Here is a 68,803-nt window from a genome sequence, read left to right on the forward strand (position 1 = left end):
AGAGCAGTCAGTGCTCTTAACTGCTGAGCCATCCCTCCAGCCCCCTCAAGACAGAATTTGATTCAGACTTTAGACTAGATTCTATCAGCAGCAACTGACCAGTTGGAAAGCCCCAATCCAATAGGATACTCCTTAGAGAGGTTCCTTTTTGGGAGATCAAGGGTGGTCCCTGTAGCAGCCAGGCTAGGCCTCAGGTCTGACTCTATCTTATTCCTGTGGCATTGTGTTGACATACTCACTCCTCAAAACAATTGTGATTTAAACATATGATTGACAGCTGGTGTCAGTCTGGAGTTGTATCCAATATAAGCATTCCCTTACAGTGACCTCACAGGGTTCCTTTGCTCAACAAATGGCAGACATCATACGGGGTAACATGGCTATTTCTAAACACACAGGATATCTTTTTTTTTAATCTATTTATTTATTTATTTATTTATTTATTTATTTATTTATTTATTTAGTGTATGTATTGTGAGTGTGCATGCCACAGCATGCTTATAGAGGTCAAAGGAAAAGGACAAGGTGTATGAATTGGTTCTCTTCTACAATGTGAGTCCTGAAGATTGGACTCAGGTCATAAGTTTGGAAGCAAGTGCCTTTACTTGCTGAACCAGCTTGTTGGTTCAAGGTCTCTTTCTTTGTTTCTTTGTTTCTTCCTTCCTTCCTTCCTTCCTTCCTTCCTTCCTTCCTTTCTTTTTAATTTTTATTTTATGTATGAGTGCTCTGCATATATACCTGCACACCAGAAGAGGGCATCAGATCCTATTATAGATGGTCATGAGCCACCATGTGGTTGCTGGGAATTGAACTCAGGACCTCCGGAAGAGCACAGCCAGTGCTCTTAACCCCTGAGCCATCTCTCCAGCCCCTTCTTGTTTTTTCAAGACAGGATTTTTCTGTGTAGCCCTGGCTGTCCTGGAACTCTCTCTGTAGACCAGGCAGCCCTCAAACTCACAAAGATCCGCCTGCCTCTGCCTCCTGAGTGCTGGGACTAAAGGCGTGCGCCACCACCACCCAGCTCAGGATCTCTTTCTTATTAATTTAATTTGTAAGTTCACTATGTGGATGGGATGGGTACATGTTACAATGGGCTTTGGCTACTTAAGAGCTGCCATTGGAAGAAATCTAGTCTCAGTTCCTTTCCCTCTTCCCCTTCTGAGTCCCACAAAAGCCACTTGTGGGCACTGTGGAGTTCAGGTTCTGACTGTTGCTTCCTCTTGTGATTATCCTACTTCCCCTGAGCCACTGAAATGTTCAGTGTCCATAGACTTTGGAAGACCATTCCCAGTTCCTCTGCCTGATGGAAGGTGAGGGTACTCATGGCCACAGCCACCTGGTTTCTGGAGCCTTGATTTTGGGTTGTTAAAGAACATGTCATGCGCTGGGCGGTGGTGGCACACACCTTTAATCCGCAGAGCCAGGCGGATCTCTGTGAGTTCGAGTTCGAGGCCAGCCTGGGCTACCAAGTGAGTTCCAGGAAAGGCGCAAAGCTACACAGAGAAACCCTGTCTCAAAAAACAAAACAAAACAAAACAAAAAAACAAACAAACAAAAAAGAACATGTCATGCATCTTTCTTACACGTCATACCAGGCAGGTCAGAAGGTACCCCGCTTCTGGAACTCAGTGGTGGAGTGGGGCTTCATAGAGAAGAGAGAAGATGCCACAGTGTCACAAAAGCATGGGATCCCCAGTATGTCCAAGCAGGTAACCATCTTCAAAGGCCACCATTGGGACATTTGGAGCCCCTGGGCTGAGAGAGAAAAAAGGACCCTGCTTAGATGCTAAGCAGGAGAGGCCTGGAGCCAGGCTTTCTGCCTTTGGTAAGGAATTCCAGGATGGATATGGAAAGGGTGACTTGGGAATTCTGACCCTTCCAGCATCTGAATCTGCAGGCAGCTGGTCCTAAGGAACCTCCCACCCCCAAGAACTCCCTGAGAATTCATGGCTGCTGCTTTCTCACACCTGGCCATGACTGCCAGCAAGTGAGGTAAAATTCCACTGTCCAGGAGCATTCTTAGATCAGAACACAGGACAGGAGGAAGGAGGCAGGATTCCAAGGGGCTATAAAACCCCTGAGGGGGCAAGGGCATTGAGACTGGCTCCACAGAATACCTCAGCTAAGGTGTTGCAAAGAGCATGCACTTTGAGATAGTAGGAACATTAGGAGGTGTCCATGCTGCCCATAACTCTCCTAACCACAGAAACTCATGGGCTCTTGGTGGAGAATACCTACTCCAAACCAACTCAGGTGAGATAATACTCCACCATAGTCCTTGTGCAGTGAGTATAGGCTCTAAGGTTGGCCTAAGGTGCCACTGGACTAGGTGACCTCAGGACTCCTGTGGAACCGTTACATTAGAATGTTGTAACTCTCACTCTCCTGCTCTAGGATGCTCTGCAGCTCACAGGCTCAAGGACTGGCCATAATGACAGAGCAGGCCCAACCTACTCTGGGGTCCTCAGTTTTTCTCTGCCCTCTATAGAGTCTGTCCACAAAGTTTCCCATAAAATTATGGGCAGATCCTGCTGTCTGGCCTTGCAGAAGTTGGGAGTCTGAGAACCTGAATGAGAATCCACACGTTTGTGCCACTGCCACTAGATTTATTAAGGTTGCCAACACATCCACTAAGAGGGCCATCAAGAAAGCCCCAGCCGCACCTGGCCTGGTGTCTGAACAGGGGACCATACCTCCTGCCTAGGGAGCTCCGTTAGGGAGAGCCCAAAGTCAGACACGTTTTAAGGACTAGACAGTTCAGTGTGGGAAGAGAAGCAGGAAGCTGGGGGTACAGGGAAGCGGGTAGGAGCAGGAACAAAATTTGCATCTAGACAGAATTGAACAAAACAAAAAACCCAAAAATGTTCTCATCGCTGCTGGGTCCAATGCTCCTTAGCCAGACATCTCCTCCCGCTGCTCCTTGTTCCTGCGCACCTCAGCGGCATGCAGCTCCTGTGAAGAGAGGTGAAGACCTGAGGAGCAGCCAAGGGTAAGGGTGTCCCTAGGAACTTCCAGATAAATATACATATATAGTCGGCAGGCATCACCGCACTCCAGGAGCGCTGGAGCCACAGTGTTTAGGGATCAGACCAAGGGACTGGGCATCTGACCTCCAGCGTAAACAAGTTCCATTCCCTCTTGGAGCTGAGCCCCGTGGGGATACAAATTCCTTCAGAGCACTTCATAATTAATTTAACTACATATTACTGTGATTGCTAAATATGTCTCACTAGGACCAGATTCTGGGCCCTATTCCAACGCTGAGGGAAGTGCTCAACTAAAAAAAAAAAAAAAAAAAAAAGCTGTAAAGACATTATTAGGACCCCCTTCTTCACGCCTGGAGCCTGCCCAGCAGTGATCATGCCCCCAGCCCTGCGCCCACCTTCTCACGCAGCCGCTCGCGCAGGGCTGCAAGGTGAGCCTCGCGTATCTCCTTGCTCAGCTCCATCTTGTAGTTGAGCTTCTCCTCCGCCAGGCGGCTAAAGTTATTATTTTCTTCCAGCGCCTTGTGCAGCACCTCACGCTCATGCTCACGCCGCTCTGCCAGCTGCTTCAGCACCTGAGCCTCCTGCGTCTGCGCAGAGCCAGGAGTTAGTAAGCAGCGACTGAGACCCCTTCCTGAGCCAGGCCTTCATTCTCTGGTGCCCAACCGCTAGACAAACCCTGCGTGCTTCACCTGCCAGGACATGGACCTAGCTCCATCTAATACCCATCAATCACTCTTCCCTCCGTCCCTGGGACTAGTTTCTGTGAGCTTAGGGACTTTACACTATCCTGCATCCAATCCGCCTGGGACTTCTGGGGCCTTTGCACTGAAAATTCTGCTTGCCAGGAGGCCCCTCCAGAGCCAGGTGAACCGCAGTGGCTTGCTTTGTGCTACCCTTAGCCACAGTCTCCTTGTTGGACTAAGAACTCCTGAGCCCACAAATGTTGAAGAAGCAGGGTAAATTCTGAACCTTGAGCTGTGGTGGCTTCTCCAGACCTCTCCAGACAACTCCCTGTTGAGCACTGAGCAGGTATAGATGCAGCTAGGGCAGCTAAGTTCCCAGCTCCCCACTATTGCTCAGCAAAGAAATGTGTGCACAGGGATCTGGGAAGGGACATTGTGGTGCTACACTGCCCTACCCTGCTGGGGAAAGGAATGTCTGATGACTGCTGGGAAAATGGATAATGAAGAGAGCAGGGATCCTTAGGGTGATTAGCTCCTGGCCTAGGCTGCCTCCTGAATGATGCTGGGGACCCATGGGTACATCAGTTTTCAAGATAAACTTGTTGATCCTGGGCCCTTCTGTGCATGGATTAAGTAATTTCTCCGGTTCAGTGGTCCACTTTGCCTCTGGGATCTCAATCCTAGAACAAATCTTGTTCTCTGTGTTTCAGTTATAAAGGGGCTAGTGTGAGGAGGGGCTGGGAGCCCCATTCATACCTCCCAGGGCCCGCTGAACTACCTAACCAACCCAACTAAGGATCTTCGAATGTGAGACCTTTTCTTCTCACTCCTCTGCCTTGAAAGTGTGCTAGCCTCCGCTTTATATCCCCAAGGCTCCTCCTGGGGGAACACAACCTGACCTCCCTCTGCCATGATCAAAGTTGAGGTCCCCCTCAAGAATGTGGTTCCTGATGTCCTATGTATGTCACCATCTCAGCACCATCCTTCTCTCTCTCATCCCAATTGCTCAGCAGCAAGTCCTGCACTCCCCAACCCAATGTCCTGGTCAAGCAAAGGGCCTGGTCATCAGTGCCACGTGTATGTGGAGAGTCCTTGCCTTCCTCCGCTCCTCAGCTGCCTCCAGCCGCTTCTGCAGCTCCTCCAAGGAAGCATCCTTCCTCTTGGGGGGAGAGGAGAGCACAGGGCTCTCTGGAGATAGGTCAGAAGGAGACTTGAGGATGACCTCGAAGCTCTGGCCAGAGGCTCGCTTGTCCAGCTGTTTCACTTCCATATCTGCAGGGAAGACCAGATGGGGACTTAATGAGGCCTAGCCAGAGGATATAGGCAGTATGAGAGGCCTTCTCCCAGCACACATCTTAGCAAGGATTGAGAAAGGGGTGCAGTTGCTCAGGTAGTACTCTTGGGCATGGGTCCCTCCTCCCAGAACGACTCTCTGCAGCAGCCAGACAGGCCACAGTATTACCAGGGGTCAGAAGAAACAAGAGAAGTAAGGTGGTCATGCCCTAGCTGAGCAGGGCTAGCAGCTGTGTGGATACACTCACCCCCATACTGGTAGATGGTGTTGGGGTGGGGCTGTGAGTAGAAGCAGGAGCAGATGAGAGACAGCACAGACAACTCCTTCATCTTCTCCTTGTAGGCTGTGGATATGAAGTCAAGATGAGCAGATACTATGACCATCCTGACATTTCTGTGTCTTCCTTTTCTACATTGCTCTTTATCTATGTGCATATTTGTTTTTTGTTTTGTTTTGTTTTGAGACAGGATCTCATGGAGTCCAGACTGGCCTTAAACTCACTATGTAGCCAAGAATGACCTTGAACTCTTTATCCTTTTTCTTCCACCTCCCAAAAGCTGGATGTATAGTTGTGCACCACCATGCCTCTGTTTTGAGACAGTCTTGTTATATAGCCCACGCTGGTCTGGAACTCATTACGTATACCAAGCTGGTTTTTTAACTCATGTTCCTTGCCTGGCCTGTCTCTGTCTCTTATATTTTTTGTATGTTTCTCTCTTCCTTCTGTGGTCTGAATGTTCTCTTCCATGTCAGGAGGTGAGCAGGTCATAAAGGTGTAAATTGGAGTAAAGCCTTGCCTGAAATAAGAAAATCAAAACAGTTTTGGGTTTTGTTTTGTGCAGACTCTTGAATGAGATTAATGACCTTACTGCACAGTATCCTTAGTAATTCTTCAGCTCTTCTAACGTGTGAGGTCACAAGGACACACCTTCACTAGACAAGCAAACCTAGTGATGCCTTGACCTGGAGCTTTTAGTCTATAGAGAGATAAATTTCTACTTCTTAGAAGAAACATCCAGTCTAAAGTTATTTTTTTCTGATTAGTCTGAACAAACTATAACACTTCTGTCAGGGTCTCTGTCCTTCTGTCTTTTTTACTTAATCACTATTCTTGTGTCTTTTTCCTTTTGGAACTTTGCTTGCTTGTTTTGTTTTTCTTTTTTTAAACAGGGTTTTGCTCCAGTCCAGGCTGGCATTCAGCTCCCAATAATCTTCCTGCCTCAGCTTCCTGTGTTAAGATTACAAATGTGCCAGGCAGTGGTGGCACACGTCTTTAATCCCAGCACTTGAGAGACAGAGGCAGGCAGATCTCTGTGAGTTCAAGGCCAGCCTGGTGTACAGAGCGAGTTCCAGGATAGGCTCCAAAGCTACACAGAGAAACCCTCTTGAAAAAAAAAAAAAGACTACAAATGTAAGTCACTGCACCCAGCTTCTTTGGGTCTTTCTGTATCTCTGGTTACAGGTGTTCAAACTATTTATTTCTCTGAGCATCTATTTCTGTGATTACTTGTAACTTTGTATCTTTGGTTTACAGGGTCTCACTATGTAGTCTTGGCTTGCCTAGGACTCCCTATGTAGATCAGGTGAGCCTCAAATTCACAGAAGTCTGCCTATCTCTGCTACGAGATTCTCATGACCAGGAAAAGTACAAATGTAGGGAACCCTTCCTGTAGCCCTCCCTTTCATTCCTGCCTCCCTCTCTTCTTCCCTTTTTTCCTCCCCAAAGACTGGATCTTGTTATATTGCTCAAAATGGCCTTGAACGCTTTGGTTCAAGTGATCCTCCTGCCCGCAACTCCCAAATAGCTGAGACTTCCACCTGTAGGGCATTTGTCTCTGGCTTGTAAACTTAGCTGTAAACTTGTATCTCAGACACCACCTCCACATCATTTACCACTTTGAGGTGAATCTTTGGTCTCTCCAGACATCCACTCACTGCCCTTTCAGGTAGGCTTGGAGCCCACGTTCCACCAAGGAAAAAGACAAAGGAGATGTCCACTCAGCCCTTCAAACCCACTGCTTCCTTCCAGTTCAAGTGCCAACCATCCAGTGCCCCTGCTACCCAACCAGAAAGGGAGGCAAGCCTGATGCTATGACCCTGACCCCAGATGGAAAAAAAAAAAGACACTCACCTTTTTTGTTTGTTTTGTTTTGTTTGTTTGTGTGTGTTGTTGTTTGTTTGCTTGTTTTTGTTTGGTTTGGGTTTTGGGTTTTTGAGACATCGTTTTCCTGTGTAGCTTTAGGTGTCCTGGAACTCGATCTGTAGACCAGGCTGGCCTTGAACTCACAGAGATCTGCCTCCTGAGTGTTGGGAATAAAGGCATGCACCACCACCACTACCTGGAGAGACACTTACTTTTAAAATGTAAGTAATCTTACTGTTGTGAGACCATTCACTTGTGAACCAGCTCCTTGGAGACTACTGTCTTGGTAAAGTTCAACAGTCCTGCAAGCCCAGTATAGTTACTCCATTCCACAGGGCAATACTAGGTCTTAGTTTACTGGTATGACATTAGTAACATTCATTGAAATGCAATTCTAGATTATCACTGTTCTTCCCTCCATCCTAGCAATTCCCAAAGTCTGGTAGGCTATGAGACTCAGACCTAGGTCTCTAGATAGACACAGGAAAAAGAGGAGGAGGAGGAAGAGGAGGGGGAAAGAAGAAGGCTGCTTCCATGTCGATTATCTACTAGCACCCTTTGAGGGAACAGACAAGAGGAACCTGGACAAGCATTTAGATAGACCAGAAACATTCTGATCAAGTTTTACCCAATAATTTTTAAAAATTGAGTTGGGTCAGGCAGTGGCACATGCCTTTAATCCCAGTACTAGGGAGGGAGAGGCAGGTGGACCTATGAGTTCAAGGCTAGCCTGGTCTACAGGGTGAGTTCCAGGACAGCCAGGACTACACAGAAAAACCCTGTCTGGGGGGCGGGATGAGTTGGCATAGAATTAAATATATGGGGTAGAAGTGGTCAAAACTTTCATGGTAAGTTTTGTCCTCCCACAACAAGCACAGAGAATGCTGTTTTGATTTAAATTTTCTGATAACTCAGATTTATTTGGAAGCAGCATGGAGCCCAAAAGGCAGCAGAGAGGGCAGAAAGGAACTCGAGTGGGCAAGTCAAGGCTAGTCATTGTCTTAAGAAGAATTTGGGAAAGAAAGGAGATAGAGGCAAGAAGAGGCAGGCCTCAAAGGGGACTTCATGCTTTTTATTTTTATTTTATTTTATATGTATGGGTGCATTTTTTCCCTCCATGTACATCTGTACACCACATTTGTGCTTGGTGTCCATGGAGGTCAGAAGAGTGTGGTCAGACTGGAGTTACAGAGGTTTGTGAGCCACCACCATGTGTGTGCTGAGAATCAAACCTGGGTCCTCTGAAAGATCAGCCAGTGCTCTTAAGCTCTGAGTCATCTCTCCAGCCCCTTGCTTTGTTTTTTCTTCTCTTCTCCTTTCTACTCCCTCCCTCCTTTTTTCCTTTCCTACTTTCTTCCTTTCTCCTTTCTGTTTTTTTTTGTTTGTTTTTAAGACAAGGTGCCGGTGGTGGTGGCACACACCTTTAATCCCAGCACTCTAGAGGCAGAGCCAGGCGGATCTCTGTGAGTTTGAGGCCAGTCTGGTCTACTGAGCAAGTTCCAAGACAGGCACCAAAACTACACAGAGAAACCCTGTCTTGGAAAAGAAGCAGAAGAAGAAGAAGAAGAAGAAGAAGAAGAAGAAGAAGAAGAAGAAGGTATAATGTAGCCTAGGCTAACTTTGAACTCACTATGTATTGAAGCCTGGCGAACTCCTGATCATCTTGCCTCCACCTCCTGAGTGTGCTGTGCTTAGCCAAGTTTTGTTTTTTCATAAACAACATCTACTCATGGATTTGTGCTATGAAAAGGTTAATCCAGCAAAGGAGGTAGAGGGGCATGCTCCAGATCATGTGATAAGGAGCTAGAGAATTTGAGAGATTAACAGCAACAAGTTAGTAGATATCTTGTGCATCTAGAAGATGTCAGTCTTGTGCTAAGGAGACAGGAGGGCAGGAGTAAGAAGAGGGTCTTGGCTAGGGCAGGACAGACCTGGACCTGGGAGAGGCCAGAGAGGAGTTTTGTTCTTGTCAAGTCTGACGAGACTAGCACCCACCCCCCTGCCAGTCCTAGTGTTTCATATTATCACTTCTCATCTTGTATCCAAACCCCTGATAGGCTGTCCTCAAAGGTCAGGCCGGGAACTTGGGGCCTGACAGTTGTTCAAAGGCCATTTCTGCTTGAGCCTGAAACATTCACAGGGAAAGGACGGCAAGTTCATAGCAGATAGCATCAAGTTTAAGAACCAGTACTAGGAGGCTGTCTTCTAGATAACTATCACTTCATCATGGGGAAGGCTGGCAGGGATTCAGGGAGCAGTACCAGCCTGGGCAGGTGTGAGCATCTGGAGAGAAGGGTAGGGTGCTATCCACCTGAGTCAGAGATCCCTGAAGTCAAAGCTCGAAAAATAAGGGTTCAACTGGCAAGTGAGGTACCATATGTTGTAGCTGCAGTCAGGGGCACAGTGTCTGGTGGTCATGGACATTCCTTGGTATGGTTTCTCTCAGTCTGATAGACAATGAGGAACTTTCTTCCCATAAGACAGATCTTCAAGGAGCAAATAGAAAAGTGACCATAGGCAGGGCCTGCTCTATGATCTGGCTGCAGAAAAGTGAGCATGTTGGGGAGGACAGGACAACTGGTGAGGAACTGGTACTTAGAGACAATAAGCAAAAGGAAGACCTTACCTGTGGCTGATGGGCGAGGTCTGGCTATAGCACAAAGCTGAAGTTGTGTCCATGTTTTTGGAGCTTAAAGGGTCTTTTACACACCTGCCCCCCCCCCCCAGGATGATACTGAAATTCTCTGAGCGTGAAGGGTGGGATCAGGGCGGGACCGCATGATGGGTGGAGTTTGTACCAAGGGCCAAAGCCAAGGAGTGGGAGAACCACGCATTGACCTATTTGACCGACGAGATCAGCCTCCTGGGCTGAGGGAAGGAAAGACAGCAAGAGCTTGTGGTTCTTAGAGGAAACCAAGGTCAGGGGGTGGGAGGTCATGGGTCTTGCAGTCTCAAGCGCCCAGAAAAAAAGACGAAGCCTTGCTGGGGCTGGGGACTGGGCGGGGCATCCAGTGTGGGAGGGGCTGTCCAGCTTTAGGTTCTCAGGTCAGGAAAGGAGCCACAGCAACCACCCCGAGCCTAGTATCCTCTTGGTGTCCTCCCCTCCGCCTGCTTTCGACCCTCTATGCAGTCTGAGGTGTAGAAGACTCCCTACGAAAGCAGACCTCACCACACCCCAGAAAGGTTTGGAAATTCAACAGCCTCTCCTTCACTTACACCCAGTGGCGCAAAGGGCGGAGATTTTTCTGGCTGGAGCAGGTGGCCCTAACGTCGCAGAAGGTGGTCCCCAGTTGCAGCGGTCACAGAGGGAAATCGAGGTGGAGAAGCCTCCCTTGTTGCAGGCTCAAGCCTCCCTCTGAGAGCTGTTGAGAGGTCCTCTCCTGTGTTCCCGAGCCCCTCCCCCACTTCTCAGGGACCGAGGTCCAGGCTTCTGCGGAAGGTCCCACCTCCCCCTCAACTCCCCAAGAAGACTCAATGGCATTGAAATCCAAGGTTTCTGGAGCCTTAGAGGACCTCCTAGCTCCACTGCAGACACTTTTATGTGTCTGCAAGCAAGAATCCGCAGAGCCACTCTGCCGCAGTCACACCTTGGCCCCGCACCCCGGCGCCCGAAGGGGCAATGCGCCCGGGAGCCCGACTTCACGCAGTGATGCCTAGAGCGCGGCTGCTGCCCCGCGTCGACTGCGGCTCCTCCCGCACTTGAGTCCCCTCCCGCTCTTGAGGGCTCCGGACCCCACGTTCTTGCACAGCCCAGTCTCGCCATGCAAAGGTTCAACATAGGAAAACGGAGTCAGTAACTTGTTCCTGCATCAGGCAAGGCCTCTGCTTAGACAATGGCCTCTGCTCAGACCCACCGCGGTCCCACGATCCCACCCCCAAGCCCCCGAGCCCTACCGGATACGGTGCTGGCCATGGTGCTGGCGGTGGCTGGGGCTGCGGAGGCCGGAGGGATACGGGCGGCGTCTGGGAGCTGCAGTCGGCGAATGCTGCAATGCTGTGGAGGGGAGGGAGGAAGGGCGGGTGCGGCAGGAGGGGGAGGGAGAGAGGGATGGATGGAGGGAGAGGGGGTGGAAGGAAGGGGAGGGGAGAGGAAGAAAGAGAGGAAAGGGAGAGAGAGAGAGAGAGAGAGAGAGAGAGAGAGAGGGAGGGAGGGAGAAAGAGAACAACTGAGGGTAACAACTATCAAAGGAAAGACAGTGGGAGGGGATGGAGGGAGAGAAGAGCAAAGGATGTAGCAAGAGGCCTGTGTTTCATCTGCAGGCAACCGTGGATGACACTTCTGTAATATGGCTTTGTGTGTTTTGGAGGATATGGAGACAAGACTCATTCCCCAGAACAGGCAAGGAAGGAACAAGGCTAATGTGGACCTGTTCCATAGTCAGGGTAGGCGACAGAGGCTGCTGGAGGCTGGATGACCACTTAGCCCCTTGTCTGTGCCGAAAGGAAGGGATTCCCTGGTTTGCAAGGGGTGATACTGGCCTGCAAGAATGTCTGAGGTAACTCTGTGTCCAGGGAATGAGCAGGTTCTGGTTAAATAAAGAGAATGATGAGGCTTATGATTTGATGTGACTTCAAGTCAGGTTCTAGCACCAGCTTTGACATTCTCTATTTGATGGATAAACAATATCTAGCCTCTCTGGGCCTTTGCTTCTTTGGTGTAAGATGAAGCCAAAATGCCAGACCCCAGAAGATGGAAAAGAGAAGATGTGCCAGAGCTGAGTGTATACATGTAGTTTTGTTCTAGTTTCATTTCTGCGGTGATAAAATTCTCTGGTCAAGGGCTGGGTGTGGTTGTGCGTGCCCTTAGTTCCAGCACTTGAGAGGTAGGATCTCTGAGTTTCAGGCTAGCCAAGGCTGCATAGTGAGACCTGAGGGGGAAAAATAAGCTCTGGCAAAATGCAACATAGGAGGAGGATTTATTTCAGCTTGCAGGTTACAGTCTATCATTGAGGGTTTCGAGGCCAGAACTTGAAATCAGGTCTGCTTGCTATTCCATAAAGGATTACCTCTGACCAAGAAACCCAGTCACTTTTAAGGAAATGCAGCAGGGACAATGGAGAAATGCTGCTTTCTGGCCCACAAGCAGGCTTATATTTAGCTAGCTTTCTTTTTTTCTTTTTTTAACTTTCTTTTTATTTATTCTTAGTGTCTTTCACATCATGCCTTCCAATCCCACCCATCTCCCTCCCCTACCCAAATAAAACAAAATAAAATTTAAGAGAAAAAAAGGAAGGAAAAAATCTCGTCACGGAAGCTACAGTGCAGCACAGTGAGTCACACAGTAAACTCCTTTATCCAAACATTTTTACATGCAGGCGTTCATTGCAAAGAGTCACTGGTCTGGTTTGAGGCCCCTGGTCTCTGCTACACCATCAACACTGGGCCCTCACTGGGTCTCTTCCTGGGCATCCCTTTGCTGCCCTGTTTCGTGGAGATCCTGCAGCCCTGGGTCTGAAGGACCAACCTGACACCACCCCACCCATCTTCCCCCCACCCCGTCCTTCAGCAGATCACAGATGGGGTGGATGTTGGGGTGAGCCAGCACATAACCCTGGTTCTGGGCCTGGGTAGCCAGCTCTTCCTGTCCTCACCACCAGGGTGCGCTCTCCAGCATTTCCCTGGCTAGCTCACCCCTAGCAGCACTGAGCAAGGAGTGTGGTCAGTTCTCTGGCTTTCCCGTCCTCCCGTCTCCCACACCTACACCTTCAGGGCCAGCTCTATGGTGTTGCCCAGGCTTTCCCGAGTGCTGCAGCTGATGAGGGGCAGGGACAGCTCCCCCGCTCTTACAACCTCAGGGCCAGCTCTTCCACCTGTCTCGTGTTGAAGGAAGGGGGGCATCTCTCCCCCACCAATGCTACCACATGACAGATGAGTAATAGGGACAGCTCTCCCAAACTAACAACATCTGGGCTGGCTGATCCACACCTCTGCCAACAGGGTCAGCTCTACTGTGCTGCTCAGGTGAGGTGCAGGGTACACTCCCCTGAGTGTTGCAGCTGGTAAGGGGGAGGGTCAGCTCCTTCACCCACCACAGGTGGCAGGGTCAAGAGGGGAAGGGCATCTTCCCCTCATCCTCACTACCACCACCACATAGGGGGATGTGGCCAGCTATCCCATTCTCACACCCTCAGGGCTATCTCACCCATACCTCTGCCAACAGGGTCAGTTCTACTGTGCTGCCCAGGCAGGAAGCAGGGCCCAATTTCCTGAGTGCTGCAGCTGGTAAGGGAGAGGGTCAGCTCAATCATCTGTCACAGGTGCTAAGGGGTGAGGGGTAAGGGGGGCATCTCTCTCCTACCCACACCACCAGATGGGATGACAGACAGACGAGTATTAGGGGCAGCTCTCCTATGCTCACAACTTTCTGGCTGGCTAATCCACACCTCTGTCAACAGGTTGGCTCTATTGTTCTGGCTAGGTGAGGTGCAGGACCTGCTCTTCCTAGTGTTGCAGCTGGTTTGGGAGGGGCAGGGACAGCTCTCTCACTCTTATAACCTTAGGGTCATTAGCTAGCTTTTTTTTTTTTTTTTTTTTTTTTTTAGTCCTCAATGTCCTGGAACTCACTTTGCAGACCAGGCTGCCCCTGAACTCAGAGCTCTGCCTGCCTCTGTCTCCTGAGTGCTGGGATCAAAGGCATGCACCACCACCACCCAGCTAGTTTTCTTATATAGTTCAAGACAACCTACCTGGAGATGGTCTTGCCCACAGTCAGCAATTAACAATCAAGACAGTCCCCCAAAGAAATGCACACAGGCAAATCTTGACTCAGGCAATCCCAAATTGAAATTCCCTTCTCCTGTGACTCCAGGTTGCATCAAGTTGACAGTCAGGGCTGACTAGGACAAGTGAGGAACCTGGTTTGCCTTTCCTGAGGAGAAAGCCTGATATCCAAATGGAGTATCTCATCTACATTTGAGATGGAGCCATTGAAGCCAAGAGAAAAAAGATTGTTTCACAAGCATTTAACACATATGGCTAGGAATAAAACTCTGAGAATACTCCATGACTTGAAGGCAGATGAGACAGGTCAGAAAGGCAAAAGTCTGTGGTAAATCTGAGAACCAGGTACATATGGAGCCAGCCCAGTAGGGTTCCACACAATCTTGCACCTAGTATATATACCTGGGCCTGAGCCTATGGATCTGACAGTCATGATTAAATTGCATTGTATGGAACAGAATACCTTCAAAGGGAATATCCAGTGGATTTGTATAGCTTGGAGTTCCCCTCTTTTATCTAAAGACCTCCTCTCTCTCTCTCTCTCTCTCTCTCTCTCTCTCTCTCTCTCTCTCTGTCTCTCTCTCTCTCTCTGTCTCTATTTCTGTGTGTGTGTGTGTGTGTGTGCCTGTGTGCACTTGTGTACAGATACCCATAGAGGCCAGAGAAGGCATCAAATCATCTGAAGTTGTGGTTGTGATCTGTCCAGTGTGGATGCTTGGAACCAAACTCTGGTCTTCTTTAAGAGCAACAAGTGCTCTTGACTACTGAACCATCTCTCCAACCTTAACAGGAGTACTTTCAAATCAGGGAAGACAGTTCTCATTATGGAGTCAAGTAGCAAAGATATGAAAACTGTTTCCATCTTGTAGTAAGCAAGACCTTAGAACCAAAATCACCGGAAGCAAATGCTGCCAACATGAATAACCTGGATATAGGTTTGCCTTCAGACTCTCCAGACAGAAGTCTAGGCCTTACACATGAGGCCTAGAACAGGGCTTTGGTGTGAGTTAGAGTCAGGTCTCAGCACCAGCTCTGGCATTCTCTATTTAACATTCTCTATTGGAGGGAGAGTTTCTGACCTCTCTGAGCTTCTACATCTTCATGTAAGATGAAGCTATGATGCCAGACCCCAAAAGATGGAGGAGAGTGTACTAGAGATTGTCTTGAGCTGTTTACTTGTGGTACTTCGTTATGTAGAAACACCAAGCTCTCTAGGCGCTGGTGGCACACACCTTTAATCCCAGCACTTGGAATCTCTGTGAGTTCAAGGCCAACCTGGTCTACAAAGCAAGTTCCAAGACAACTAGGACTGTTACACAGAGAAACCATGTCTTGTAAAAAGAAAAGAAAGGAAAAGACAAGAAAAGAAATACCAAGCTCATTCACACACAGAAAGCACAGTTTTTCTGTGTGCACACTATCATTGGAATTCTGCTTTGGAAGGGACTTGGAAGAAGGGAGAAACTCACAGATTTATTCCCAACAGTGGCCTTGATCCTAATGGAAACTACCATGTCTTCTAGATTAGTTAATGCACCTACACCTGGGTATTGTAGTATCCTTTAGATGGACTCAGATACAGAAGCTGAAACTCAGTTGCTGAGATGAAGAGAAATAACCCTCTCGACCTTCCAGTCTTCTCTTGCAGATAGAAGAGCACACACCAAGGCAGGTTCACAGGACTGTATTGCCACAATCTCACCTTGGGCGTGCCTTCTCATGAACTTCTATCTTTGTCTGAACCCCACAGACCAGCTGTGTTGTTTGTTCCTGGCACAGTGTCAGGCACAAGTAAGGAAAATACTATGTACAGTCAGTCAGCATATTAATATATATATATATATATATATATATATATATATATATATATATATATCTCAGTATAGTGCCATGTTTGGGAGCAGACCTTGAGTGCTCACCAAGGTCAACTGAAGAAAGTTCATGAGCTGCTGCTTTTGGGATGTTACTTACGAACTAAGAGTTTACAGATCAGAACTCTTTACTGATCTGAATAACTGTGGACCTCTAGGAGGAGTTCTGCATCTCAGAGGATATTCAGTCATTCAACAGCACCTTTAAAACACCTGTTATGTGCCGAAGCTTAGAATACATCAGACAAAAGAGGACAGGAGAGGTGTACCAGAGTTCTGGTACTTGGCAGCTGCTGGGAATGAGGAGGCGCCTGGAGACAGATGCAGGTGGATCCACTCAGTTAGTTATTTCCAATCTCCTAGACCTCAAGGCAGGCATCAGTATACTCCTGAACAGAGTGAGAGTGTTTAGATTAACTTATCTTTACTCTGTTCTTATGAGTCTCTTTGAGCTTTTTACTCTCTGGAAGGTTTGTTATGTCCCAGTCACCTTTCAGAGTCCCAGAGCCAGCAACATGGCCTTTCTCATACTATCCCCAGAACAGTCTTTGTGGAAGCCTTTTCTGGCCTCTAGCCAAGGGAGCACCTTCACTATTATTTCCTTTCTTTATATTTATCACAATCTTATATGTGGTTGATTTACATCTACCCTGTGATTGAGAGTATTTTGTCCACAGAGAACCCCTTGGTGTCTGCCAAAGCAGACACTAAATCCAAGTTTATTGACTTGGTTGAGATTCCTTAGCATCCTGTGTGAGACTTGCTATATCCTGCTTCAGTTTACCCCCACATCTCTCAGGTTAGATTCAGGAGAATAGCTTTCACATGATTTGTTACTAGAGTTGTTAGAATCAGAGCATGGGCTCTGGCAGCCCTAACATTATGTGCTTAACAACTGGTTCTAAATACATCAATTAAGTAGACAATGCAATAGTAAAAGCAGAAAAAGATTTCTTCAATGTGGCAACATTAAGCAGAGGAACAATGATCTCTCAGGTGATCTTCAGGGTTCTGACATAAGGTTTAGGTTTATTTAGAGGACAAGAGGTATGATTAAAAAGCAGTCTTGGGCCGGGCAGTGGTGGCGCACGCCTTTAATCCCAGCACTCGGGAGGCAGAGCCAGGCGGATCTCTGTGAGTTCGAGGCCAGCCTGGGCTACCAAGTGAGTTCCAGGAAAAGGCGCAAAGCTACACAGAAAAACCCTGTCTCGAACCCCCCCCCCCAAAAAAAAAGCAGTCTTGGGTCCTAGCCATCATTGTCTCTGGCTTCAGTCTCTCAGGCAGAGTGGTCTGACAAGTTGGCATAACTGTGTAAAATCTCTTTCCCTAAGACAAGTCCCTTCTTCAGCTGATACCACTTCATTCTTTTCATTCCTTTCCTAGGAAATTCCAATTTCTTGGTGGTCCATTGTTTAAATAATCTGATAGTCAAAGGGAATATCAGAAGGATCTCTTTAGAATGTATTCATTCCTGCCAGAATGGTTTCATTGGAAGCTGTTCATGCTGCCTCAAAGTAACTATCTATATGCTGTGGAGCTAGACTTGCCTTGCTATGAACCCAGGCGGCACATGAATCAGTTCAGGCCTCAGCTCCACTAGTATCCCAGGAAGTTTTGTCTGTGCTTGGTGCCCATCCCAGTGTGTATGGCCTCCCTAATCAACAATTTCCCAGTGACAGCTGAGGGTCTGAAAGACTGAAACAAGTGTCTACTGGCAGTGTATAGATGTGTCATGGTGTTCTGTAAGTATGTTCTTACATGCATGAGTATGGGCATATCTGTGGGAAACTACCTGGGTATTAAAGAGAGCCAAAGAAAAGCCCTAAAACAAGTGTCTACTGGCAGTGGACAACCACTGAAACATCAATTTTTTTTTCTGGTGCCTTTTGGCACATATTAGGGTTGCCAGAAACAAACATCTCTGATGTCGGGACTGCCCTCAAGGACATGCTGCTATCTCTTCCCTGGAGCTCCTGGTTGACTGTCAACTAGTGCTAGGTGATGGAGTTTTAGAGTACTCCCTGACTGTTGGGAGTGGGGTGGAGGATGACTGGAAAATAAGCTAGACCCAGTGTGAGAGAGAAGGTAGTGAGGACTCACAAGATACAGCCACTTATGGATTTTATATAAAAGCGACAGACTTATACTCCAGCTGTGAAAAGATGCCTCTTGTGAGGCGAGGTCAGTAACCATGAGAAAGCTAGGATCTGTGCAGTTCTGTGGATAATGGTGGTGGCCTGGCCAAGTGAGCTAGTAGACGACAGAAGATCGAGCTCACGATGCAGAAGTGGGAGACGAGCGAGATTCTAGACAACTGCAAGTGCTCCGGCTAGAATACAGAGATGCGGCTAGGTCCACCGCGCGAAATTCGCGCGCGGGCGTCTAGAGGCGGGAGAAGCTGCGGGCCCAGAGGTTGGGGAACGGTTTCCGCCCGGATAGCAAAGCAGAGGACCGGAAGGGAGGAGGCGGAAGTGCAGTGATTAGCTGCAATCCTCGAATCAGCCCGCGAAGTTCTAATCAGCCGACTGCGGACGACACTGGATAGGCGTCCTCACGGTTGTTTGATCTCTCGAGACCCGGATTCTGAAAGGCACCCCCACCGAGACAAGTGAGCTGGGAGTCACTCAGGCCCTGCCACTGGCAGTTTTATCTGAGCAGTCTTTGGAAGGAGGTCTTAGACCACGCTAGCGCCGGTTCTGGAGCGGCCGCGGTGCATTCTGGGGCGGGGGGGGGGCTCTTCCTCCCGGTAGAGTCTAGCTAGAGGCGCCTACACTTGGCTATCTCTAAGGCGGAGGATATACACTCACTCGCCTGTCAGTCCCATCTTAGAGTGCACCCGGAGGTCTGGAGAACATGAATGACTTGCCAAGGGCTGCACGGCTTTACATACCATGATTCTGTTTTGTCACCCCCCCACCCCTCCCCCGGCCTTGAGACAGGGTGTCTACATAGCCCTGGCTATCCTGGCATTCTATGTAGACCAGGCTGGAAACCCTCCCGAGTGCTGGGATCAAAGGCATGTGCCACCACACCTGGCCTGTCTCGCTACTTCATCTGCACTTGGGTGTCCATCTGGACTGAATGGCGAACAGGCCCAACCTTAAGAGCTTCAGAGGCAGGAGGTATTCCATGCTTCAGTGTGCTGGCCCAGGCCACGAGGGATGTTGCCAGGATCTTAGTCGCAGACTTCTTGTGAAGAGTTTCGGGTAGAGTTGTAGACTGCTTGTTCTTATTCATGTGCCTGTTGTTTTGATAAATAGTTTGTTTTGATAAATAGATTTTTTTTTTCAGAGTAGGTTTGAATTGTGTGAGTCAGGAGATCATCCAGCTGTTATCTTTACTTCTCCAAGCGCCTTTGAATTTTTTTTTTTTTTTTTTTTTTTAATATACAGGATCTCTGCATAGCCCTGGTTTTCCTGGAACTCACTATGTAGACCAGGCTGGCTTGGAACTCACAGAGATGCCCCTGCCTCTGCCTTCCAAGTGCTGGGATTAAAGGCGTGTGACACCATGACCTTTTGATAAGAAATAACAGGCTTTCTGACCTTCACAGGAATAACTTCCTAAAATGATTGGTTGTAGCTTGTGGCTACAAAGGCTTGTCTTTTCCTTGTCTGTGTTGTAGGGAATTCCTGCAGAGAGAAAACTGGTGCCACATGTTGCCATCACTTACCTGGAGTGGCTGAAACCCTGAGATGTTCAGAGGGATTTGTCTGACAGACCCAAACAGCCTGCATCTTGGCCCAACACTGTGTCCTCTTGAATATAGGCTGATATGCCCAGGGTAGTCCTGAATGGTGTGACAGTGGATTTCCCTTTCCAGCCCTACCAATGTCAACAGGAGTACATGACCAAGGTGCTAGAATGTCTCCAGAAGGTAAAGCTACAGAGCCCAAGACATTTCTTGTAGGGAGGGGACAATGAGGGTGTACCTTCAGCAGACCCCTATTATACCTCTACCCTCATCCATTCCAGAAAGGCTCTGTCTGCATTTTTTGGTCACTAGAGCTTCTGGTTATGTTAAGGGAGATTATAATAAGTAAACAAAAGAGATAATTCCAGGTAGTGATAGCTTTGAGAATGTTTTGGTGCCCTTTCTGAGTAGATGGTGTTTGTGCTGAGTCCAGTGGATAGGAGTGACTATCATTTAGGGTCTGGAGGAGTGTTACTTAGAGGGTGGGAAAACCCAGCTCTCCCTGTGGGAAAAAAAAAAAGATTTTTCTTTTTTTCTTTTTTTTTTTTTGAGGCAGGGTCTAATGGTCCTGGATAAGCCAGGCTAGCCTCCAAGTCACAGAGATCTGTGTGTCTCTGCCTTTGGAGTGCTGGGATTAAAGGCATGTATCACTATGGTTGACTTTTTTTGTTTGAGACATAAAAAAAAAATCTTTCACTATTAGGAGTGTGTGGGGAAGATGACTTTCACTGAGTTTCTTGAGGTGCCATCTTGTATTCTAATCACTTTTTCCTCAAATGTCTTGCTCAGGTTCCCATCTGATATCTGGAATATAGGGCATCAAATTCTGTTTGGGTAGGGTGAATGGCTGGACCCAGAATTGCAGAACAGGTTCCTATTTTGAGACTTGACACCTAATTAGTCATCTAACTATTTATATTAGGCTGAAATATGCTGTCAGATTTTGAGTAATACTCTGAAATTATTTTGCTAATGAGGGCAGGTTTTTTTTTTTTTTTTTTTTTTTTTTGTATGCTTCTTGGTTTTCTGAGACAGGGTCTCTTTACATAGCCCTGGCTGTTCTACAGCTTACTATGTAAGCTGGTCTCAAACTTACAGAGATCCACTTGCCTCTGCCTCCCCTCTGCCTAGAAGGCAGAGGCAAGGAATTAAAGGTGTGTACCACCACACTTGGCTAATGAGGGCAGGCTTAACCTATGGCTTTTAGGTCGAAAGTGGGAAATGTCACAAACTAATTTATGTCCTCTGGGTGTGGGCTGGGCACCTAAGAGTCATCTTACTTTTCCCCATTTCTCCACATACCCTACTTTTCCTCTCCTTGTTGCTAACTCCATTTAGGGAGTGAATGGCATCCTAGAGAGCCCCACAGGCACTGGGAAGACGCTCTGCCTCCTCTGCACTACATTGGCCTGGCAGGAACATCTCCGTGATGCTGTTTCTTCCCTAAAGATTGCTGAGAGAGTTCAAGGTGAACTCTTTGCCAGTCGGTCTTTGTCATCCTGGAATACTGCTGCTACCAGTGGAGACCCGATAGGTGACTTTTTTTTTTTGTTTTTTTCGAGACAGGGTTTCTCTGTGTAGCTTTGCACCTTTCCTGGAACTCTGTAGCCCAGGCTGGCCTCGAACTCACAGAGATCCACCTGGCTCTGCCTCCCAAGTGCTGGGATTAAAGGTGTGTGCCACTCCCACCAGCTCTGATAGGTGACTCTTATCCCCCATCTCTCCTGGCCTCCTGTGTGGATGATAGGGAAGGGATAGAGCCTGGGATAGGGCCAGTTCACTTAGGCTTCCACGGCCTCTGAAACAGAATTTAAGAAAGGAGAATTTTGTATCATCCATACTCACCATTCTGAGTATATACCTGGGGCCAGAGCTTTTTTCCTGGAATTAGGGTACCACAGCAACCCACAATGTCTACTGTCAGATTTGTGGATGCCTGCAAGGCTGAGTTAACTCAGTGCTGCATATATAAACACACATGAAGATATTGCCTCACAGCTACCCCCTTTCGTTATGTTCGTGCAGCTTGCTACACAGACATCCCAAAGATCATCTATGCTTCTAGAACGCACTCACAGCTAACTCAGGTCATCAGTGAGCTTCGGAATACTTCCTACCGGTATGTCAGCATATTCACACCTCCAGAGATGATCTGCATAATGATCTTGGTTTGGAGCTGTTTCTATAGCCAACTGAGTGTATGTGTGTAGTATATTGGAGATGAAGACTGACTGGGTTTTGAAATACTTACTTGTGAGAAAGTATCTTTGAACATTGAACTTATGGCTGTCCTTGTTCTTGAACTCTGGGCTTCTTACAGGGCTGTCATGTTGCCTGTGGTTAGGGTCAGCTTTGGCTCCTCAAGGCAGCTTTGTTCATGATGGAAGAAGAATGTGCCTTTTGACAAAGTCCAACTGAGTCTTGATATCTTGCTATGGCTCCCGTGTGAAAGAATTTGTACAATAGGTTGCTCTGTCCAGTTTTTCTTGCCTTACCTACCACATTTTAACCTTTTTGTTTCCTTTGTTCCCTAAGTTTTCTGTGTGCTCCCATGTGTCTCAAGACAGCTCATGCTGCTGGGCCACATTGTAATCTGCATGTTCTGAGGCAGCTCCTTCTTGACTCTTCCATTCTTTCATTTGTCAGGCCCAAGGTGTGTGTGCTGGGCTCCCGGGAGCAGCTGTGTATTCACCCTGAAGTGAAGAAGCAGGAGAGTAACCACATGCAGGTGGGCTTTGGGGCACTCAGTCTCTCCATGATTCTACTAGTTGGGTGGTGTCTGGATCTTAGAATCCAGAATTGTGCTCCAACAGATACTAATCCTGACCACTGTGCTCCCTGCTGGGCTGGTTCAGGGCTTAGAGAACACAGGGAAGATAGACATAGGGAAGTTGCTGGTGAGGGCTGAGGGCCACACGTGGACCATTTCTTAGCCATTCCAGGTGAGCACTCTATCTTTCCTCTTACAGATCCATTTATGCCGCAAGAAGGTAGCAAGTCGCTCCTGCCATTTCTACAACAATGTAGAAGGTAAGACCAACTTCTTAAAGCTGTTCCTGCTGCCTGTTGTCAGAGTATGAGTGAGGCTTGTGCAGCCTTTTAGAGTTTAGTAGCACCACAACCTATCTAGTTTACCCTGTGGGACAGAGTATGGCTATGTACCTGGGTAATCCCTTTCGGACGTGAGGGGTTGCCTGCATTGGTATTATATGGAGAAGAGCTCATGTAGTCCAGGAACCCTCACTCAGGAATGGCTGTCATCATCAGGTGACCTGTTCAAACAAAATTGATATTGAGTACCTGCTTTCCCTCTGGGAGCCTAGTCTTTGCCTGACAGAGGTGGCCTTTGACCAGTCTCCCGAAGAACTAGGATACTGAGTCTTCTATAGGTTGTTCAGTTGACAATATGAGAGTTGAACTTACCTTTCTTCCCCTGGGTTTGTCCCTTCCCTCTTTTTCATTTTCTGGCTTGTGACAAGACAAGCTTCTTACGCTGTTTTCTGTAACCTGAGGGGTCATACATCTACATAACTGGCTGCATGGCCGAGGGCTTCAGCCTCTACAGGATTAGAGTTCCTTTTATTTCTTGCCAAAGTGTTGAGGCTGAGATTCCCACATTAAGTAGGAGGGCTCAGGTGATGTGGCTCTGGAGCACTTTTAAGGCTTTGATGATCTGAGGGCTACTGTCTTCTTTGATGCTTATTGAGTGCCCAGGGCACTAGAACTGAGGCCTTTGAATCTGTTGCTGGTCTAGCCAGAAGCCTGAGCTCAGGGGAGAGGGTCTCCCATCACTCAGCATCTTTGTTCTGAGCTTTTTGGAGAGATAAGATATGACATGATTCTGTGGTGAGCACCTCAGCTTTGGTCCTTCCTGCTTGCTTTGTTTTTTGGTTTGATGTCACCGAAGACTCTTAGTTGTCTCAATATGTGATTGTCTAGGCCTGAGATACGGATGTGTATCTGTGCCAGCCCTCAGGTTTCTGATCTGGATACTGTGAGTCTGGGCCTGGTGACCATTTTGGAAATTCTCCATGATCAGAGTTGTCATTACCTGTCCTTGTTAGCTTCCTAGAGGGAGGACCTCCTGGAAGTCCTCAAGCCTATATATCAGGGATCTGTGGGAAACAGGAAGATATGTACAGACAATACCAAGCATTTCTGCAGTGCCCTGCTTATGGATAGTCTCTGGCCACTGCTCCTGTATCCTGGTGGGAGACTACTGACTAACCTAAGTAAGTTCTTCCATGGGTGTTGAGTTTCCTGGGTGGTCTTCTTTTCTTCTTTTCTTCCTTTTCTTTTTCTTTCTTTCTTTCTTTCTTTCTTTCTTTCTTTCTTTCTTTCTTTCTTTCTTTCTTCTCCTCCTCCTCCTCCTCCTCTTCCTCCTTTTTTTAATGTGTATGATGTTTTGCTTTCATGTGTGTCTGTGTATCACTTGAGTGCCTGGTGTCTGCAAAGGTAAGAAGAGGGCATTGGATCCCCTGAATTGGAGTTACTGACAGTTGTGAGCCACCACGTAGGTACTGGAAATCAAACCTGGAACTGCTGGATAGCAGCCAGTTCTTTTAACTGCTGAGCCGTCTATCCAGCATGCACCCCCCCCCTTTTTTTTAAAGAGTATGTGTATGTCAGTGTACATATGCACACATGAGTGTGGGTATCTATCCAGATGTGGGCATTACATCCTCTGGAGCTGGAGTTAGAGGTGGTTGTGAACTGATTGATCTCAGTGGGTATTGGGATCCAAACTGATACTTATAGTAGCAGCAAATGCTCTTAACCTTCAAATCATCTTAACAGTTCCTCTCTTTTTCTATTTTGACAGCATCTCAAATAGCTAAGGCTGGCTTTGAACTTGCTTTGTAGCCAAGGATGAACTTGAACTTCTGGTCTTCCTGTTTCTACCTTCCAAGTACTGGGATTATAGGCATGTGCCAGCATCATTGGCTTATGCAATGCTGGGGATTAATCCACAGTTTTTTGTATACTAGAGAAGAGTTCTACCAGCTGAACCACATCTCCAGTCCTATAAGGTGTTCTGTCTTCTCACCTTGTCCATCTCTGTGCTTACAGCCCTCCCATCTGGTTCTGCCCTTACCTATTCCATAGCTTGTGTTTACTTGATTCACTCATTTTCTCTGCTTCATCCTGGCTACCTCCATTCATACTCCTAGTAAAGGAGGTAGATGTAAGTGTTCCTTTGCATTATGCCAGAGGGTTCTGGTATAGTTCCTGTGGGAACAGCCCTAGCCAGTTTTCTACACTGTGCAAGTCAGCACTTTGATCCTGTAAGCTTCATTTTCCTAGCCCTCATCTACATTGTCCTTCCCCTTCACAGGTCCTGAGGGATGAGGGAGTTTTGACCACAGCAGTGGCCCTGTGCTATCAACTCCTTCCTCAGGGACCTACGTTCCTATGACAGAAAGGAGCCATTCTTCTTGGCTTAACAGCTCTGACATCTGTTTATCTTCTTAGGCTTCTAGGCTTAGTTTTATGAGCTACAAACCAGCTCCTTCTACACTTAGCTTTGGTTGTCTCACTGCTTGGCCTTTTGGGTGATTGCTTATCTGCACACCTGCTTGTCTGTTCTAACTGGCCAGTGTTGCCTATCTTTGGAATAGAATGCAACTTCATGGGGGTTCAAGAGGAAAGTATCTTAGGGTTTATTTTATCTTACAGTTTGTAGTACATCATCCAGGGAAACAGGGTAGGAAACTCAAGACAGGGCCCTGGAGGCTGGAACTGAAGCAGAGGCTGTGGAGGGGTGCTGCTCACTGGCTTCCTTCCTGTGGCTTGCTTGTCTTGTTTTCTTATAATAACCAGGAACACCAGCCTAGGGGTGATACCACCCACAGTAAGTTGGGCTCTCCTCCACATCCATCTTTGTCCTCAGGCCAGTCTGGTGGAGCATTTTCTCAATTGAGGTTCTCTCTTCCAGATAACTCTAACTTGTATCAAGTTGACATAAAACTAGGGAGCAAAAAAGGCTTGTGTTGTTGGTGAGAAAGGAAGGTGGTAAAGAGCTGGAGTGCTGCCTGTGTGGCATCGCAAAAGGACCTGGGGAGGAAGATGGCAAGCCATCTCCACCTAGGAGTTACTCAGAAACAGTTCTGGAACAACTCTTGTCATCTTCTCCACCTCTGTCTTCTTGCCCTACTTCTCTTTGCTATCCCTTTACAGGTGTCCCTTTCTTATCTCTGCAGAAAATATGGCAGACTGGGTCTCTGTTACAGTATGAGCTGAATAGCTGATCTGTTACATGGTGCTGCTGAGGGATATGATCTTCTTTTCTTACTAGCCCTGCTATTCCTGGGGGCACAACTGGTTGTGGTTGTGTGTGTGTCTGTGTTTTAGCCTCTGCAGCTGAGAGATGGGCCTTAGTTCTACCTTCAGAGAGGGTTGTCTGATACCTGGTTTGGGCATGAAATGGACACAGTAGGAAGTAGAGCTGGGAGCTGTGGGGAGGTTTGCTGGGTTCCGTATATGGCTGCTCCATAGTTGGCAGTCACTTCCCAAGGCATTCCAGTAGTTTCTGGTTGGGGGATTGTGTTATGACAGTGTAGTCCTTAAGGGCCTTTCTGCCTTGTGCATTGTAGCCAGCACAAATGGTGCCTGTTCTTGAGCTGCTCTTGTAAGGAATGGAATGGACTACAAGTTGAACTGGGTAGGCTCTGCCTGTGTGCCCTGCTCTGGCATTTGAGGTGCCAGCTTTCCTTTTGGTGCCAATCTGGGTCCACTGATTGGTAGAAAGCTAGAGCGAGTGGTACTATTATTATTATTTTTATTATTGGTTTTTTCGAGACAGAGTTTCTTTGTGTAACAGCCCTAACTATCTTGGAACTTACTCTGTAAACCAGACTAGCCTCGAACTCACAGAGATCTGCCTGCCTCTGCCTCCTGAGTGCTGGGATTAAAGTCATGCATCACCATGCCCAGCTTATTTTGTATGCTCTGTGAACGATGATGAAAAACTGTGAGTCTGGGCTGCTCTGCCCCACTCTACCTCAGGGGGCCTTATAAAGCTTTTTCTGTCCTGTTTTGGGATGTCCAGGAGTAGACAGGCTGCTTGGAACCTTGGGAGGTATTGGTATCTTAGACTGGTACCTGATTCCCAAGTACAGAATAGGGCTCTCTTGAGATCACTTCAGGTTGTGGTCTCTCCTGGTAGGGACTTGGCCTACTTGGTAAGGATTCTTTCTGATAAGTCCAAAGGTAATAGAGTGCTGTGTTACCAGCTTTATAGGAGCTCTTTTTCTAGGGTGTCTCTCGGGGTCTTTGAGCATGTGTGCTTACTCTATATCTTACCTGCAGAGAAAAGCCTGGAGCAGGAGTTGGCTACCCCCATCCTGGACATTGAAGACCTTGTCAAGAATGGAAGCAAACACAAGTGAGACCTCTCCCCATGAGGCCATGGCTGTTTTATCCTTCCTTGATAGTCTCTCATATGGGAAGCACAAAACGTTTGCTTTTCTTTTTATGAAACTAATAATGTAAAATGAATTTAAGCAGTTCTGAGGAATATAAAGTGAAAAATAAGAAATCAGCTCCTGTTCCCTGTCTCTTAGCCCACTCCAGGATGACCATTGTGAACAGTGTCTGTGTGTACAAGCACAGTTTTGTTTGTGCTTATTCTCCAAATGCTCTCTGACTTAGTGCACCGTGGATGGCTCTCTTTGTGGGTATATGAAGCTTAAATCCCTTCCTTCTGAGGATAGCAAATCTATGGGTTGTAGCTTGAGTTTTCCTGCCTGGCCCACAGTCAGGGCAAATCTCTCACCTGCCAGCCCCACAGCCGCTCAAACCCGACCAAGTAAACACAGAGACTTATATTGGTTACAAACTGTATGGCCGTGGCAGGCTTCTTGCTATCTACTTCTTCTATCATGAATTAACCCATTTCTATTAATCTATACCTTGCCACATGGCTCGTGGCTTACCGGCATCTTTACATGCTGTTTCTCATCGTGGCGGCTGGCAGTGTCTCTCTGACTCAGCCTTCCACTTCCCAGCTTTATTCTCCTCCTCGTCCTGCCTACAATTCCTGCCTAGCCAATGGCCAATCAGTGTTTATTGACTAATTAGCAACACATTTGCCGTACAGAACATCCCACAGCAATGGGTTTTTTTTTTTTTTTTTTATTTGAGACAGAGTCTCATATAGTCCATGCTGACTTCCAAGATTTGCTACATAACTGAGAATGACCCTGAACTGGTCCTCTTGCCTCTACCTCTCATGTGTTGGGATCATAGGTGTGCACTGCCAAGCCTGCTTATACATCTATGACTTTTGTAGTTTTGTAGATTGAAGTGGTGATAATAAAAACTTCAACAGCCAAGGCTGTATGTAGTTCTTGCCTGATTTCTATGAGGCCCTGGGGTTCCCTTCCTATTACTGCAAAATAGAAAGACAGATTGAGACTTGAGACTTTGTTATACCAAGGAGAAACCAAACTAACTTACTTATATCCTTCCTTCCTTTCTTCCTCCCGCTCTCCCTCCCTCCCTCCCTCTCTTTCTTTCTTTATTCCTTTCTTTCTTGTATTTCTTATATTTCTGTTTTTTTGTTTTTGGTGACCTGTGCCCAGGAATGGGGCTAGATTTTGATTTTTTTGGAGACTTTTCTGGTTTTGTTCTTATTTTTTAGTTAGGCAGATAAATAAAAGGCTGGCTTTGAGCTCACTGTGTGACCAAGATGATCCCCCATTTTTTAATATTTGCATGTTTGTATGGTACGTGTAGGTGTACACCCTTGGGTGTTGGTTCTTGCTTTCTACCTTAAAATAGAATCTCTTGTTATCATTGAGTATGCCAGGCTAACTGGCTCGAGAACTTACAAGAATTATCCTGTCTGCCTCCTATCTCTCTGAGATTATAATTTCTGGCTTTATATGGATTTTGGGGATCTGGACTATGTTCTTCATGCTTATATGGCAAGTACTTACTCACTGAGCCAAATCCCTAGCCTGATGACCTTGAGCTGATCTTTTTGCTTTCAAGTTTTGAGTGTTCAGGTGATGCATGCACCACTAGGTCGGGCTTACATGGTACTGGGGATTGAACCCAGGGCTGTACACATCAGACAAACATTCTGCTAACTCAGTTACATTCTCAGCCCATTATTATTTGTGTGTGTATGTATATATGGTTGGTGTGAGTGTCAGAGGACAGTTTTGTGGAATCGGTTCTCTTTTTTGAACATATGGATTCTAAGAATCGAACTTAGGTTACCAGGTTTGTATGGCAAGTGATTTACTTGCTGAGACATTTCCATGATCCCATCAAGTTTTGGGGTTGTTTGCTTGTTTGTTTTTTGAAACATTCTCACTGTGTGGCCCAGAACTGTGTGATCCAGAACTCATTTTTAAGATCAGTCTGGCCTGATCAGAGATCTTACTTCTGCCTCATTAGTGCTAGGAATAAAGATGTTACCACCAAGCCCAACACCATCAAATTTTAAGACAGATGATACTTTCACATAGTGAAAAACTCACATGGGCTGCCCTTTTATCCAAGGTACCAATTTCTTTGATGCTCTGTGTATAGAAGGAGAGGTTCCTCCTTTATCAGAGGGCACAGTGGTTCATGTAATGGTTGCACCTTTTGCATATCCCTTGTGAAGGGACTTACGGGGTCTTCTGTCTCCTTTTACATCCAGAGTGTGCCCATACTACCTTTCTCGAAACATGAAGCAGCAAGCTGACATCATCTTTATGCCATACAATTACTTGTTGGATGCTAAGGTGAGGAGTTGGTGATTACTTATGTCCAGGGTTGTTCCTGGGCTTTGGAGTGGCTACCTGAGCTTTTGTTTGTTAGGTCTTCAGAGAGCAAATGTGGGGAGGAGGCCTCTTTTCCATCACTGATTGGGCGGAAGACCTGTACAGATGCAGCTATGAATAACCTAGAGAAATGGGTTCATCATTCTGAGCTACCTGGGCATAGGCAGGCTGACTAGAGTGAGAAGAGCCCAGTATTTGCTTACCCTTGGTCCTGATAGTTCAGCTCAGTCACTGATCAGATCACAAGAAGTGCAGATGACTCGGGAAACTTGAGCATTTTTGTCCTCCTGGATGTTTTGTATGTTTATCTGGCCATCTTTTTGTGTACTACTCGTTTCATTTAACATAGCTAGAATTTTTTCTCTTTCTTAAAAGTTTTAGATTATGGCTGAGCAGTGGCAGCACACACCTTTAATCCTTGAACTCAGGAGGCAGAGGCAAGTGGATCTCATGAGTTCAAGGCCAGCCTGGTCTACAAAGAGAGTTCCAGGACAGCCAAAGCTGTTTACAGAGAAACCCTGTCTTAAAAGAAAAAAAAAAAAAAAGGGCTGGAGAGATGGCTCAGCGGTTAAGAGCACTGGCTGCTCTTCCAGAGGTCCTGAGTTCAATTCCCAGCAACCACATGGTGGCTCACAACCATCTGTAATGAGATCTGGTGCCCTCTTCTGGCCTGCAGGGATACATGCAAGCAGAGCACTGTATACATAATAAATAAATAAATAAATCTTTTAAAAAAAAAAAAAGAAAAGAAAAAAAAGAAAGAAAGAAAAGAAAATTTAAATATTTTATATATTTATATATTTATGTTTGTATATATATATTTATATATAATATTTAGTTAGTTAGTTTATGTGTGTGCACGAATACATGTGTGTTGTGTATGTGGAAATCAGAACTTCTCCCTTCTACCATATGAATTCCAGAAAATTTTTTATTTTTTTTTAGTTTTTGTTTTGTTTTGTTTTGTTTCAAGACAGGGTTTCTCTGTGTAGCTTTGCGCCTTTTCTGGATCTCGCTCTGTAGCCCAGGCTGGCCTCGAACTCACAGAGATCCGCCTGGCTCTGCCTCTCAAGTGCTGGGATTAAAGGTGTGTGCCACCACCGCCCGGCAGAGTCCCAGAAATTGAACTGAGGTTGTCATACTTGACAGCAAGTGCCTCTACCCACTGAACCTTCTTGTTGGTCCTAAAGCTAGGACTTTTTTTTTTTTAACATGGGGTCAAATGTATCTCAGGTTGACTTCTAAGCTGTTATATAGCTGAGGAACTTTTTATTCTCCTACCTCTACCCTCCTGAGGGCTACAACTGTAGGCATGTACCACTAGATCTGTTTTATGTAATGTTGGGTATAAAACCCAAGGCTTCATGCATGTTAGGCAAGCACTCTGTTAACATTCTTGGCTCCCATAGCTTAGGATATACTCCATGTGTTCAGTAACTTGTAGTGTCAGAAATAACTTGGTGGGCATCTTGCTTCTAATCCTTGTGGTAAGTAATCATCAAGAACTTACAGTGCTGGGTACTAGCCTAGGCATCTCTTTTTGTGTGTGTGTGTTTTCCACATTGTTTTTTGTCTTTATTAATTTGCTCAACAGCTTTTGAGCTTTGTTGCCAAGCACTTCTCTGGATACCAGGAATTCAAAAATAATTCGTGCACCGGGCATGGTGGCACCCTTTGGGAATCCCCGGTATCTCTTATACAGCTTGGGTTTTTGTGTCTGGAGTGGGGGAGTAGATAGCAGAAGATACTATTGAAGGACACATGGAGATTGGTGATAACTGGAGTAGACAGACAGAAGGCTCCAGTGGATGGCACCTGCTGAGCTATCTTGCTGGCTTCAGCATGACAGTTTTAAAGAACTAGGTTAGAAATCATTGCAAAATCCAGAATGGCAAATTTGTGCTTATAGCTTAGTGGAGTAGTGGTTAGTGAGCTTAGTACTGCAGCGTAGGGTTTTGACATACACACCAAAGGAATTCAGTGGGGAATTGAAATTTGTGGTTTTTATCTTATCTTCAAAACATGGTCCTGGAATAAGTGGATATTCTTTTGGAAAAAAATGAGTCTTAGTCCTCACTATGCATGTCGAAATGCAAAGGCTAAAACTAAAAGTTCTTGAAGGAATAGGGGAGGTCTATGCAGCTTCAGAGTAAGTTGAGATTTTATTTATTTATTTGGTTTTGGTAATTTTTCTTTAAAATTTTTGGAACAGAGATCCACCTGCTTCTGCCTCCTGGGATTAAAGGCGTGCACCGCCATTGCCTGGCTAATAAAAATAAATCTTAAAAAAAAAAAAAAAAAAAAACCCAGCTGTGGTGCTGAGCATAGTAATGTACTCCTGTAATCTCAGCACTCTGGAGACAGAGGCAGAAAGATCATGAGAGCAAGGCCAGCCCAAGCTTAGTGATAGATCACTTGAGCCTGGTTTGGTGCCTAATGTTGCAAAACAAAACAAAATATAACTGTACATTTAACTTGTAAGTTCAGTTCTCTTCCTCTGCTACCTTATAGGTTCCAGGGATTGAAATCAGGTTGTCAGGCTTAGAGGCAATCCCATCTTATTGGATTACTTGGCTGTCCTCTTGACTATAGCATATACTCCTTTCTGCTGTGTGAGCAATTCCCTGATACAGATGGCCATAAGCATCCAACTTTGGTCAGGCTTGGATAGGTACTTACAGTAGTACTTTCTTGTTAGGACCACCAGCCTACAAATAATAACGTGGAGACTTACTATTAATTATGAAAGCTTGGCCTTAGCTTAGGCGTCTTTCTAACTAGCTCTTATAATTTAATTAACTTGTTTCTATTAATCTATGTTCTATCATGTGGCTTGGTTACCTTTCCTCTGCCCTGTATGTCCCATTGGCATCTCCCATGCACCTAGATTCATCCTTCTGACAGCAGCTTTCTTTGCCTGGAAGTCCCTCCTATCCTCTCCTGCCTAGCTATTGGCCATTCAGCTTTTTATTATACCAATCATAGCACCACATCTTCACACAGTATACAAATATTCCACAACAGGTACTGTAAATCTGCTTTAAGTCAACTTGGAGCAAGTGCCAGTCCTTACAGTGGAGTATGAGAACCTTTGTTCTTTCTTCCATAATGTGTGTGTGACCTGTTTATGATGTTTGGTGCCCACCACATGCCTCAGGTTCCCCCTTTTCCTGTATATGCAGGCCTGCACTCTAAGTTGGCCTTGCCTGACTCAGCTCCAGCCCATGGTAACTTCCCTTCTTTGTAGAGTCGTAAGGCACACAGCATTGACCTGAAGGGGACAGTCGTGATCTTTGATGAAGCCCACAATGTGGTGAGTCTCCTTAGCTTCTATGCTGTGTTTCCTATCTCTCCCAGCTTGCTAGATATTTTCTGGAGAAGCTCTGCCTTAGACCCAGAAGCCTAGTTCTCAGCACCAAGCAGACCCAGGTGCTACTGCTCCCCTGATGGTCTATCAGTTGCCTCACCTGGACTGGCCAGTTGGGTTTCAGATGTTCCCTTAGGTACAGGGTCCATATGCGAACCTCTTACTGGGCTTCTGCCCTTGTAGCCAGTTGGTAGGGATATCCTGACTCTGCTGTCTCTTGTACCATACTCTATTGTGTTTCTTTTTTTTTTTTTTTTTTTTTTTTTCGGTCAATCACCCTGTTTGTAAAGAAGTGTAGCAGCTGCAAAATATGGAACGCTTCACGAATTTGCGTGTCATCCTTGCGCAGGGGCCATGCTAATCTTCTCTGTATCGTTCCAATTTTAGTATATGTGCTGCCGAAGCGAGCACTCTATTGTGTTTCTTACATGTCTCTGCTCTTTAGGCTACTTGGCTTGGCCCATAGGAAACTTCTGTGGAGACAGCTGCTCATCTTTGGTGGCAATAGCAACAAGAGTGGTTCCTGGAGGCCCTCCTGGGTCCCTTCGTCCCTTTTTACCAGCACATTATCACAGTGACTCCGCCACCCCTGTCTCTGTTGTCACTGTTTGCTCAGGATTGTCTAGAATGAATAGCCTCATCCTTAGCTGCTATGGAGCCTGGGATGCGACTGATAGACAGCCAGCTCCACCCTACCCCAAGCAGGACCTTACTTCCTACTTGGCTCCAGGCAACTGTTGCTATAGGAATTATTGAGCTGATATGTGGTATCTTCTGACTTTTGAAGCCAAAAATACTGCTTTTGTTGATAAATATTCCTATAACAAAATCTTGGCAACTCAAGTGAAATAATGTTTTAAAATATTGGTGTGGTCAGTGAGTTATCTTTGGACCAGCTTTGACTTTAGAGATCAGGAACTAGAGTTCTGGGGAGTTAGCTGTTGTCTTCCAGTCCCTCTTGCGTCTTCACTTCTGCTTCCTAGAGTCCCCATTCTGCTCTACTCTGCTGTAACATGGATTTGCTTTGGCCCTCAGGAGAAGATATGTGAGGAGTCAGCCTCCTTTGACTTGACCCCCCATGATGTGGCTTCAGGACTGGAGGCTATTAACCAGGTTTTAGAGGAGCAAGCCCGGGTGGCTCAGCAGGGTGAACTCCAACTGGAGTTCAGTGCAGATACCCCCAGCACAGGTAAGTTTATGACCAAGAACTGAAAAGTAGAGTCTGGGCCTATTAGAGGCATCTTAGAAGTATATTCTGCATTAGAGCAGTGTCTGATCTTCCTGGTACCTTTTGTCTAGATAGCACTCTAGGACAGGAGTTTGCTGAGACACTTGGTTCAAGGTTCCTGTTGTGTGACTTTCTATCTGTTTATCCCAGAGAGGGCACCAATAACAGACCAAAGAAATACTTCTACCCATTCTAGTTTAGTGAGTTCCAGGACAGTCAAGACTATATCGAGAGACCCTGTTTCAAAAAACCAACAAACAAAAGAATGACAGCAGGCCACATGAGTAAAAGGTACTCAAGGGGCAAAGCCTCTTCTCCCTAGCAACTGTTGCTGCCTGTATAACCTTAAGGAGGGAACTTGTGACTCTTGTACATTGAGTCTTATGGACTTCCCTCTTCCCTCCTGGGTGGAGTGTTTTAGTTGTAGGAAAATGCTATATAACATCTTTGTAGACCATGGGGGACTGGCTTGTAGCTGGAGTTTTCCTGCCTGGCCCACAGTCAGGGCAAATCTCTTTCACCTGCCAGTCCCACAGCCTCTCAGACCCAACCAAGTAAACGCAGAGACTTATGTTGCTTTCAAACTGTATGGCCGTGGCAGGCTTCTTGCTAACTGTTCTTACAGCTTAAATTAATCCATTTCCTTTAATCTATACCTTGCCACATGGTTCGTGGCTTACTGGCATCTTCACAAGCTGTTTCTCATCGTGGTGGCTGGCAGTGTCTCTCTGACTCAGCCTTTCACTTCCCAGCTTTATTCTCCTCCTTGCCCCGCCTATACTTCCTGCCTAGCCAACGGCCAATCAGTGTTTTATTGATTAATTAGCAACACATTTGCCATACATCACACAGCACTGGCTCATTGGATATTTTCAGTGCTTTTCATTTTTTCTTTGAGATGAGTTTCATGTAGCTCAGGCTGGCCCCCAACTTATGTCAGAAAGAAAGGGTGGACTTTAGCTTCAGGTCCTCTTGCCTTTACCTCCCAGGTGCTGAGATTTTAATCTTAGGCCACCATTCCTGGTTTATTTGATGCTGGAATCAAACCCAGCGCTTTGTGCATACTAAGTAAGTGTTCTACCAACTGAGCTATATCCCCAACCCTAGTTTTTCCAGTGTTTTCTAAAGTCTTTACATCTTTTCCTAGTTTTTTTTTTTTTTTTAGGGGGTGGGGTTGTTGTTTTTTGAGACAGGGTCTCTCAGTGCAGTTCTGGCTGTCCTGGAACTTGCTATGTAGACCAGGCTTGCCTCAGAGGTCTGCCTGCCCCTGCCTCCTGAGTGCTGGGATTAAAGGCATGCACCACCATACCCAGCCCTGCTTTTAATTTTAAAGCAATGCACAGGTATAGGAAATCCCCACAAAAAAGTCAGCTATGTCTGCTTGTGCTTATAACCACAGTGTTACAGATAGAGAGACAAGTGGATCCTGGGAGCTCACTGGCCTGCCAGCCTATCCAAAACATTGAATTTCAGGTTCAGTGAGAGACCTTGTTTTAAGGGAATTAAGCTAATGAGCAGAGGAGGAAGACAACTGATATCCTCATTTGGCCTCTCTGTGCACAAGCTGATATACATGGACATATACACACAGGCATGTATGCATACAGCACATACACACACACAAAAGAGAATTGATTTTCTTGTGAGATACATGATGAACTAAACACCCAGGGAATTGCCACCAGTCAAGAAGGGGGTTTGCCATCACAGCCATAGCTCTGCTTCTCTGAGTGGTCTTTTACCCAACTTCTAATTCATCTCTTGATGACTCCTGGTTACCTCCTTCCTTTTCTGTGGTAACGTTGTGGCTGTTTGATGAGTGATTTCAAGATGGTGCTGTCTCACTCAGCCCTTTAATTTTTTAGCAGAAATAATGTAAAGATTCTTCAGCTCTGTAGTGACACTGTTTATATTGGAAAAGCAAGATCATGCTTAACACACACCACCCATTTCAAATCTGAAAGTTTGAGCTGATTCTCAATTAGCGATTGAGTGTTGTCTTCAGAGGGGAACAGTGTTTAAATAGCATGTCTGAGTGTTGGTTAGTTATTTTTCTCCTCGTCATAACAAAATACTTAACCAAAGCAACTTAAGGAAGGAAGGATTATCTTGGCTCACATTCTCAGGGTACAGTCCATCATAACTGGGACTTTGTGGTGGCAAGGGCTTGAGCAGCTGGTGTTTCTAGTCAGGAAACAAGTGAGGGGAGAGAAAGAGAGAAAGGGGAGGGAATGAGGGAAGAGAGTGAGATGCTGCTGAGCCGCCCCCCCCTCTTTTTTTGTGACAGGGTCTCTCTATGTAACCCTGGCTGTACTAGATCTCTATATAGACCAGTTTGGCCTGGAATTCACAGAAATCTGTGTTTTTGTTTTGTTTTGTTTTGAATTAATTATTTATTTTTGTCACCTTTAACTTTTTTGGTTTTTTTTGAGACAGGGTTTCTCTGTGTAGTTTTGGTGCCTGTCCTGGATCTTACTCTGTAGACCAGGCTGGCCTGGAACTCACAGAGATTTATCTGCCTGGCTCTGCCTCCCAAGTGCTGGGATTAAAAGCGTGCGCCATCGCTGCCCAGCACCTTTTACTTTTTATTCAGTTCAGAACTGTAGCCGATGGAATGGCTCTGCTCATATTTAGGATGGGTCTTAACCATTTCAATTAACCCAGCCTAGAAACTCTTTCATGAATAGACATGACCAGAAATTTTGTCCTTGCTTATTCTTGAGATTATCAGGTTGACAATATTAACCAATATTAATCATTACTGATGTGTTTAACTATCAGTCTTACTGCTGAGGCTCAATGTCCCACTGAAATACTCTTGAAGGTAATTTCTGTGTCCTGCTAACCTGACAACTTCTTTGCCACTGTGCTTGTGAAACTCTACTACTTCCTGCCTAGACCTGACACCAGCCAGCCTCCAGCAAGCCCTGGTTTCCCTTCAGATGTTTTACTCTCTGTCCTCTGTTCTCATATGTCCTCATTTTTTGTCTGAGCATATGTGGGCACATGTTAATTGTCATTGGCCATTAATTATTTTGAGGTCTTTGGGAGCAGAGTATAAAGAACTTCTGTGCGAGGATGTGTTTATGTTTATTTCTAAAGGTGAACATGGGCTTGTATTGTACTATTGTATCCAATTCAAATGTGGGTCCCACCTCACCTCCCACCCACCTACCCTTTCTACCACACTGGGAATCCTAATTTTTGAGGCTACAGACAGTGCTAGAAAGGTATGGAATTGTGTACATACTTTCTTACCCAGGGCTCAACATGGAGCTGGAAGACATCGCAAAGCTGAAGAGTAAGTATTTCCCTTCCTTCCCCTTGGGCTGGGTGGAAGGCATGCCCCTAACATGCCCTTGATTCACAGTGATCCTGCTTCGACTGGAGGGGGCTATTGATGCTGTCCAGCTGCCTGGGGATGACAGAGGAGTCACCAAACCTGGAAGGTGAGGGATAGCTGCTGACCTCATTACCCCAAGTCCTCACGAGGTTCTGTCTGAGCACTTCACCCAGCAGTGGGGTCTGCTTTCAATTTTCAAGGCTTAAGAAGAGTTACCAGGTTTTTAAAAAAGATTTATTTTTTTCTTTCTGTGTGTGTGTGTGTGTGTGTGTGTGTGTGTGTGTGTGTGTGTGTGTGTGTATTTGTGTAAATGTGTGCTACATGTGTGCTGGTGCCTGTGGAGTTTAGAAAGAGTTGTTGGATGTCCTGGATCTAGAGTTACAGACAGTTGTGAGCTACTCAATATGGGCCCTGGAAACCAAACATAGGTCTTTTGGAAAAGGAGCAAGCACTCTTAACTACTGGGCCATCTCTCCAAGCCAGTTGCCAGCTTTTTATGTAGTCATTGAAAACCTTGGGAATAACAACACACCCTACTACACAGTGTCTCCTCCAGCTTTTTCCTCCAACTCTCTCTGGCCTCTTGTTGACGTATTAAATGCCAGTTGGAACCAGACTTCCTCTTTGGGAGTATCAGTGCTATCACTGAGGCCTGTTTAGGGCTCTTAGATTGTTCCATAATCTGTTTTTTTCTGAACAACTGTAGGTAGCCTAGTTTGAAGGCTGGTAAGGGACTGTAGCAGGGACTGAGGGGTTGCTCTTGTAACATACAGCCAGTAGCTGTGCTAGGACCTGGTCTGGGCTTATGGAGGGTAAAGAATTTTCTGGGGTCTTGGGCTTCCTACTTTCTCCTTCAACCATTTTGTTCCCCTGAGCAATAGCCTTTGTAGGTACTCCCAGTTACTTCCAGATAAGTCTGATATACCAGCCTGACCTGGATTCTAGTGTGCTTTCTTGGCCTTCTCTACCTGCACCTAAAGACCCTGCCACAGCCTCCCCACTTCTGTGGCTTCTGTTGCCCCCTTCCCATCTCTTTCCAAGGCTCTTAGAGTTACAACCCAGAGTTTACCCGCAAACGCCTGTACTCAGGCCACCTTTGATTGTGGTCTCATGCCCAAATACCTGGTCTTTTCCTTGGTAGGTAGTGATTCTCGTGATAGTAACCCACTGTACTCTGCCTACCAGGAGACCACTGAAGGGAGAAGCCTCTTATCTCCAGTGTTGGCCTCGTTGAAGTACTCAGCAGTTTTTGCTGAGTACCAGAAATTTCAAGTTTACTCATACCTTGTAGGTTCCCAGAAACCATAGCCTTGTCTCCTCAGTTTCAAGCTTCTGTTCTCTTTGGCAGCTACATCTTTGAGCTATTTGCTGAAGCCCAAATAACATTTCAAACCAAAGGCTGCATTTTGGAATCACTGGACCAGATAATCCAGCACCTGGCAGGACGTGAGTCTTGGGTTACCTTATGGAGCATGCCAGCCTAGTGATTTTGATGTAGATGAATGGGGGTGGGGGTTATTATTCCATGTCCAGCAGGTTGCTATCATGCCTTCCTCATGAACAAGAATCTAGTCAGTGAAGCTCCTCAACTATCCCACCTTTTGTGCTTGTTTATTTTTGGGTAGTACTGGAGATTGAACCCAGGATCTCATTCATGGTAGACAAGTGCTCTACCATTGAGCCCCATCCCTAGCCCTCTTTTTCTGGGATGCTATATATCTCAGACTCAGACTGGATCTTGCCTTTATCTCTAGAGTGCTAAGATTACAGGGTCCGGCTAGCTTCCTTTCTCATTGTGACATGGAGGCAGTAGCGCATTTGGCCAACCATTATTCTCTTTTGCAGCTTTCCTTTTTGTGGTTTCTTTTTTTCTTTTTTAAAGATTTATTTATTTATTTGTTATGTATACAGTGTTCTGCCTACCTGTCAGAAGAGGGCACCAAATCTCATTATAGATGGTTGTGAGCCACCATGTGGTTGCTGGGAATTCAACTCAGGACCTCTGGAAGAACAGTTAGTCTTAACCTCTGAGCTATCTCTTCAGCTCCCTGTTTGTGGTTTCTTACTGTAGTATGTCCTAGTTATTCCCTTTTTATGGAGGAATATCAGAGACCTTAGTGGATTTAGTGAGATGTGAACCTCTCTGGCTTCTCCCCGTTGCTACCAGACCTGATTTCTGCTTAGTTTGGGAGATGGGCAGTGTTCTTATAGGCTGTTCTGCTGAGTGGGGTGAGGTTTCCAGTGCCACATGCAGCAATATCTGCTATGCGCTGGGGAATAGCAGCCACCCTCCACCTTTGACCACTGTGTTATTTTGGAAGCCTGAACTCCTTTGGGGAGATTCCCCATCTGACTGCTCCTTAACACCAGGCAGAACCGGTCATCTGCCTTCCTTAGCACATCCCGTCCCTGATACTGGTTATGGGGAGTCTGGTTGCTTCCAGCAGACCTGAGATAGAGCTTGAAAGTGAATCTGTGCTGGCTCCTTGTATTGTGAGATTCAGTGTCTCTTCTGCTTGTGTGGATGACAGCTCCCTGATGTTCCACAGGTACTGGTGTATTCACCAACACGGTTGGGTTGCAGAAGCTCATGGACATTATCCAGGTAGGAGACTGCTTTTAATTATTGGTGTCTCTGTTTTTGGAAGTGGCAGCAAGGGCTTCAGGGAATGGACAAAGGTCCTCATATCACATGTCTGCGGTTAACAAACCCTTTAGCATCTTACTTTCACCTGAATGCAATGCAGGCCTCAGTGGGAAGTAACAGGGGACAGATCTGGACATTTTTGACTCTTCAGTGACCAGATACATCTAGAGTAGTGTTTTAGCACCAAGGTCCTATGAAGAGTGAGGTCAGGAGCTATTTAGAGTCCACTAGTGCCCTTTGGAGCCGGGCAGGACCTCTTTGTTCATAGCAGCTCCAGATAGATTCAGACTGGGAGAAATCCAGAAACCAATGATCTGATATCAGGGAAAAGGCAAATGGGCCCTGTAAGTGCCATGATCTGTGTGTCCCAAGTAGAGGGAGGGATGACTATGGAGCCACTGTCAAAGACAGGTGGAATTGTAGAGCCCTGACAGAGAAGCATGTAGACTCTTACCACCTCATCAGGTCTCTTCCTGCTTGTCACTGGGCTGTTTTGGTGCCTTTCTTCTCCTTGTCTGTGTGACATGCAGTTGTCCTCAGGTATAGTGCACCAGCACTCTTTTTTTCTTCCTTTCTTTCTTTCTTTCTTTCTTTCTTTCTTTCTTTCTTTCTTTCTTTCTTTCTTTCTTTCTTTCTTTTTCTCTTTCTTTCTTTCTTTTTCTCTTTCTTTCTTTTTAATTTTTGTATGTTAATGGGTATTTTTGCCTGTATGCATTATGTATACCACATGTGTGCCTTGTATCCATGGAGCCCTGCTATTCCTAGACCTAAAGGGCTCATGTGAACAGTACAACCTCTGTATTCCCCAGAACACTGTTCTCCACAATTTGTTTGTAAAAGAGATAGCTCCCTTATCCATGACTTTTGGAACATAGACCTGCTTGCCCAGTGATTTGGAATTTCTTCGGCAGCTGCTATAAAAGCCCCTGGTACCTTCCCTTCCCTATCCTGGTGCTGTGCTAACTAGTTTCTTGCTAGCATGTCCCTCAGCAGTAGAACAGGTGACTGACTGGTGAGTGGCTCATCTCTCAGCTGCTTCTAGTGTAACTGTTGGTTCCAAGGACATGGAAATGTGCACAGAAATGCAACTAGCCTCAGAGTTGGGGTGCCAGTCAGATTTTGTCAGGCAAGAGAAGGGTCAGCCAGACGTAGGCTTGTGGCTTCTAGACTAGAATACTTTCTTTTCCTCCCTCTTGCTCACCTGGGCCAGACATGTAGTGGGCATTCATACTTAATGAACATTCACATATGAGTGAATATGTGTGCTCATACTATGGAGTGAAGTTTTCTTGCTTAGGTTGGAGAACCAGGCTTTTAGTCACCTGGGATTCTTACTGATTCGTTTTCTATCTCCCACAAACCTGTCTGGTGTTTCAGGACCAGGTGATGTGTCAATCTAAGATGTCTCTTGTTCTTTAAGTTTAAATTTTTGTGTTGTGGATTCTTAGAGAAACACATGAGTCCCATGGGGTCAGGGAGCCCTGCTCTTCCCTCATATGACCAGTTTAAGTTGTTGTGTATGAGAGTGTTTCTAAACACCCCATGCAAGGCCCAGGGAAGGATGGATTATACCACTTCCATTCCCTCTCACAGTTTGTGCCAGATGGGGACACGAATGATGCAGACAGCTCAGGAGGTTCAGAGCACCAACTGATGATATCCTGAAGGCCAGAAGGCCAGGCAGACACAGATAGGTCCTGAGAGAACATGGTGCCCTATTCACTCAGCCCAAGTGGGAAGCTGGTCCTCCCTAGTGCTACTAGGGGTGCAGAGATTGGCACAGTGGTTTCCTGCACAGCCAACAACAAACAGGTTCAGTGGACACTGGGTGGAACACAGTGCCTGGGGGTTCTCACACAGGCTGTGTGGGACTTCTACTCAGAGCAGACCCCTGGGATGAGAGTTTGGGGTTGTCAGTTTAGCTGGAGGTGAACAGGGAAGCACAGTGAAGGAGGGTCTGCCTGTTACGGAAGGCCAGAAGCAGTGACAAGCTACCTTTGCAAGGTAGACAGTCTGTGCAAAGACAGGTCCTGTTGAGGGAAGTCAGAACCATGTGTAATACTTCCACCTGTTCCTCAGTGGCTCGCATTTACTTCTATTACCCTATGGATGTGGTTTCTCACAGTGGATGGTGCTTCTTTTGTATGACTGTTTTTCACTGATTTGAAGGTTTTGTAAATCCTGTGTGTTCACCTCAGATGATGGTCATATCTTATATCTCATATCTTCTACTTGCCTTTTCTGTCTTTTGGTAGGCTCGATGAAAAGGTTTCCTTGTTGCCGGAGGCATTGTTGCTCTGGCTCATGCTGCCTAACCCATTCCTAGTTTTCTTTGGTTTTTGAAATCTTCTGTAGAATTGTGTGGGTTTGTATGGGGACTGAGCATCTATCTACCACTCCTCATAAAGGGTATGAGTGGCAGGTGACTGCTTTTACCCAGCTCTTCCACTTTTTCGTCTCTTGCTGCTGTTGTCATATTGCTTTACTGTTTAATTCTTACTTGCTGTGGTTTTGGTAAGTTCTGATACTGGCTAGAATAAATTCACTTTTGTTCCCATAAATTGTCTTAGCATTTCCCCTGTTAGATGAATTTGGGGAGGTCAACCTATTCCTGGACTTTAGGAACCCTGCCATAATCTTAACTTGAATGTTGAATTTCTAGGTTAATCTGGAATACCAAGAGGTACTGAAGGAAGAGTAAATTGAGTTAGTCAAGTAAGGGCTGTCTAGGCTGCTGCATTCCTAATATGTGCAGGTAGCTCCCAGTAGGAGAAGCCCAAGAGCGCTCTGGAGCCATTTGGAGTAGGGGACAGCCCAGATAAACTTAGGCTTCTCCTAAGCCTAGGTATGCTCTCTAGTTTCACGGTTGGGCAGATGAGGCCCCTGAACATCTGAGTGAAGAGAAAGATGAAGTAGCTTTGGGCTCTTGTATGCTGGGCTAAGAGGCCTTAGTTTCCATCTCAGCATGAAGGTATTTGTGTTCTTAGCTCAGGTTCCTAATCCTCCTGCTGTGCTATCTTGCCTTTCAGGTCGTGTTCAGTGTGGACCCTCCTGAAGGCAGCCCTGGTTCCCTGGTAGATCTGGGTATCTCACATTCCTATAAGGTAAGAGCAGCTTCCAGGATGTGGGCTAGTAGAGAGGTCTCATAGACCTGTGGGGGAGTTGCTCTAGGACTTGGGCAGGTGTGTATGTATGTTTGTCCTTCCAGGTACACGTCCACCCTGAAACCAGCCACTGGAGGACAGCTCAGCGGTCAGATGCCTGGAGCACCACTACAGCTAGGAAACAAGGTACAAACCTGCACTGCAGGAAATTTTCTACTCTGTCCAACTTTTGCACAGTAGTACCATCACATGTGGAGTCACGCACACTTATGCCCACTGAAAGCCAGAGACCTTGGAGGAAGCTGGAAGCACTGTTATATACCCAGAGTTACCTAGTAGGGCAGTGGCAGAACCAGGGCCCTGCAAGGCCTCCCCTCCTTCACTTAGGGTACACTTCTTTGAATTTTATTATTATTTTACTTACTTACTTACTTATTTATTTATTTATTTTGATTTTTTGAGACAGAGTCTCTTCCTGGCTGGCCTTGAACTCAGAGATCCATCTACCTGTGCCTCCCGAGTGCTGGGATTAAAGGCCTGCACCACCACTGCCCTGTCTTAGCACTAGGATCTTGTCTGCATTCTGCCCCACCTACCTTACACGATAGTTAGGCAATGAGTCTGGCTTCACAGATGTGCCTTGTGGCAACCACTGACTCAGACAACACTCAGCCTACATGTCAAGTTTGCTCCTCAGCAAGGCTACAGCACCAGCTCCCACATCTCTCACATTGTCCAGCAATGCCTTGCCTGTGAGCTTCTGTTCCTATCTTTCCATTTTTGTAGACCACTTTTTTGGGGGGCTGCTTTGTTTTGTTTAGTTTTTCCCCAAGATAGGGTCTCACTATGTAGCTCTAGCTGTCTTGGAACTCACTGTGTAGACCAGGCTGGCCTTGAACTCACAGAGATCTGCCAGCCTCTGCCTCCCAAGTCCATGCTACTACATCCTGAGGCTGCTTTGTAACTTACAGGTTGCAGCTAGCAAAAGCAGTCCAATGGAGCTTGTGTGGATGCTGTCATTTAAGTCATTCTGGCCTAGAGGGAGGAAAGGGTTAGAGGTGCGATGTGTTCAGCAGGAGCCATGGTGTGGTTCTGCCTCCCCGGGGCCTCCCTACTGTACAAAATACCCTCTTCCAATCAAAAAGTGTCCTTCATGATAGTGATGCCTTGTGAGGTTGGTGAGTGCTCAGGTACTGAAGAGTTCTCAAAAGTAGTCTTCCCTAGAGGGTATTTATATGAAATGAGTTTATTGAGGTTGTTGACAGCTTCAAGCTCAAGCAGGGCAGGTTCCAACTTAGGATGGAAATTGTCTCTGATGGCACCTGACTTTGCCTTCAGTGACTTTTAAGTTGTGGTGTTTTAAATTTTGGAGCTTCCAGAGATCACTGGGAATGAGCATTGTGTGGTTCTAGTCAGTGAGGCATTGCTTGGAACTGTGCTTCTGAATCAGTGACCTTGCCTGCTGCTGATGTGACCAGAGTCTGGGACTTTGATACCCTTTTTAGCAGTTATGCCTTAAATGTCAGGAGTTTGGATGCTTTTTCCTTCCTGTGTGCTTTTGGCAGAGTAACTCAAGTCCAGTGCCACATGTCATGGTTTCTACAGAAGTTAAAGGTTGAGGCCAGATGTCTTTGTATTTGCCAGTATCCTGAGTCAACCTCTTTCTTGCTCTCTGGACCTCTGAGAGGGGCTAGATTACAGGCTGGGCTCAGGTCCCAGCTCAGACCTTGCCTTTTGTCCTGGTATGTGTACCTGGGCCTATGTGACTGCAGGTGGTTTGCTCTCTCAACACAGTAGATGAAGATGGTGGACCCCGGTCCTGTCTTCATACCCAGTTCTCCTGCAGGGAAGGTGCTGAGCTATTGGTGCTTCAGTCCCAGCCACAGCATGCGTGAACTGGTCTGCCAAGGAGTCCGAACCCTTATCCTCACCAGTGGCACACTGGCTCCGCTGTCCTCCTTCGCTCTGGAGATGCAGATGTATGAGACACCTCTGGCTGGAAGTCAAAAAACTAGGAACATGGTGGATGGGGGTGGGGATGCTGGCCTGGCCTCCAGGGCTTCCTGTGGGTCAGTGTCCAGAAGGGTCTCAGATCTCCGGTCTATTTGTTATCTATTTCCTCTGGCCATTCCCAGCCCATTTCCAGTCTGTCTGGAGAACCCACACATCATTGGCAGGAATCAGCTCTGGGTGGGGGTTGTCCCCAGAGGACCTGATGGTGTCCAGCTGAGCTCTGCCTATGACAAAAGGTAAGGGGTCCTAGTTTTTGGGCTTTTCTGCAGTGTTGTGGATTGCTGAGATCTAGGCCTCTCTCATAGCAGCAGCCTCTAATTGTACAGGTTTTCTAAGGAGTGCTTATCTTCCTTGGGGAAGGCTCTGGGTAAGTACTACTCCACACAATTCCTTCCTTCTTAGGAATCCCTTGTTCATAACTGGTCTGGTTCTAGACCCTCTACCCTGTTCCATCCCATGGGGGTTAGGGATTTGGTACTTCCCCATTTGCATTCCTGAGAACCACTAAGCCTTGCCTGGACCACTGCTATGACATTTCCAGGCAACATCGCTCGTGTGGTACCCGAGGGGCTTCTGGTCTTCTTCCCTTCCTACCCCGTCATGGAGAAAAGCCTGGAGTTCTGGCGGGTGCGTTCCCCTACATACGCTCCTGAGAGATGGAACTCCCAATATGACTGAAAGTCTGGGCAAGGTAGTTGGAAAGAGCCATGAAACAGGGCTGTAGCTATAGCCCTTACCTGTCCACTCACATCCTGGCTTTCTCCCACAGGCACAAGACTTGGCCAGGAAGGTGGAGGTGCTGAAGCCTCTGTTTGTGGAACCCAGGAACAAAGGCAGCTTCTCAGAGGTCTGTGACAAACTAGGAGTCAGGTGGTGTTTGTTTCTATCACCCCTCAGAGCCTCTGGCTGACCACTGTCTCTGACCAGGGACCCTGGCTAGCTCTAGACTGCCTGTTCTGGGCTGTGTGCTTACTTCCAAGTGTATCACCTTTTAGAAGGCCTCTGACATGGTCTGGCATGTAGATAATGGCCCCTCATCCTCCTGCCTGAGTCCTTGGGACCCAGCAGCTATCCTGGCTGTGGGGTTCCCTGTGTTTTCTGGAAACACTGGGCAGGCTCTGGGTGTTGGGTGTGCCTCTGCTGGAAATGGGATCATGAAAATGCTTTCTGAACCCTGATGTCCCACCCAGCTGAGACCATCCTTCATCTTAGAAAATAAGATTTGGGTGTCACTTGAGAGAGACAGGAAGCTCAACCTGGCTGACCATCCTTTTCATCTAGGTCATTGATGCCTACTACCAGCGAGTTGCTTCCCCTGGGTCTAGTGGGGCCACCTTCTTAGCAGTGTGCCGGGGAAAGGTGAGGTCTCTGCAGGTCATCCTCTTTATTCTTACCTGTTTTCCTTGCATAGGCTGAAACAAGGCTCCTGCCGTGGGTCATACATCTAGCAAGTAAATTAGTAAGGAGCCATGCTAGGGGCCCTACTGGGCACTAGTAGCCAAGGCCAAAGTGAGGCAGGAGGTTGGTTCTGAGCGTGGCAGAATTAACATGGGCCCATCTGTGGACCTGATCTGAGAATGGAACTTCGTCTTGTCCCTGCAATACCTGGGATAGATGGCTGGAAGGGTTAGGGCATGGGCATACCCCAAGCCAGGGTAGAGACCAACAGGGCAGAGGAGTGCCTGTTTTCTATGTTCTAGGCCAGTGAAGGACTGGACTTCTCAGACATGAACGGCCGTGGTGTGATTGTCACGGGCCTCCCATATCCCCCACGAATGGATCCCCGTGTGGTCCTCAAGATGCAGTTCTTGGATGAGTTGAGAAGCCGGAGTGGGGCTGGAGGTCAGGTGAGGTACCACATGGCTGGGTAAGCAGGGAACTTTAGGGACCAAGGACCCCAATAGCCAAAATTCTTTCCTCTTTAGTGCCTCTCTGGGCAGGAGTGGTACCAGCAACAGGCATCCAGGGCTGTGAACCAGGCTATTGGGAGGGTTATCCGACACCGCCATGACTATGGAGCCATCTTCCTATGTGACCACAGGTATAGGAGGGCTCTGTGGCAATCTGCATTTCTTTCCACTTTCTAGGCCCTGAACCCTCTTCCCCCCTGTATGAGGCCTGTAGCAACTTTTCTTGCTCTGCCAATAGATACTATAGTCCTTCACTTTGAGACTTGGGTGTAGTGGCTGTAGGGCAGGGATGGCCCTTGAGCTGATAGCCACACATTCACCCTCCAGGTTCGCCTATGCTGATGCCAGAGCCCAGCTGCCCTCCTGGGTGCGCCCCTACCTCAAGGTGTATGACAACTTTGGCCATGTCGTCCGAGATGTAGCCCAGTTCTTCCGTATTGCTCAGAAAACTGTGAGCTCCAAATGTCCAGTTGATTTGCCTGTGTCACATAGAGAGGCTGGAGTCCCTTCTCTGAGGAGCAGTGGATACAAGCCTCCTTACCTTATAATTCTACAGATGCCTTTGCCAGTTCCCCAGGCTGTGACCTCAAGTGTAAGTGAGAGAGAAGTTTCTGTCAAGGAGGCTACATTGTCCAGCCCTCTCCTCTCCACCCGGAAAGCCATGAGCTTGGATGTACATGTGCCCAGCCTGAGGCAGAGGCCCATAGGTGTGTGGGGCTGGGTACAAACTACACGTGACAGAGACAGTGTCCTTGCTTCCTGGTAAGCTTTCCTGTCAACACATTTCTTTAGGATTATCAGCTTCTGGAGACTCTGAGAGCAGCCTGTGTGTTGAGTATGAGCAGCAGCCAATTTCTGCCCAGCAGAGGCCTGTGGGGCTGCTAGCCGCCTTAGAGTACAACGAGCAGAAGGGTGGGGCATCTGAGAAAGAGCAGGTATGAGGCAGGGCGAGGGTGTCTGGCCTGAACATGGACCCTTCCCAGCACACAGGTGGCGAGTGAGAGATCTCAGCACTTCCATTGTACTTTGCCTCATCCCCAGACCCTGGCTCCTATGATGTCACCACCAGGTCTTTTGTGGGTCAGTCTGGCACAGTCTATTCTAAATTTAGCACATCCTGCCCCCAGCTATGCCCAAAGCTGCCCTTTTTTCCAGCCTGTGTTGTGTGAATGGAATCTCGAGTTCCTTTTCCTCAACTTTGCCCCAAACCCTGTAAGTTCCTAGGTCTGACTTGGAGCTCCTTCCCTCCATTCCTGCTCTGACAGTCAGTTACCACAACCTGTCCTTCCTGTGGCTCTCTCACTGCTACCTGCAAACAAGGGCAAGTGGCATGACATAAAAGGGACAGAATCTCAGCATTGCCACCAGGATTAGGGCATGATACCCTCCCCCTTCAGCCCTCTGTTTAGGACCACCGGCCCCAAAAGAATATCACAGGTACTTTGGGAACTCTGGGTTTGGGTTGGGACCACAGCTGTATTTCCCTCAGGCACTTGGCTCCTCCACCCTGGCCCTACGATGTGAGAAGAGGCTGTCTGTTGAACAGAGAGGAGGAAGGAGGAAGGTCAGGCTGGTCAGCCATCCGGTATGTCAGCCAGCCCTGCAGCCAGCTAGCTGCTTGTGGGCAAACGTGGCAATCTTGCCTCTGGTGCCCATTGCCCCTAACCAAGCAGGGGTGTGGTTAGGCTTGAATAGCTATGATGTTGATAACTAGGGGCTCTAATTTGCCATTCTTTCTCTAAGAGGACAGCCTCCCCCTTCCCCCATGTTTTTTAGTTTTGTGATAGGGTCACAAAAAGGCTGGCCTTGAACTTACTATGTAACCGAGAATGACTTTTAACTCCTGTTCCTCCTGCCTTTACCTCCCAAGTGCTGGGATTACAGGCATGTGCCACCATGCTCACCCTGCTCAAGAGACTCCTCTTTTCCAGCCCTGCTGAAGAGATCTTTCTTTTTCTGCTGGAATCTGGCCTGACTCTTAGGCCCATCTGATTTGGGGTTCATAACTGGTTGTGGTTTCCTCCACCATAATGAGCAGAATGGCTTGGTACTGGCTTTTTCTGAGTATGGACACTGAATTATCCATATGAGGAGATGCAGTGTGTTCCTAGTCTCATGAAAACTTGAGTTACAGCCTGAGCCATTAACTCCTTGCCTGCTGGAAAGCCTCAAGTGGTGGCTTTTGTCCTTATCCTGCTAGTGAGAAGCATCAGACAATGCCCAGGAGGGCTGATGCAACAGGAAGTAGACTAGCTGTGGGGGGCTGGAGCCTACTGATGAGTGGAAATGGTAGGAGTGGGAGCTGCCTTGCTTTACATAGTTCTATATAGGACTGAGATGTATAGAACTAGGGCTGAACCTGTTGAGAAGTGTTCTCCACAGCTACATCTGCTGTGGGGCAGTAAGCCACATAGGTTCCCTATAGGTTTCTGACTGCCTTTGGTGTGGTTTCAGACAGGCCTAAGCTTCACTACACACCAGAACTGGACCTTCCTTCTCCAGCAGCCCTCTCTGCTTTTTGTCCCGGTAGATGGTTCATAGGCAGTAGCTTGAATGGCAAGTCATTGTCCCCTGACCCTAGACTCTGTACTGCCTCCAAGGTAGAAGGGAAGGGCTGACTCTCATAGGGCTTGTGATTATATGTGTTGCAGAAGGAACCGATGGCTGGCACACAAGACAGAGCCAAGCTGTTCATGGTAGCTGTGAAGCAAGCATTGAGTCAAGCCAACTTCAACACCTTTACCCAGGCCCTGCAGCACTATAAGGGTTCTGATGACTTTGAAGCCCTAGTAGCGTCTCTCACCTGCCTCTTTGCTGAAGACCCCAAGAAGCACATCCTATTTAAAGGTACCTTCAAATTTCTGCTAAAGGAATAACACCACAGTGGTGGGGTGGGGCTGGTTAAGAGGGCTACTAGGGCCCAAGGTGTCTCTGTTTCCTAGAGAAAGGGCCTGGTGGGTAGGCCATGGTCCACAGAGCCCCTAGCCCATCAATCACAGTGTATAGAGTCTATAGGCTCAGACATCTACTTCCCACAGACTTCTACCAGTTTGTACGACCCCACCACAAGCAGCAGTTTGAAGACATCTGCTTCCAGCTAACAGGCCAAGGCTATGGCTACCAGCCAGGGCACGACCTTCACTTCCGAGAACAAGCACAGTCAGCTGCGGACTCCACCAGTGAGCAAGGCCCCAGGCTAGACCCTCAATCTCAGATTTGAAGGGCAGTTTACACCTGAGATGGGCATAGTAGGCATTCCTAGGCTTTTGCTTGGCTGGCTAGATTAGTCAAGCATGATTCTCCCTGATTCTGTTGCCCAAGGGTAGCACTATTTGTTGGGTGAACTCTGTTTCCTAGCCTAGGCATCCAAGAGACCTGCCCCTAGAGAATTTATGCTAGAGTCTTGGCAGCTGGGCACCTGTCGTACTTCTGAGTAGCTGAGCTGGCCCCTCCACAGAGGCAGTACCTGTTCCACTGCTTGATGCAGGGCAGGTGTGGCAGAGGGACTTTATTCAATTGGGAGAATTCACCTTTTGGGCTTGGTACTCATTAAGGTTTCTAGTGCCTGTACTTATGCTCCTGAGCTGGACCCGTTGTCTGGGCCCTCCAAGCCAGTTCGGTGGGTCTCTGCTGTGTGTCTGATGTCATGGTCCCCTTCTTGTCTGAGGATTATGAGGTCTAGTCTCAGGAGCATGTTTCTCCAGGAAGGAGAGAGTCAGAGCCTAAACTGATCTTGTTTGAAGGTGTAGGTAGACAGCTGGACCCTGGAGAGCACCTGAACCAGGGGAGGCCTCACCTGTCTGCCCATCTGCTCCCTAAAGGTACTTGGCTCCTAACAACCCTAGGTGGGACTTAAAAATCCTTGAAGAGTCGTGTTGGACTGCTTGGACTCTTAAAACACATTTGTCCTGAGCAGCTAACAGACTCTTCTGGAAGGAAGTGGAGTGGGGAGGGACTCTCCAGCCATTAGAACCCCAGTAATATCTCTCTCATCAGGAGACCCCAACAATTGTCCAAAAGTGGGATGTACAGTAGAGAAACCTGGCCAGCCTGCCGTGCGTACCTACCTGTCTGACATCCGCAAGGCTCTGGGATCTACAGGCTGCAGCCAGCTTATGGCAGCTCTGAGGGCATATAAACAGGATGATGACCTGGGCAAGGTGCTGGCTGTGGTAGCAGCTCTGACCACTGCAAAACCTGAACACTTGTCCCTGCTACAGAGTATGTAGTCCTTGGATGTAGAGCATAGGTTCTGGGGAAAAGGCGGTGTGGGGGCTGTATATGAGAAGTGCAGAGCCTGAGCAAAAGTTCCCTACAGGGTTTGGCATGTTTGTGCGTCCCCACCACAAGCCTCACTTCCTACAGACCTGTGCAGATCTGACAGGCCTTCCTACCACAAGCAAGGGCTTGGAGCTGCCAGGTCCCAAGGAAGAGAGCGTGACTGTGCCTTCTGAACTTGCCCATGAGGACACAAAACCAGGTGAGGGCCCACTTGAGGACTCCCTCCACCCTTGTCCTGTCACCCTGAGCCTCTCATGGCATCTAGGAGTTAACAGGAGGGAAGCACATAAGCTTCTTATACTCATTGCTGTCTGTAGGTCCCTCAATGTCCAGCAAACCTGAGAAGACCCAGAGTAAGATCTCATCCTTCCTCAGACAGAGGCCAGACCAAAGTGTAAGGTCTGATGATTGCACCCCAGAGCCCATGAAGCATATGAAGCCTGAGTGGAGTAAGCAATAGGGGTTACAGGGACTGTTGGTTATGGCAGGCCACTGGAACTGTGTGCTCACTTAGACCTCCTGCAGCAGCATTTGTGTGCCCGGCCTGTGCAGCTGAAGACACTGTGCTTTTCCAGTGCCCCTCCTGTGATTTCTACCGTTGTCGGGCCTGTTGGCAACTGCAACTCAAGGTTGGGGTCTGACCTTCTCCAACCCATCAGGCATCTCCCCAGGTGGTGGGCTGAGGGGCATAGGGTGTGCGCTTAGCCAAGCTGCAGTGCCTAGCAGATATCTCCACAGGCCTCTAGAACGTGTCCAGATTGTGGTGCTGTTAATAGGAAGCAAAGCCTTGCACAGGTCTTCTGGCCGAAGCCCCAGTGAACACAAATGGAGAACCTTGGGAGCCCTGATGTGGCTAGACATTGGCTGACCCACTACAAGTCTCATACTTGGCCATCTAGTGAGATCTGAACCTACCTGTGAGAAACCCTGAAACTTCAGGGCATGGAGTGGGTCTGCTAGATGCCTCCTTGCCAGAGCTTTTTTTGGGTGCCTATATTGGCACTGTGCCTGTATTACTAAAGGGATGGGCTTTTCAATAAAACCAATTGTCAAGATGGTGTCTATGTCCTGGGCTTGGACAATTTGAGTGTCATGGAGGTGCTAGGTATAGTGGTACAAACCTTTAATCCCTATAGAAGCAGATGAGTTTCTCCTAGTTTCAGGACAGCCAAAGCTAGAGATTCTGCCTCAAAAACAAACAAAACGGTGCTGGTATACACCTTTAATCCCAGCACTTAAGAAGCTGTCTTTGAGTTTGAGGCCAGCCTTTTCCAGGGCTACACAGAGAAACACTATAAAAAATCCATTATACACACACACACACACCTTTTCCAGGGCTACACAGAGAAACACTATAAAAAATCCATTATACACACACACGGAAGGACAAAGGTCTGGAAAGAGCCCTTCTTACAGACCTACAGTGTTCTCCATGTCCAGTTAGCTTCCAAACCAATAGGGACCCATTCCTTCATCCTTTTTATAGATTTCTTCTTCCACCAGCCATGCTCCAAAGCCCTTCTGGGTGGTTTCAGGTCTCATCTGTATGAAATAGTCCAGCCTAACTATACTGGAAGCTGGTGAGTGTATATGCACACTTTCCCTATGAACTTGAGCATGGGAGTTCTTAGCTCTTACAGTGCCATCTGGCACTGGCATGATTGCTCTGGTGGATGCCTGGCATCGAGTCAGAGTATAGAAGCTTAGGATTTAAGCTTCAGGAAGAAGGTAGACTCCAGGTAATCCCTGTCCTCTCCCACCCATTTCATTAGGCACCTAAAAGCAGGAATACTCAGTGGAGCCTGTGCCCTACAGGCACCTCAGCTAGCTACTCACGTTCAGAACAATGTCACCCTCACCATAACTGCTCTGCCCTGGCCTAGATTTGGCTTTCAACTTTGCCCATTTCCTCCTCTTGGAACCAGGACCGGGTAAGCCAGAAGTTTGTGGACAAGGTCAGAGCCCTGGAAAGGGAACTCCTGTATATATTTGTTAGCCCAAGGTGATGCTGCTTTTTGATAATGAAAAACAGGCTACCCAGACTTAAGTTTTTGAGAGGCTCCTTGCAGGAAATGACAGATCTCAGTCCCACCTATATTGGCCCTCCTTACCTTTTCCAATAATAGAGCTCAGGGGGAGGTTGTTTTTTTTTTTTGTTCTCTTTTTGTTTTTTTTTCGAGATAGGGTTTCTCAGTGTAGTTTTGGTGTCTGTCCTGGATCTTGCTCTGTAGACCAGGCTGGCCTTGAACTCAGAGATCCATCTGCCTTTACTTGTGCTGGCATTAAAGGCATGTACCACCACCACCCGGCTCGGGATTTTCATTAGGCTGTCTAGCCTGAAGCTCCTCTCTGATTAGCTGCCCTGTCCCTTGTTCCCATGGGCATTCTGTTCCTACTTTTCCCATTACCTACTTTCATGCCTTGTTTAATGTTTAGGAATTTCTCCTTAGCTCTCTGAATTTAGTGACCCATGTGGCCTACCCTGACTTCTTTGTAGGGACTTTTTGACTTTCTATGACATTTCCTTTAAAGGGCTGTGGTAGCTGTAGCAGGCCCTGGTAAAACCCAGGAAAACAGAGCTCACTACCCCCGCCACAACAGGAGGCCCTGGTGGCCTTAGAGCTGCAGCTCCAACAGCTCTCCAACTTGAGTGACGTTCAGGATCAAGTACTGTTGTCACAATTGCTTCAGTTGTTTTATAAGGCTAGGCTGCTCTATATGGAGAGGTGCCAATGCACCATTTTCCTTGTGACTGGCTAAGTCTTCACTGTACACAGAACTTTATTCTACACTGCCAACCAATGTCACGCCAACCTTAACACTTCCTAGATTTACTTTCTATAAAGCTATTCATTTCAGAAAAGCAATTGTTCTCAAGTAGTGGCTCTGATCACAATCCAGCAAGCTCCAGGAGGGCCACCATCCATAGGAAGGCCCATCTGCTCCATGTCTACCATAAGGTATCCCAAAGGTCACCCCATGAAGCCCCTAGTCTTGCTCAGTGTTGACAGAATTGAGGAAAGGTGGCCAGAAAGACACCTGAGATATCTGGTATACCATGCTAGACTTCCCCTTGGTTTGCCCATCTTAGGAACAACCTATTATTTAATTCCTAGAGGATCCCCTAGGAAGGACTTAACCCAGCTCATAGGACACCTATGGGTTGGGACCTCTCCTTAAATCAGAGCACCCACTGCCCTCCTCTTGATTCATAACTTCTCAGTCACCCTTCCCCCTTGAGGAGGATGACCTGATCTCGGACAAGGAGCTGCTAGGTCTTGAACCTGTGGCTTTGCCACAGCTCCAAACTTCCCTGGGAGCTCCTGCTTAGCAGGCACTCCAGGATAGCAGCTTCTGGCTGTCATCACTGCACCAGTGTGAAACTAGCATTTGACTGCTTGAAGGGATAGTTGGACAGGAACCACTTAGGCTGTCTTTATTTTACAACCTTATCCTGGCCACATGACAAAGAATTTAACCCAGTGGGCCTAGTGGGCATGGCCCCCAGGAACCCACACCTCACACCCATCTAGAGATGCAAACCCAGCATTTCACTGACCTGGACCCTGTAGGGACCCAGCCCACCTGCAGTAGCTACAGCAACACCTAATAACCTGGTGAAAGCTGTGACCTCAGGATACCACATAACCTGAGTATGGGTGTACTGAAATGTACATTCAGCAAGATTTGACCTCCAAGCATTTCTATATCAGCTTTCTCCTTTGGAGATAAAAGCAGAGTGAGAATAGGTTAGTAAGAGAAAAGTCAGACTTCCCAGGCAGGTCTACTGAACCCTGTCCTGAGATTAGATCAAAACCTAGTGGAAAGCTGAGTGTAATGCCCCACACCTATAATTCCCACAGGTACAGGAAAGGAGGCGAAGGTTAACATGGGTTACAGAGAAATCCCGTCTCACACACACCCAACTCAAAACAACTAGGGGCCATGCTGGCCTCTGGGATGTGGGCTACGTCTTTCTCCAAGCGAGATTAGTCCTGACCTTTCCCACCTCCATGTGCAAGCTAGACAAGCAGCTGCCACAGATAGACCCCCCATTTCAAGTAGGATGCCCTCAAGTTCCACTTTAGAATGGGCTAACAGGCAAGCCTAGGAGTGGTCTTATCCCTCCCCCTCCTCACTAGTTTGGGAGGGTTCCAGACCCTGACCTTCAGGGAGGGTCCCAGATCTGGGACAGGGTGGAATAAGGGGTAGGGCATAAAGAGCTGGATGGCCTGCATGCCCCACGTTTGTCTCTGGATACCTATACTTTTCCAGACACAGAAAAGTTTGTCTTAGAGAAAACATAAAGCAAATAAAAGAATGAACAAACAAAGCCAGCTCAACCCCAGCATCAGTGGCACAGAGCCAGCAGGGAGCACTCTTCCAACACCAGGGGATGAACAGTTCCAAGTTGGCAGGGCTTATGTGATGTCCCTCTGCCGTGGTGGCCGGTGAACATTCCGAACGACACACTTCACCATCCATTCGATGCCCTCTCGAACTCCTTTTCTGTGGAGACAGTATGTGTAAGGCAGGGCTAGCCTTGGCCCTGAGAACTCTGCAGAGTGAGGCCTCAACTCACCCTGTGAGAGCAGAGCAGGCCTGGGTCAGACAGTCTCGCCGGCCAATCTTGCAGGTACAGTCACTGAATGCAGTCTTGATGTCAGGAATGGAGAGGCAGGTCTGACAGAGGAGGTAAGACTCTGAGGAACACTTCCACCACCTAGCTCCATCTAGCTTTTTCTTCACTTGGGCTTTCAGGAAGGCCATAGTCCCTCACCCCCCAAAAAATCAGTAGGGGTAAAGCTAATGCACCTGGTCGAAGTCTACTGCTGATGGCTTTACCCAAGGCTTTTGGGAATCTACAGCTCTCGAGAGAATATTCCCCACCACCCAAGAACAACCCTCAGAGCATCTACCAGCAGAACACTGAACTAAGCCAAGTGAGGAAGGGCCCATGGCCCTGGGGTTGAGAAGCTTTGGTACTATTCAGTGGCATATCTGTTTTCATCTAAGGGAATGCTCTGAGTTCCTTAGTTAAGTACCAGAGACCTCCATTACTAGTTTTGGGACACAGATGGAATAGTGTCCTCAGGAAAACGAGTGGAGAACAGGTCATGTTAAATGTAACTAGGTAGATACACAGGGCCTCAGAAAAGTAAAACTTCCTTGGCCCTCCAGATACTAGTTGCTACCATGTCCTCTATAGCTGTTTCTGTACAGAGCCCCTTTTGTAAGATGGTAGGGACTTTATGTGGACAGAAGTCCAAAGAGGAGTAGCACCTCATTATCAGAGGATGTCCATTGTATTACCCCTTCAAACCCCACTTTAAAAACTAAACATTTGTTTTTATTATATATATGTATGTGTCGGGGCAGGGGTATGTACACATGAGTACAGGTACCTACTAAGGCTAGGGGTGTCAGAGTCCCCTGGCGCTGCAGTCCAGATGGCTGTGAGCCATCTGACATGGGTACTGGGAGTCGAACTTGAGTCTTCTGGAAGGGCAGTACATGCTCTTAATCACTGAGCCACCTCTGAGGCTCCCCACATCCACTTCTCTGAGCCCAGAGCTTTCACCTGGGTCTTGCTCTAAGCCCCATACTCCCAGAACCCCTGGGGGTATCCTCCCTTGGGAAAGAAGATGGCATCTGCACTCTAACTATAAAAACCTCTAGTAAGAACATGCCTCTTCTAATGGTGGCAGCTCCAGGTGACACCCAGAGAGGAACTGAAGTTGGCAAGGTAGGGATCCCAAAAAGGGCAGAGAGAGGAGATTGGGATGAATGGTACAGACACTAGGTTCTGGAATCTGGAGGCCTACAAGCCACTTTCTTTGCAGCGGAGATAGAGGCCCTACAGCAGCTTTGTGGGGCTCACCTCCACATCCTGCTTGTTGGCCAACACCAGGATGGGGACACCGTCCAGTGCTTCACTCGAAACCACCTTCTCTGAGGAAAGCAGGAAAGGTGGTGCCTTGCACCCTGTGTCCTGTTTGTGACTGCAGACTCTGCCCTGGCCCAAAGGTGTATATAGGCAGCTCCCTTCCACCCTTTCCCTCACATACTAGACAGCCCAAGCAACATGAATGAGGCTTTCTTAGCCCTGGTATCCAGGTGTAAGCCCAGCCTCTCTCAAGGCAAGTTCCAGACATGTAGGAGGATCCAGATTAGACTGGTACACCACCCCCTGGTACTCCCCTCCCCACACAATTCCCTAGATGTAGGTCTTCCCATCTTCTCTCCTTCCTAGAGTGGCCACAGAACACTCACCAAATGCCTCTTTGGATTCTGACAGTCTCTCCTCATCAGTGGAGTCAATGACATAGATGACGCCATGGCACTCTGCATAGTACTAGAAGGAAGAGGAGGAAGCTAGGGGCTAGAGGTACTCATAGTTGGGCCAGCTAGATAGCAAGACCCTGTGTCACAACTACCAGAAGAGGCCCACAAGAGGAAGAGACAGGCAGTGAGTGGTGGGAACTTTGCTACCTCAGGGCAAAAATGGAGAAATGGGCACAACCCAGTAGGAAGACTTGCTAAGAAGCTTTCTGGGACTGATTTAGTGATAAAGATACCATAGCACCTTTGAGGAAGGCTTGCTGACTCTGGCAGGGTGATCAACCTCCTCCTGCTCAGGGGCTGATCCTGAGAACTCACCTGGTGCCCTGGCTATATGGTGTTGAGAGAAGGGTGGAAACAGGCTAGAGGTTGAGAAACCAAAAGAGGCTCATGGCTGAGGTCAGCAATGCCTATGAAGCTACCCTGCCTGAACAAAAATGACAGCACTGAACTCGGCCTCTGCAGGCTGGATGTAGCCAGTCCTGGGCTTTCAACAGCAAGGTGAGAAATGGACAGCACTGCTAAGGCAAAACAGATAGGGCAAGGTAAGCATAGGAAACGAAGATCCACACAGTAACAGAGACGTCTTGTGAGCTCCCATCCCAATCAGAAAAATAATGCCTGTCAATATGGGGCAAATAGCACACACCTGCCACCTCACAGCAGGACCATGCTGGCTCTCCTGTCTCAGTGAGAAGTCAACACTGACTAGTAAAATAATGTGCTGCAGACAGGGTAGGATGTATACCACTGAGGTTGTGTGACAACTAAGAAAGGAACACTTAACTCTAGTCAGTAAAACTCCCTCCCCACCTGCGCTTCCCACAGAATACTAGAGGCTAGTCCCAGGTCCCTTCTGCAGGGCTTTGCAGCCAGACTCATCCAAAACAGCTCCAGCCTTACAATAGGCCTGGCACAGAAGTTGCCAGCTCTGGGAGCAAGGCAATGGATTGGCCAATTGCTAGAGGCCTGAGAGCTGGCAGGTCCTACTACAGAGGTATTTATGGTAATAGTGGATGATACAAGGTTTGTAGCAAGCCCAGTGGGTCAGCAGGCAGCACTAGCAGCTCCAAAGGTTGTTACGAACATCTTATGTGATTAGGCACAAGACTTAAGAATCAGATAGCTAGAGCCACTCATCACATCCACCAGGCATAAGGTCCAACAGCTGCCAGAGAGATGGGAGAGGCATACCCAACCTTAATAGAGAAGTCACACATGTGGCTATGAGTATGTGTTGCAGGGAGGTGCAAAGAGGCCTGCATAACCAGCATAAGGAAACACTCTCAGCTGGACATGTTGAGACAGGCCAGAGGCAGCCCACCTGGTCTTGCTTGTATAAGAAGTTGTGATCTAAGCCTGGCATGTGCACAGATCTGGAGACAACAGCACACTGCTTGGTCAGCAGAGTAGGTACCAAGCCTAAGGCAGATGTAAGCAGCAGACATCACAACTTGGTTTCTATCTCAAGGTTCACCAGAGACCCACTGTCCAGAGCAACTTGCCCATCAGTGGTACCGTGCTAGACTGAGAAAAGCAGTGGCCAGATTGGCAGACCACAAACTTATCAGTATAGCTTCCATTCACCAAGGCCAATAGAGCCCCTACTAGGCATTTCACTTGATAGGGCAGCATGGCTAAGCCCTATGAGGTATCATCTCTTAAAGAAATGAGAAGGAACCTGAATACAAGCATGTCTCCTTAGCAATAACATAGATTCCCTGGGCACAAGATACCAGGCCACAGTCTTATGTCAAGCGATGTCAGCAGGGGAGACTCAAGTCACAACAAACGGCCTGTGGCCATAACAGGACAGCAATGGGCCATAGTGCCCATGTGGTAGCATTGTAGTAGGATACCAGGTCCAGATACCAACTCTCACAATGAGAGACATTTCTGAGGTGCTAGGTTTGGGACAGGACACAGTATCCAGGAACCAAGGCAGGACAAGAGACCCCTCTTCCTGACCCTCCTAGTAATCTAGAAGCAACTCTGCTACACATCTTCACAACTCTGAGTACTATATAGGTTGGGGGTAAGGGAGAATGGGTCCTGCCCACCAAAGCAACAAACTCAGCAGAAGCACCGAGTCACCAAACATGGTTACCTAGTGGGCACATTGGGCTCCTTTTGCTCAAAGATAACTGTCCCCGATTGGCAGGAGACTGGATGACTTAGCCAGCCACCAGGAAGTCACATCATTGCCAAGATGACTACAACTCTTCAACCAGTTAACAAGGCTGCTGTCTACCCTCCTCTTAGAAGAGGCTACTCCCCAATGTAGAGTACATATCCAGCAGTGCACAGATATTCACTCTGGCTGTCCATCCCAAAGAGCACTGTGACTGGTGACTCAGAAGATGGCACTCTTGGGGATGCCAATGTACATCAGTGCCCCATGACTAGGCCTGTCCTCTGTCCAACCTGGTGGCCATCAGAGACCTTCTGGATATAGGATAGATGCCACCCTCTTGCTAAGTTATAGCAGAAAGAAACATCTTAGGGAAGCCCAGGAAAGAGAAATGGGAACAAAATTGGCCCTCAGTTGTAATACTTGGCTGCTGGGAAGCAGCACAGTAGCTAAGGCACCTGTACCACAGCACTGGCTGCACCAAATGACCATGCCAACCCTCAGAGCAGGAGATGGCTCAAGAAAAGTTAGGGCTTGTTTGTTCTGCTCAGTGCGGGACCTAATACCTGACATAGGCTGGGTGGAGGAGACTCCAGTGTAGGAATGTATATAGAGAAAAGTCTCAGAACTGTCTAAAACCAATGCCCAAAGAAGAAGCAGGTGCTATCTGTGTCTGAGAACATCCTTCACAGATGGGGAAGAGGCCATCTGGAAGAACCATAACAAGCTAAAAAATGAGGTAGACAGACTCACCAGGAAACAAACGCATCACATATGCGTTCCCTGTATGTGATCTCTGCCATTTCTGTCTGCCTGTAAGAGGATAGGTTACAGTCCTCTTTGAGTTCCCCAGTCAGTGCTCTGGCTACTACCCTGGTGAACAATGCTTCTTTCTTTGGGAATGAAACTGGCCTCATCAGGGAAATGTTGGGTACCCCCCATGGGAATTTCTCTGGTGCCACTTTTGTGGTGATTCTAGGCCTGGGTTTTGCCAGAGTGAGACAGAAAGCAACCTGGGAACCTGGGATAGGATTGAAGAGAAAACCTTTAGACAGGGCCAATGAGATGGTTCAGCAGGTAAAGATGCTTGCTATGCAAGCCTGAGAATCTGAGTTTCATGTCTGGAGCCATGTAAAGGTGAGAAAATAGACTCTGAAAAGTTGTCCTCTGACCTCTACATGCATGCTGTGACATGCCCCCCGCCCCCAATAGATAGAGAGAGAATCTCCAGGGTAAATGTGGACAACAGAAGCTCTCATGGAAGAGGCTAAGAGGAGCCATCTAGAAAAATACTGCATGGAGCAGATAGTGTGTCTTACCTTGTCCCACAAAGACTGTAGCTCTTCTTGCCCACCTAAGTCCCAGAACATGAGACGAGCCTTCCCCACGTCCACAGTGCCAACTGGGGAGAGGACAGAATGAGCTAGCTCCTGACCTTACTCTTTACACACAAAGTCCCAGCTCTTTCTGGGGTGAGGCAAACCATTCTGGTACCAATTCCAGCAGGCTTGAACAGAGAATGGAGAGACAGGGATCTGGCCACTGGCCAGTTGGGCTGTGGAGCTTGCAGCATCCATCTCTTAGGGACCCCCCCTAAGCTCATATGCCTAAGGTGCCTCCTTACTGTTTAGACCCACGGTAGTAGTGATTTTGGATAGACTCATCCCCTTGTAGGTCTTGTTAAACCGTGTTTTTGATTGTTCCAAGAAGGTCTGAGGAAAGAAAGAGGGGTGGTTAGCAGCAGCAGCTAAAGCAGTTTTCTTATGTCTTTCCTAAATACCCCTCACCCCCACACGCTTTGGGCAACTTCGGGCCTTCACACCCATATACACATGCACACAAACCTCTGCCTGTAGAATGCTCTTCGCAGGCTGGTGGCAACTAACCTGTAGTCTTGGGTGGGGATTAGATTTCCAAATAAGAAAACATAAGGCAGGAAATGGGAATTGGTGAGAGAACAGGCACCTACTGTCTTCCCAGCATTGTCCAGGCCCAGGATCAGGATGCAGTATTCATCCTTCTGGAACATGTACTTGTACAGCCCCGAAAGCAGCGTGTACATCCTGCCCTGGAACCCTGAGAAATGTCAAGGTGTGTACCGGGGGCATCGGCCTCCTGCCCACTTCATCAACCGTCTATCCTGCTAGTTTTAAAATGTGGAGCCTCGTGGCTCGTGACTCCTTGCCCCCCTCTTCTGTAAGATTCCTGACTCTGCCTCCACCGCTGACCACCTGATAAGCCTGGGTCACTCCCACTTCAGGTCATCTTTCTGAATACATCATCAGTCGTGAAAAACCCGAGGCGGCCTACCCTGGTCCTCCTTCCTAAGGCTCCTCTTTCCAGACCCTCAACCCAGCACAGGTTCTAGGCCAGCGACCGTCTAGGGAGCTACCAGAGAGGCAGCGCTTCCGCCGTGGGCTGGCTTCGGATCCCCGCCGATGCCCGGCCCACGGAGCCTGGGAACCAGCTGCCGGAGCCGCTTCCGTGCCCCTACCCCAGGATTCTGGAACCCGGCCCCTCAGCCTAGTTGAGACCCACCTGCACCTGCTCAGACCTAGGAGACTAAGCCGCCGACGCCGCGTTGCAAACCCCACCGACCTCGGGTTGACCCCGCGCGGTGCCTGACGGGACCGACCGTCCGGTACGGGCGGAGCCGCATCCCGGCGGCCCCCGCGCTCCCCATCCTGGACGCTCCGGAGCGCAGGCACTTCCGGCAGCATCAGCTCTCGGCGGAAGTGCCTGTGGAGGAAGGAAGGCTAGCGCGAGGGCTTTGCTGGCGAGGCCGGAAGCTCTGTAGGCTGCGAGCACCGGCGGGAGGCGGGGCTGCGGACGGCAGAGGACACGGCGGGATACTTGCAGTTCCCCTCTTGGCAGAGCCGAGGTCCTCCTCAGGCTCTCCGGAGGTTGTGGGGAGGCGTTGTCCTGAGCTCTGCTGACTGTTCTTCCCTCAGGTCTTGTCTGCCTTAGCGGTTCCAAAACTAGCCTGTGCGGGTAGGGATGGACGAAGACAACCTGGAGACTGCCCTGCAGACCTACCGGGCCCAGCTTCAGCAGGTAGAGCTGGCTCTTGGTGCTGGCCTAGACGCTTCCGAGCTGGCGGACCTGCGCCAGCTGCAGGGTGATCTGAAGGAGTTGATTGAGCTCACCGAGGCCAGCCTGTTGTCGGTCAGGAAGAGCAAGCTGCTGGCTACAGTGGACCAGGAGCACCCAGCACAGGAGGATGTTGAGTACTTGGCTTTCCAGAAGGCTATGGCGGAGGAAGTGGAGGTGCCCGTCGCCCCCGGGGATGACTCGGAGACGGTCGCTGGGAGCGAGGTGGGGCCGGGACCCACCTCCCATGCACAGGAGGAAGACGAGGAGGATCCAGATCAGGAGGAGCTGAGTGGTGCCAAAGTGAATGCCCCTTACCACAGCGCTTGGGGCACGCTAGAGTATCACAACGCAATGGTTGTAGGCACTGAAGAGGCAGAGGATGGTTCCGCATGTGTTCGCGTACTCTACCTGTACCCTACCCACAAGTCCCTGAAGCCCTGCCCTTTCTTCCTGGAGGGAAAATGCCGTTTCAAGGAGAACTGCAGGTAAAACCATCTGCTACTAGTAATGAGGGCCACTCAAACAGGACCACCGCTGTGGCCTGCCTCCTTCACGTCTTGTTCTCTATCCCGCAGAATTGATAAAAGAGAAGGGCGAGCTTCAGGTGGCTGACAGGCTTTTACAAAAGTGTTCTCCGTGTGTTTACTTAGATTTTCTTTCATTTTTTTTTTTTTTTCCTAAGATAGGGTTCTCTGTGTAGCCCTGGCTGCCCTGGAGCTCACTCTCTAGACCAGGCTGGCCTCGAACTCAAGAGATCTGCCTGCCTCTGCCTCCCTAGTGCTGGGATTAAAGGCGTGTGCCCCCACTGTCCGGCTTAGATTTTCTTGCATTAATCAACAAGTTTGAAAGGGCTTATGTTGGAAAGATGAGGCAACCCATCAATATTCTTCTCCAGGTTTTTTTCTTTGAGACAGCAGTGTAGCCCAGGCTGGCCTTGAATTCCTGATTCTCCAGCCTTCATCTTCCAAGTGTTGGGATTACAGGTGAAGGCCACCACTTCTACTGGGCTACATCCACAGCTCTGAACCCTCTGAACTCAATTTTGTGGCTGTGCTGAGGATGGAACCAGGCAACATACTACTCTGTACCTTAGTCCCATCCACAGCGTCCATAGTTTACTTACTTTACTAACTACTCCCATAGTTTAATTATGGAAGTTTTCAAACACATAATCGCTTGCTAATTATTTACTCTACTTTCCCCTCCCGGACTACTTGAAAGCACAAGTTAAATCTGTTTTTTCTCCCTCAAGTACTTCAGAATGTAGCTGTAATCTTTAGTAATAATAATTACTAAAACTTCTTAAGAATTTTAAGTAGGGCTAGATACTTTTGGAAGTCTGAGGGCAGAATCCAGAATCTATTTCCTTGTCCTTTAAAAAAAAAAAGATTGTTATTACATCATTATTTATTTTTTACTTTTTTTTGATACTTTTCTCCAAGGATCCATAGGTTCCTTTGTTTTGTTTTGTTTTTGGAAAGGGGATTTGGTGCAGGGCTCAATATGTAGACCTGGCTGTCCTCGAACTGGCTATGAAGACCAGGCTGGCCTCCCACCTCTGGCTCCCAAACGCTGGGATTAAAGGTTTGCACCATGACCTGGCTATTTTTGGCTTTTTGAGACAGTTTCTTTAGTAGTCCTGGCTGTCCTGGAACTCACTATGTAGACCAGGCTGGCCTGGAACTCACAGAGATCCACTGCCTCTGCCTCCCAAGTGCTTGGGATTAAAGGTGTGCACCACCACTTTTGGCTAAGATTTATTTTTAATTATGTGTATTTGTGTGTGTATGTGCACATGAGTACAGGTGCCAGAAGAAGGTGTTGGGTGTTCTAGAGCTGGAGTTACAGGTGGTTGTGAGCTGCCCAACATAGATTCTGGGAAACAAACTCAGGTCCTCTGCAAGAGCAGTATGCTCTCAACCACCAAGCCGTTTCTCTAGCTCTATATATTTATTTTTCTTTTTAATTGTGTGTATGTGTATGTGTTTATGAATAGGCATGTGCACTTGTGTACAGGTGCCTGAGGACACTAAAAGAATGTGTTGGATCTCCTGAAGCAGGAGTGACTGACAGTGAATAACTTGGGTCTTCCTCAAAAACATTACATACACATCTCTCCAACCTCCAGAGACCATCTGTATTCCTTGGTTTGTGGCTCCCTCACATCACTTTAAGCTCTTATTTCCATGGTTACATTTGTACTCTGCACATTTTATTTCTTTACTTTTTTGTTTAAGACAGGATCTCATGCAGTTCAGACTGGCCTTGAACTCCATATATAGCCAAGGATGACTTTGAACTCTTTATCTTCTTGCCTTCACCTCCTGCTTATACCTCCTAAGGGCCATGATTATAAGCATGTGCTACCTAACTTGACTCTGCACATCTTTTTTAGTTCATAGTAGACTTGACATATCCCTTGCTCTCTCTCCTTCCTTCTCATACCAGTATGATAGGTGCATAAGTAATCAGTGTGTTCAGTGGGTTTTCTCCAAGAAGACATATGTTCCTGTGACCAGTGGCCACTTTATCTTCCTGCCATAGTTTTTGTGGAAAGCCTTGTGATGAGAGATTTAATACGTCTAAGTGCTTTCTCTAATTGACATATGTTCACTTCTCTGTGCAACAACCTTATAGGTAGGCCCTGCACTCATACCATTTTATATAATTTTTGTTTTATTTTGTGTGTGCACATGCATATGCCATGGTGCTCATGTATAGGTCAAAAGATAGCTGTTGAGTGTAGGCTCTCTTCTACCACGTGGGTCCTGGGAATTGAATTCAGGTCATCAAGCTTGGCAGAAAGCACCTTTATTTGTTGAACCATCTTGTCAACCCCTACCCCATTTTATAGATGGAGAGACAGACACCAAGGCAGTAAGTGATTGGTCCAATGTTGCTGGCCCTGAGACCACTTCATATGGAGCTGCTTTCAGTGTCAATTTTAGGGCAGAACTAAAAGCTGTAGCTAGAGTTTTCCTGCCTGGCCCACAGTCAGGACAAATCTCTCTCACCCGCCAGTCCCACAGCCACTCAGACCCAACCAAGTAAACACAGAGACTTATATTGCTTACAAACTGTATGGCCATGGCAGGCTTCTTGTTAACTGTTCTTATATCTTAAATTAATCCATTTCTATAAATCTATACCTTGCCACATGGCTCGTGGCTTACTGGCATCTTCACATGCTGCTTGTCATGGCAGCAGCTGACAGTGTCTCCTACTCAGCCTTCCACTTCCCAGAATTCTCCTCTCTCCTTGTCCCGCCTATACTTCCTGCCTGGCCACTGGCCAATCAGTGTTTTATTTATACAGAACGATATCCACAGCAAAAAGCTGTAAAACATCTAACACCATCTTTACCACCATCCAAGACTAATGAGTTCTTTTCTTGGATTTGCTTTAGATTCCTAAAAATAAATTGGAAAAAAAAAATGTTGAAGTATCTTTCTACACCTAACTCCACCTGTATTATTATAACTTTGGTGTATATCTTTCCAGTGTATAGTTTCCTCTGTAAACCCATGTATTTGGGCAATGGCATCTCAATAGTTAGTTGATCATTTTCACACATTTGCTATAACTAATCTCCATCTTCCTCTGCTCCTCTACAAAACAAGTGAGAAGTGTCCCTAGCAAGTGGGAATAGAATGCAGACCTTGGAGCTGCCCTGAAGTGGCACAGGTGAACTTATTTACCTTGTGTTGTAAAGTAAATTCAGATATAGGAACCAGAGTATAGGGAACTGTTGTAAACTGAACTCTGGCTGTCAAACTCAGATCACAACTGCCATTTGCCAGCCACCCCAGATTCCCTAACAAGAAGCAAGTCAGGTGGGCTTTTTTGCCTCGTACCTCAGCCCAAAACAAGCTCCCTCCAACAGAAAAACCAACTTTTTGTGGGGTTGGTGGGGGTTGTTGGTGTTTGGTTTTTTTACACAAGGGTAGGTGTTGAGTCTCAGTTTCTCTGTGTAGCCCTAGCTGTCCTGGAACTTACTCTGTAGATATACCTGTCTCTGCCTCCCAGCTGTTAGGATTAAAAACTTTTATAATAAGTGCTTGTGTTTCTGTAGCTTATATCTTGAGTGTCACTGTGATGTGACTATGACATTATAGTTCAATACTGTCCATTTTCTAAACCTGATTGTAGCTGAATCTAGCCATTTACACACTTCTCCAGGCCTTTCCTGCCCAAGTTCCTTATTGAAGAATCAGCCCCCTTAACTCATCACTCAACATATGTGCTAAAGGGCTGCATTTGTTGCTGTGGTTCCAGGGTATTAGTAACCAGACCACATCACTTGCTCAAACTGTGTTCCAACCCCATCAGTAAGACTAGGAGCATTTCATTTGTCAGGAGGCATGTTGTTTTTAACTACGTCTCTATCATTCTATTTTATCAATAAAGACTTGGGAGTCAGATGCTGGGGTGAAAACCTGCTAGCTCAGAGAGGCACAGAAAGTACCCAGCTGCTTCCTCCTCTGCTGTCATTCCAGAAAGAGAGGTTTTCCTCCTCTGTCTCAAACAAAAAAGCTCCTCCAACTGGATCTTCCTCCCTTCTACTTCCTGTGCGTCTCTCTTTCCTACCTCCCGTCATACCCTAACTCTAAAGTTACTTCCAGTCAACTGGTTGCTTGTTCTACCTCTTGACCTATGGAATGTTTTTATTCTATCCTATTTACAATAAGCAGGAAGCTCTTGGATTAAAGGTGTGTACTAGGGCTGAGCCACACCACAGCTAGAAGCAGGTTCCTCCAATAAACAACGCAATCTTGGGGTTCATAGTGTGATCCCAAGAAATGTGTGATATCTCACATTTCTCCCTTTTTGTGTAAAAAGGAAAGGTTTTAACTCTAACACAGTAAAACTATTTACAGTAATGAAGCTATTTCTGCCAAGCTTTCTACAGCGTCCAACTTGGTTGTATTTGGCAATTTTAGAATTAAGTATTTTTGAGTTCAAGTTCTGTAAAATGTTCATATCAGTCTCATATGAACTCAGCAATTTGAATTTCCTGAGCAGTTTGTTGTCTGAAATAATCTTTCTATGGTGTTTGTCAGTTTAGTGGTGTTACTACAATCCAAGTAGATTCGTTGTTGCAGGGTCCCATTATCTTCTTGGAGACCTCAAAGGTGTCCATTGTTTGTGCAGAACCTGGTAGCAGAAGGGCTGGAGGTAGGTGATATTAGCCTGTCGTGGTCCAAGGCTCCAAATCAAACCAAGTAGACAAGAGGTTACTGCAAGGCAAGATTTAATGCAGGGCAGCACAAAAGAAGGGGCGGGAGGAGGCAGGAGGCTGATTGATCAGGGCCACAGAACAGACTTGAGAGCTGAACGGTGACCCTGAATGCCAGTTGAATCAAGTAAGCATAAAAATCATAAACATTTGCTGCCAACTTACAGTTACAGTTTTTCACCAATCAGAATTTAGGGATTAGGGACTTCCTTGAGTGTCCATCATTGTCAACTGAGATACAGTGCAAACCTTTCAGTCCAACCAATCAGATTCATTTGTTCTTTCTGTTGTTGGGAACAGCCATAATGTTTTTAGAGAACTAAAATGCATAACAACTATATCTGTGGTTTAAGGATATGACAGGTCAGCTATTGGAAGGTTCCCAGCTCCCCTAGGCACCTGAACTTTGTTTCACCCTACAGGTAAAATGGACTCTGAAATAAAAATAGCAGTACTTAAGACAAGGTGCTTTTGTCCATTCCCAACAAGTCAATTTACTCTTTTTCTTGGGACAGTTTTCTCTCGATGATCCATCCTTCTTCAGATGTCTCACTTGTCCAGTGGTCTCTGGATTCCTTAGTTGGATGCTTTTATTCTCCTGGAAAGATAAAAGCAAAACCCCGCCCCAACCCTAACTTTGGGGGGAATCCTTTCTTGGCAGGTGTAGTCGGACTTTTTTGTCTGGACCGTTGGTTTTCCAATAATGACACAGAGTGTAGGCAGAAGTTTCTGTTCCGCCAACAACTCCCAAATACCCAGCAGCCACTTCCCAAATTACTACACAGAAGCTTACATTATTTATAACTGCTCGGCCACTAGCTCAGGCATATTACTGAGAAGCTCTTACACTTAAATTAACCCATAATTCTTATCTGTTTAGCCATATGCCTTGGTACCTTTTCTCAGTTCAGAATTCTCATCTTGCTTCCTCTGCATCTGG

General features: G+C 47.3%; 4 protein-coding genes and 1 non-coding gene across 10 annotated transcripts in view; 2 read left to right on the top strand and 3 right to left on the bottom strand.

Annotated features, from left to right (window-relative positions):
- Positions 1-2,668: 2,668 nt before the first annotated feature.
- Stmn3 (stathmin 3) lies at positions 2,669-11,020 on the bottom strand. The gene is made up of 5 exons (XM_059259836.1): positions 11,002-11,020; positions 5,212-5,307; positions 4,767-4,942; positions 3,383-3,574; positions 2,669-2,952 (listed from the first exon to the last, which is right to left on the bottom strand). The coding sequence occupies exons 1-5, from the start codon at positions 11,018-11,020 to the stop codon at positions 2,893-2,895; spliced, it is 543 nt and encodes a 180-aa protein (XP_059115819.1). The 3' UTR covers positions 2,669-2,892.
- Positions 11,021-18,155: 7,135 nt separating this feature from the next.
- On the top strand, positions 18,156-52,116 carry Rtel1 (regulator of telomere elongation helicase 1). Of its 2 annotated transcripts, none has more exons than XM_059262139.1 (33): positions 18,156-18,306; positions 19,324-19,575; positions 20,731-20,926; positions 21,418-21,511; positions 22,039-22,120; positions 22,362-22,422; positions 26,701-26,776; positions 29,045-29,129; positions 32,416-32,481; positions 33,571-33,724; positions 37,026-37,064; positions 37,134-37,212; positions 38,455-38,552; positions 39,656-39,711; positions 42,783-42,857; positions 42,962-43,043; positions 44,704-45,106; positions 45,197-45,237; positions 45,412-45,497; positions 45,640-45,717; positions 46,152-46,229; positions 46,571-46,717; positions 46,796-46,911; positions 47,108-47,231; positions 47,337-47,487; positions 47,573-47,715; positions 48,270-48,365; positions 49,432-49,627; positions 49,819-49,959; positions 50,524-50,601; positions 50,777-51,001; positions 51,099-51,260; positions 51,379-52,116. In XM_059262139.1, exons 2-33 carry the CDS (start codon positions 19,474-19,476, stop codon positions 51,519-51,521), a joined length of 3,753 nt encoding a protein of 1,250 aa, XP_059118122.1. In that variant the 5' UTR covers positions 18,156-18,306; positions 19,324-19,473; the 3' UTR covers positions 51,522-52,116. The 2 variants fall into 2 exon arrangements, with proteins under 2 accessions (XP_059118122.1, XP_059118123.1); XM_059262140.1 differs by having other exon boundaries at positions 51,146-51,260; positions 51,379-51,489.
- LOC131910210 (U6 spliceosomal RNA) lies at positions 32,840-32,946 on the bottom strand. Its single transcript, XR_009379061.1, has one exon. It is a non-coding gene; the product is annotated as a U6 spliceosomal RNA (small nuclear RNA).
- Positions 52,117-55,460: 3,344 nt separating the features above from the next.
- Positions 55,461-62,194, bottom strand: Arfrp1 (ADP ribosylation factor related protein 1). Of its 5 annotated transcripts, none has more exons than XM_059262148.1 (9): positions 62,073-62,194; positions 61,504-61,610; positions 61,379-61,427; positions 61,159-61,246; positions 60,854-60,936; positions 57,335-57,416; positions 56,943-57,013; positions 55,644-55,744; positions 55,461-55,570 (listed from the first exon to the last, which is right to left on the bottom strand). In XM_059262148.1, exons 2-9 carry the CDS (start codon positions 61,515-61,517, stop codon positions 55,483-55,485), a joined length of 576 nt encoding a protein of 191 aa, XP_059118131.1. In that variant the 5' UTR covers positions 61,518-61,610; positions 62,073-62,194; the 3' UTR covers positions 55,461-55,482. The 5 variants fall into 5 exon arrangements, 4 of the variants coding, with proteins under 4 accessions (XP_059118131.1, XP_059118132.1, XP_059118129.1 ...); XM_059262149.1 differs by having other exon boundaries at positions 61,504-61,602; positions 62,073-62,177; XM_059262146.1 differs by lacking the exon at positions 61,379-61,427.
- A 31-nt stretch (positions 62,195-62,225) lies between these two features.
- Zgpat (zinc finger CCCH-type and G-patch domain containing) overlaps positions 62,226-68,803 on the top strand; it is a 26,931-nt gene continuing 20,353 nt past the window's right edge. The window contains exon 1 of the mRNA XM_059262143.1: positions 62,226-63,112. Within this exon, the coding sequence (XP_059118126.1) occupies positions 62,532-63,112 (581 nt within the window). The 5' untranslated portion in view covers positions 62,226-62,531. The remainder of the gene's footprint in view (positions 63,113-68,803) is intronic.

The sequence above is a fragment of the Peromyscus eremicus genome, chromosome 4 (genome assembly GCF_949786415.1).
Source record: "Peromyscus eremicus chromosome 4, PerEre_H2_v1, whole genome shotgun sequence".
In the NCBI taxonomy this organism is placed as follows: domain Eukaryota; kingdom Metazoa; phylum Chordata; class Mammalia; order Rodentia; family Cricetidae; genus Peromyscus; species Peromyscus eremicus.

What these genes read in the sequence shown, in the direction of transcription:
- Arfrp1 (XM_059262146.1), bottom strand. Translation starts at nt 61,596, where the DNA reads ATGTACACGCTGCTTTCGGGGCTGTACAAGTACATGTTCCAGAAGGAT. An exon ending in TACTACCGTGGGTCTAAACA is followed by an intron (nt 60,937 to 61,158) that starts GTAAGGAGGCAC and finishes TCCTCTCCCCAG; the next exon opens with TTGGCACTGTGGACGTGGGG. An exon ending in AGAATCCAAAGAGGCATTTG is followed by an intron (nt 57,014 to 57,334) that starts GTGAGTGTTCTG and finishes TGCTTTCCTCAG; the next exon opens with AGAAGGTGGTTTCGAGTGAA.
- Stmn3 (XM_059259836.1), bottom strand. An exon ending in CACCATCTACCAGTATGGGG is followed by an intron (nt 4,943 to 5,211) that starts GTGAGTGTATCC and finishes TCTTCCCTGCAG; the next exon opens with ATATGGAAGTGAAACAGCTG. An exon ending in CAGCTGAGGAGCGGAGGAAG is followed by an intron (nt 3,575 to 4,766) that starts GCAAGGACTCTC and finishes GGCTCTGCGCAG; the next exon opens with ACGCAGGAGGCTCAGGTGCT.
- Rtel1 (XM_059262139.1), top strand. Translation starts at nt 19,474, where the DNA reads ATGCCCAGGGTAGTCCTGAATGGTGTGACAGTGGATTTCCCTTTCCAG. An exon ending in TAGCAGTGTGCCGGGGAAAG is followed by an intron (nt 46,230 to 46,570) that starts GTGAGGTCTCTG and finishes TCTATGTTCTAG; the next exon opens with GCCAGTGAAGGACTGGACTT. An exon ending in GGAGTGGGGCTGGAGGTCAG is followed by an intron (nt 46,718 to 46,795) that starts GTGAGGTACCAC and finishes TTTCCTCTTTAG; the next exon opens with TGCCTCTCTGGGCAGGAGTG.